The 72,089-nt window shown below is 44.3% G+C and overlaps 3 long non-coding RNA genes across 4 annotated transcripts; 2 read left to right on the top strand and 1 right to left on the bottom strand.

The window, feature by feature from the left end:
- Window positions 1-16,722: 16,722 nt before the first annotated feature.
- Window positions 16,723-46,679, top strand: LOC144236377 (uncharacterized). Its single transcript, XR_013336504.1, has 4 exons — window positions 16,723-16,919; window positions 25,856-25,931; window positions 42,290-42,311; window positions 46,601-46,679. It is a non-coding gene; the product is annotated as an uncharacterized LOC144236377 (long non-coding RNA).
- Window positions 46,680-46,739: 60 nt separating this feature from the next.
- On the bottom strand, window positions 46,740-60,289 carry LOC144236367 (uncharacterized). Its single transcript, XR_013336496.1, has 6 exons — window positions 60,209-60,289; window positions 55,957-56,019; window positions 54,492-54,596; window positions 52,183-52,261; window positions 47,741-47,845; window positions 46,740-46,969 (listed from the first exon to the last, which is right to left on the bottom strand). It is a non-coding gene; the product is annotated as an uncharacterized LOC144236367 (long non-coding RNA).
- Window positions 47,367-53,410, top strand: LOC144236356 (uncharacterized). Of its 2 annotated transcripts, XR_013336489.1 has the most exons (8): window positions 47,367-47,431; window positions 47,654-47,721; window positions 47,844-47,952; window positions 49,108-49,228; window positions 49,358-49,418; window positions 50,686-50,866; window positions 51,458-51,540; window positions 53,269-53,410. It is a non-coding gene; the product is annotated as an uncharacterized LOC144236356 (long non-coding RNA). The 2 variants fall into 2 exon arrangements; XR_013336490.1 differs by lacking the exon at window positions 49,358-49,418.
- Window positions 60,290-72,089: the final 11,800 nt, after the last annotated feature.

Here is a 72,089-nt window from a genome sequence, read left to right as displayed (position 1 = left end):
CCAAAGAAGCCATACAGATGGCCAACAGACAGATGAAAAGATAAGATGCTCTATATCACTCATCATCACGGAAACGTAAATCAAAACTGCAGCGTGATGTCACCTCATGCCTGTTAGAATGGGTAAAATCAAGAAAACAAAAAACAGGTGTTGGTGACAATGTAGGGAAAGCAGAACCTTGTGCACTGTTGTTGGGAACAGAAATTGGTACAGCCCCTGGGGAACTGTGGTGTTTACACAAAAAATTAAAAATAGAACACCATATGACCCAATAGTCCCACTATTGATCCTGACCCAGAGAAAAGGAAAACACTAACTAGAAAAGATACACACACTCTTATGTTTACTGCAGCACTATTTACAATAGCCAAGATAGGGAAACAAACTCAGTGCCCATTAGTAGACAAATGCATAAGGAAAAGTTGTATAGCCACATGGTGGAATATTATACAGCTTTAAAAAGCATGAATTGCACCATTTGAAACAACATAGAAGGACCCAGAGGGCATTATACTATGTGACATAAGTCGTGCTGGAAGGACAAATATCATATGATTCCACTCATAAAAGGAATCTAAAAAAATGAATAAGAAAACAAGCAGAATCAGAACTCTAAATACAGAAGATAAAATGATGGTTGCAAGACAACCAGGAGGTACAAAATGGAAGAAGGGGAGAGGGAGATATAGGCCTCCACTTGTGAGTTGAGTCAGTCATGGGTATCAATAGCAGAGCATACGGAATACAGTCCATGATACTGTAATAGTGATGTAATGGGACAGGTGGTAGCTATGTGATAGAGCCCCTCCCTAAGGTATGTGGTGGAGGCCTTCTCGGAACAAAAGAAGTCCACATGGCCCAATGACTCCCAAACACACATGCTTAGCTCGGACATGACTCTGTAACTTGGACTGTCCAATCAGACTATATGTGTCACCATATATGGGAAACAAAGAGGTAGAAATGGCGTAAAAGGATATACTCTGCCTCACGCAGGGCTCAGTTTTTCAGGTACGAACCCACTGAGCCTGTGCAAACACGATTAGTAAAGTTGTTTCCTGGACAAAGAAAGCCTCAGTGCCCCATCTCTCTGTGCAGGAATCCTGCTATATTTCTTGGGTGCTCGCTTTCGGGATTTGGGGATGGTGCGTTTCTATCTCCTTTGTTACTGGGGTATGAACCTCGAAGCACCAGAAGTGACCTCACCTGGAACCAGCAGACCACTTGATCCGTAGGAGACTAGCCACTCCTGGCGCGCTAGGGCAAGGGCCCCAGATACACAACAGAAACTGATGAGGCCTAGGAAACAGCTCAGGGAGCACCAGTGGTCAGACTGATAAAAACCCAGCTTCATTTCAGTAGACCGTCCCCTAAGAGGCAGAAGGGGAGCCTGATCACCTCCCGGAGTTGCCAGAGTAGTTCCATAAGGAATGAGGCTGCAACTCTAAGGCACTGGTCGCTGGGCAGCAGGTTGGAGTCACTCTATGAGTGTGTGTGAATGCGACGGACAGCGAGAAGATTCTGGCGTGACCAAGGGGCTGAAGCGAGTGTTGAATCCCAATCCATGGTGACCTCATATGGCTTAAGGTGGCATCAGACTTCCTCAGGAGGCTTATCCAGGTCAGGACTTGATACTAGACCTGCCAGTACTAAGAGGCGCCTGAAATAGCTCCTGGAGGGTGGAGACTCCTGGCCTCCTGAGGGAGGTATTCAGTCCGTACTATCTTAAAGTTACATGTATATTGTAAAAGAGAGGGTAAATGGTCAAAATTTCCTTATGTAAGGTTGTAAGTTAGGTGCCAACCTTCTGTCCCTTTTAAGGGGCCAAGAAAAGTGAGTTCTTGGAGACTTGCCCCCTGAGGGGTCTTCTCAGGACAAGCCACCTGTTAGATCCTCATGGCCTCCTTATCCAGGATTGTCATAGATGAAAAATCTTCCCCTGAAAGGAAGGCACATCCAGCGTATCTACTGACTAAAATGCTTCATGGTGAATTTGGCCCCATGAAGGTTCCATTTTCCTGGCAAGATTCTAAGCAAATAAAAAGGACCTGAGCAAGTTTGCAGACAACCCTGATCAATATATAGAAGTGTTAGAAAACCTAGCGCAAGGTGCTGGGGACAAAGAAAAACAAACAGGCCATCTCTAACAAAGGGGATTCTAATACTCTTTCACCGTTTTTCCTGATACATTCCGGTTACTCTAAATCTATGTGGGGGCTTCTCCCTCATTAATTTCCTGGGTCAATGACTATGATGATTAGAGTCCACTGTCTCTACTTAGTCTACCTCAGGATGGAGACTGTAAAGAATATTCCCAAGCAGTGCCCAAACTCATTTTGTTCAGGGGAAGTTATCTGTCTTCTCTAGCCCAACCTGGACTGCCTAATTCCAGCTGTTGGGGGAAACAACCTGTTGTCTGCTCATCTGTTCAAGTGGACAGGCTTTAGGGCCAGGAGACCTCTCTCTCTGCCCTCTGGGCCTTTCTCTGCCTTAGACTTTTATGTGGAATCTCGCCTCTTCTGCCTTCCTCTCCCCCTCCTCCTGTTTCTGCACCACTTTGGGTGAGACCTGCATAACTGGTTCCAATACCATCCTCAGTGCCTCAGGCACCATTGGGTCCTCCTCCCCACCTCTGATGTCAGGGAGCAAAGAGCACTCACTCCCTTGGACCACCCATTTCAGATCTCCCCACCAGTGTCCCAAGTACAAATTGATGATAGGGAACAAAATGATTGCCTTTTAAGTGGACCCAAGAGAAACTTCATTAGGTATTTAAACTAACTTAAGTTTGTTGGTTTAATTGAACACGGAGATATCAGCATTAAATAGAAAACTTTTTAGTCTATCTAGGTTTACTAAAGTTCAAATAGCTCATGTTACCTCTCTTGTAATTTGTTAGCAAAAAGGAGACTTAGCATGATGGTTAATTCTTTCTCAGAGTTTTCATGGGTAATTGTTAAGATACCTTTCAGGGACTCTTGGGTGGTTCAGTTGGTTAAGCATCTGACTGGCTCAGGTCATGATCTCACTGTCCATGAGTTCGAGCACTGCGTCAGGCTCTGTGACACCAGCCTGGAGCCTGCTTTGGATTCTGTGTCTGTCTCTTTCTGCCCCTCCCCCACTCACACTCTGTCTCTCTCTGTATCTCTCTCAAAAATAAATAAACATTTTAAAAAAGATAGCTTTCANGCTGACAAAAACTGAGGACTGATGGATGTGGGGGGGGAGGAGAGATGGGCATGGAGGAGGGCACTTGTGGGGATGTGGAAACTAATTTGACAATAAGCTATTTGTAAGAAAAATAAATAAATAAATAAAATAAAAATAGCTTTCAAAGTCTTTGGTCACCTGAACCTTATAAGTTTTGCTTGGCTGATAAATTGAAATTGAATTCATTGGACATCTAAGTCTTTTGCAAATGAGATAAAGTCTAACATGTTAATTGCTAGACAGGTTTATGCTTTTGACTTATTGCACAGAAGCAAAGGATAGTTGGGTCTTTTGGAAAGAATGCTTTTGCTTAATTCATTGATAGATTTGCCATCTGCAGAATTCGGTAACAGTTCACAAGTGGTTACTACATAGTTTTCACTGGAGACTTAGGCTTCTAAGAGTTAAAATTCTGCTTAATGTAATTAAGACTGATATGATAAAAAGAAGGAAAGTTACTATGTAGAAAAGTAGGAGATAGGTAAGAAAGATATAAGGAATGGAAATACATTTTTGTTGAAGGTAAAGGAAGTAATTTTGTCCCAAATGAGACTAGTTGTTTGGAGAAAAGGGGTTTAGGTCACAATTTGAAAGCAAAGGAAAGTTGTAGAAGGTTTGTGAAGAGAAATCTTTGGAAAGAAATGTTGTATAGGGTCAGGATGGACTAAGGTTAAGATAAATGGATTTTTAAAGTACACTGATATAAGATCAAAATTCTGCCCTACGCTCTGTTAAAAAAGCAAAAGTTTCTTGGATTGTTGGTATGCTTTTGATTTAAAAAAATACATAAAGAGTTTGTTTTCCACTTTCGTCTGCCCCAAAAGATGGAAAAAAATTATTTTAACCAAAAGGGCAGGACAGCAGGTCAGCATGCCCCTTTGACTTGTTTTACTCAAGCCTTGGTTGAAATTGCCCCTCCTTTGATCCAAAGTCTGGGAAGATGATGATGTGTCCTCGCTGCCAGACACCAAATGCTCCATATTTGAGTTGTTTCTGTTTAGGGCAGGAATGGATGCCTGTGCCATTTGAGGGATAGATGACTATAATATATAAAGGGCTTTTGCTGTAATACACAGGAGTCATTTTGCTACACTGGTCTAGGGTATTCCAATTTGCAACAATCCAGATACTCTAAAATGGATATTCACATGGCTGGAACATATTTCTGTGGGCAATGCTGAAAAAAGGCAAGGGAATAGACCTCTACTTTGACTGTTTTAGCCGTCTTGGCAGCCAGTTTTATCGTTACAAAAAAGGGCTTTCACGAGCCTTTTAAAATATATTTGTAAAGAGGATTCCTGTTGGCCCAAAATAAAATTAGTGCATCCTTCTACAACCAAGTCAATACCCCCACAGTCAATACCCCCAGAGTCCTAGAGCAGAAAACGGAGGCTTAGGAGAAATCAGGGAACACAAGGTTGGCTCTCAGAGGCAGGGTCAAGCCTGGGTTAGAGTGACTGCTCCTAACACCTCACGAGACTGACAAAGGCTTTGGCTGCCGGCCGCATAGCCAGCCAGGATGCTGGGCCAGGAGATGAGGCTTCTTCTCCTGTGCAACTATCGGGGTCAGGACATGAGGCTTCTGGCCAGCTATGGAAAATTAAGACAAGGGATGCCTCTTCCTCCTTTTCCTAGAGATGGGCAACTCCCCACCCAAGGCCAGTACTCCTTTGGGATGCTTTTGGAAAAGTTGGGATGATTTTGATCCATAAATTCTGAAAGAAAAAGATAAAGACAACTCATTAATTATCATGGGGTTGGGGGTCCTATAGGGAACTTTCAGTTTCCTACTGGGGCCCAGGTAGTTACATCCCAAGATCCTATTTGGGACTATGACCATCCCATTAAGAAATGTTATTGCTACCACTTCCAAGCTTATGCTTTAGAGAATAAAGGAGGTCTATGGTTAAGCCCTTAAATTATGTGAAATTTGCCACTATTTTACAAACACAAAATGGGCCCTCGACGGCCTTCCTGGAGAGGTTGAGGGAGTCTCTCATACAATATATGGCTGTCTCCCCTGACACTCCTGAGGCTGAGATGATTTTAAAGGACAAATTTGTCACTCATTTGGCCCCAGGCATTCAGAGGAAGCTGCAAAAATTGGCTATTGTCCTGGACACTGGAGGAGCTTTTCTGAGCTGCCAATCAGGCACATTATAACCGAGATAAAACAAAACAAAACAAAACTACAGGAAAGGAGCCTTCAGCAAAATTTGAAGCCTGAGTCAGGGCCTTACATTCTATGTCAGATAGAGGAAGATGGGCACCAGAGGCAGGGCCTGAGGTGTGGCCTGAGCACAAGGTGGTTGCCTCCTCTCTGTAGACAGGGAAGGTGGGGGAAGGGAAAAAGAGGACTCAGAAGCCCTTTTTTGTCTTTTTTTAAAAAATATTTTTATTTACTTCTAGGAGAGAGAGAAAGAGCATGAGCAGGGGAGGGTCAGAGAGAGAGAGAGATACAGACTCTGAAATAGGCTCCAGGCTGAGCTGGCAGTCAGTACAGAGCCCGACGCGGGGCTCGAACCCACGAACCGCGAGATCATGACCTAAGCGTAAGTCAGATGCTTAACCGACTAAGCCACCCAGGTGCCCCCCTTTTTTGTCTTTTTAATCGATGCTTGTCATTTAGTTTATAAATTGTATTCAGAGAGATGTAAGTTTTGATTCTCGATAGCATTTGGAACCTTCAAACTACCTACTGAAATAGGCTTCCCGTTCAGTTTTGCCAATGTTAGAACCATGGTTGTCCAATTCAGCTTTGAGAAAATTAAGTTTGAGAGTTTCCCATCGTGGCCACTGAAGTTCTAAATTATTTCTGGTTAAGTCCGTCTATATATTTATAAACGTGCATAGAGAGAGGGGACTATAGGTTTAAAACATAAAACCATCCAGAATCCCAGAAAGGCAGAATGCTGTCAAAGCACTTTGATGTCTGGGATTCCATTTTTTAGAAGGCTTTCAGGAGCAGCCTGCTTCCAGAAGGAATCATACCAAAGACCAGCACAGTTCCAGAGAGAACACATGAGCCTCAGATCATAGACTGAAGGCTAGCACAGTCCCACCATGCAGAGTTCCAGTGGGAACAGTCCGGTTGCAAAAGGGAATAGGAACAAAGGCCTTCACAATTCCGACCGGCACAGTTCCAACTGGAAAGGTCTGATTTTGAAAAGGACTCAGACTGAGAGCTAGCCCGGTTCCCTTAGGAGTAGGCTCATTTCAAATAGGAATTAGACCATAGCCGAGCACAGTTCCCTTAGACCAAAGGCCAAATGAGACCCTCTGGGATGATTAAAAAAGAAAAGAAAAAAGAAAAAAAAAAGAAATCGTAAATAGATCCCAAATAAATCCCGGAGAACTGAGACATGAGATGTGGAACTTGAAATCCAGGAGAAAAACGTGTCCTTAAAACCGCAGGCTGGGCATGAAAGCAGCTCACACAGCTCCATGGGTACTGCACCTGTTTGCTAGCCAGCTCTGGAGCAATTGGGATCTTTCTGGAGCCCAACTTCTGATCACCAAGAATTGTTAATAGAAACTGCCAGTTATTTTACCAGAAAAAGATGGTTTTATTCAGGAATGAAAGAGAATTGCAATCTGGGACATATAAGCTGTCGCAAAACCATAAGCAAGTACAGGAAACAGGAGGACATGCTTTTTTAAGGAGAGAAAAGGAGTAAGTAGGAAAGGCTGATTCAATGTCCATTGGCATAAATGAGGGTTTGAAATGTGGTGGCTTCTCATTGTCTGAGGTGTTGGAGAGATAGGGAGGGTGAGGAAAGAGTTTCTTCCCTCTGGCTGGAGTAGTAGATGTTTCTTTAGTGATTTTCTGTCTGGTTGATCTATCCATTGCTGTAAGTGGAGTATTAAAGTTCCCTGCTATTAGCACATTCTTATCTATAAGATTGTTTCTGTTTGTGATTAATTGTTTTAAATATTTAGATGCTCCTATATTCGGTGCGTAGACATAATTATTAGTTCTTCCTGATGGATGGACCCTGTAATTATCATATAACGCCCTNGATGGATTTTGTTTTTTTATCCATTCTGCTACCCTATGTCTTTTGATTGGAGCACTCAGCCCGTTTACATTCAGTGTTATTAGTGAGNGATGATCGATTGAAGTTACGTCTGAGGGGATTTCTCTGTGCCTCTTGAATTTCAACTTCTACTTCCGTCTCCAGACTGGGGAAGTTTTTCTGCTATAATTTGTTCCAGGACTCCTTCAGCATCTTTCCCTCTCTCTTCCTCTTCTGGGATTCCTATGATACAGATATTGTTCCGTTTGATTGTATCACTGAGCTCTTGAACTCTTCTTTCATATTCCTGGATCAGGTTATCTCTCTTTTTCTCAGTTTCTTCTTTTTCTATAATAGCGTCTTCTAAGTCACTTATCCTCCTTTCTGCCTCTTCAGTCCGTGCATTGGACGCCTCCAGTTTATTATGTATCTCATTTATCCCATTTTAATTCTCCATAACTATTTTTAAGCTCCATATTATTTGTAGCCATAGTTTCTCTGATGTCCTCCATGCTTTTTTCAAGCTCGGTGATTAATTTTATGATTATTACTCTAAACTCTTGTTCAGTTATGTTGCTTATACCTGTTTTGAACAGTTCTCTAGCTGTCATTTCTTCCTGGAGTTTCTTTGGAAGAGAGTTCTTCCATTTAGTCATTTTGGTTACCTTTCTATCTCTCATTAATTTTAAAACCTTGTTGTACACATGGCCCATGTGAGTTCTGCTGTATTAGAGCTCTTTTGACTGTTCAGGGCCTGTCTGTTCAGGAAGTGTTCTTTGGATGGTGTCTCTTGGTTTTTCTTGTTGAGCACNACTATTTTTAAGCTCCATATTATTTGTAGCCATAGTTTCTCTGATGTCCTCCATGCTTTTTTCAAGCTCGGTGATTAATTTTATGATTATTACTCTAAACTCTTGTTCAGTTATGTTGCTTATACCTGTTTTGAACAGTTCTCTAGCTGTCATTTCTTCCTGGAGTTTCTTTGGAAGAGAGTTCTTCCATTTAGTCATTTTGGTTACCTTTCTATCTCTCATTAATTTTAAAACCTTGTTGTACACATGGCCCATGTGAGTTCTGCTGTATTAGAGCTCTTTTGACTGTTCAGGGCCTGTCTGTTCAGGAAGTGTTCTTTGGATGGTGTCTCTTGGTTTTTCTTGTTGAGCACTTGGTTATTTTGTTTCCCTACTCGTAGTGGTATTTGAGACTCTCCACCATGTGTACTTTGGCTTGTTTCTTGAGGCAGCCCTGGAAAAGGAAACAGACAACCACAGAGGGAACACAGGTACACAAACGCACAGACAAAACCAATAAACACGCAAACCCAGGCTCAGGTAAAAACAGCTACAACAACAACAAAACAGCTCTCTGGAGGGGATCGGCGTGGTTTGGTGTAGGCAGGTCTTGTGTCCACTGTGTCCGCTGGCCTCCTGAGGCCCCTCCTTGGTGGTTGTGAGGGAAAGGGGAGAAGAATGGCGTAGCCCCAGTCCCTTCTCAGCCAAGCGTTGCAAATCACTTCTTCGGTCCGATCTCCCTGTGCTGAGGATGTAGCCAAGGTGGGCTGAGTTCTATGCCCCACACCCTGCCTGTTTCCAGGTCCCAGTCCTTGCGCTTTGTTATACTGCCCTGAACAGTCCCACAGGTCTCTGGTTCCCTGTTGCCTGGGGATTGAGTGGGGGGTGGGGGAAGTGTCGCAGCCTCAGATCCGCCGGGGTCAAGCAGGGGTACAACCTGAGTGCTTTCGGGGAATGTAGCATCTTCTGGTCCGTAGAGTCCGCGTCGCTGCAGCGCGCCACCGCCGCTTTAGCGGGCCGCTGTCCCGTGNCGCTTCACCTGGCGCCAGGACCACCTCCGCAGGCGCCGCTGCCGCTTCACCGGGATGCCCGCTGCCATGGATGGTGCCGGGGGCACGGCAGTGCAGTTTTTCCCGGCGCCTTCTGGGACCAGGGCACCTAGTTTAAAGTCAGCACCGCAGCCAGAGCTAAAAAACCCTGTCTTTCCAAGCCAAGGTTTTTTCTCTTCTCCAGGGACGGTTCTATGAGCAGTCTCAGCTTTTCTTTCCTTTCCCCTGGACTCGGGGCAGCTCATTACCACTCGCGGGTTTATCACTCACCGCAGCTGCACGCAGGCCGGGTTCCCTCCCCTCCCTCCGCGTCTCTGGTCCCGCCCGCTTTTATCTTCCCCACTTCGCACTCACACACTTATGAGGTTGCCTTCCCAGTGTGCTCTGTCTCTTTCTCTTCCCACACTCCTGTGGCTCAGAGTCCTACACTTCAGGCCTTCTCGGTTTGGGAGATGGGGGCAGGCGAGGTGTACGGAGCTCCCTGCTTCTCAGCCATCTTGCCTCGTTTCTAGTTTTAACCTTTTTTAAGCAACCAAAGACCTGATAAAGACAAAGCATAGAAATTTTGGTTTTCCAGGGAGACAGAAGTAAAAACAACTTTGTTTACATTTTTTTCATCAAGAGCCAACCAACAATCCAAGAGACTTTTGTCTTCTTTTTTTTTTTAATGTTTTATTTATTTCTAGGAGAGAGAGAGAGACAGTGTGATCAGGGGAGGGTGAGAGAGAGAGGGAGTCACAGACTCTGAAACAGGCTCCAGGCTCTGGGCTGACAGTCAGCACAGAGCCCGACGCGGGGCTCGAACCCACGAACCGCGAGATCATGACCTAAGCGAAAGTCGGATGCTCAACCGACTAAGCCACCCAGGCGCCCCGACTTTGTCTTTTTTAACAGAGAGAAAAGCAGATTTTCAATCTTATAGCAGTGTACTTTTAAAACTCCATTTATTTCAACCTTGTCCTGACACCACATAAAATTCCTTTCCAAAGATTTCCCTTCATGAACTTTTTACAACTATTTTAAAATTCAGAGTTGCCTTCCTTAATTCCATCAATCTTAACTACTTTTAGCAGAAGAATTTTAACTCTTAGGAACATTAGTCTCCAGTGAAAACTAGTAGTGACCACTTGTGAACAGTCTGTTACGTCAGAATTTTTCTAGATCTGAAATTGTAAGATATAGGTTTTCCCATAGTATAATTTTTCAATAAAGCACACGGCATATTTACCAAATATCCTCAAGTTAGGTGCAGTAAGAGGCCAAGAGCACAAAACTCCATTCAGTAATCATTGCCTTAGTATTTTATCACATTTGGAAAATATTTAGATACCAATGAATTCAAGCCAATTTATCATTTAACTTAGCAAGACTTCAAAGTTTCCGGTTACCAAAGCTCTTGAGAGCTGTCTTAACAGTTAATCCTGAAAACTTTGAGACAAAAGTAACCCTCACTTCAAGTCATCCCTTTGCTAACAAATTGCAACAGAGATAACAGGAGCTTAGTTGACCTTTAGTGAATGTTGGTAAAGTTTCACATTTCATGCTGACAAATCTAAAGACCTGTCTATCTTAATCAAATCAACAACCTTAAATTCGTTTAAACATTAAGTATGTTCCACCTGTGTCCACTTAAAAGCGAACCAACTTATTCCCCATTGTCAGTGTGCCTGGGACACTGGTGGGGAATCTGGAGTGGGCAGTGCAAGTCCAAGGGGGTGCTCTTTGCTCTGTGACAGTCAAGGGAGCAGGAGGAGCGAGTGGTGCGAGAGGCGCCCAGGCTGGAATGGGAACCACCAGGCAGTACCCAGGGTGGTGCAGAGACAGGAGAGAGAGGGGAAGGCAGAGACGGGAGGTCATCTTCCTGCTGCCAGGAAGGCTGGAGGCAGGTCAAAGCCCAGAGGGCAGAGAAAAAGCTTTTCTGGCACTAAAGTCTGTCCGCTCAGACATATGACCAGATGCAGGTGTTTTTCTCCCACCAACAAGGTGAAATGGGCCGTCCATATCTCTGGCCAGGGAAAACAGGGAACTTCCCTGAAACAAAAGGAGTTTGGGCACCTGCTGGAGAATATTCCTAAAAGTTCCTGTCCCAAAGCAGACTCCCCAGATACAACTGGCTCCAATTGTCATAGCCATTCACCTGTGAAATGAAGGAAGACGCTCCCACACACAGCTAGAGGAACCTGAGTCTATAAGGAGGAACAAAGGGTGTCAGCATCCCTTTCGTTAGGGACGGCCTGTGTTTCCTCCAGCAAGCTGGGTTTATTCAGAGGAGGTCTGTTTAGACAATCAATATATCAGGAAGGAGTTTATCAGCCTGATGAGTGGCCAAACATATTCTGCAAGAGGCCCTTAGATCGGAGTCCTGATTTAGGGTCATTCAGGCCCGAACCTAGGATACCTTAGTCCATTTTCCCTGTTTCCTGCAGAAGAGATCTAACAAAGGTTATACTGAAGCTTAATGTCCCATTAGTGGGCAATTTTTCCTCATACCCTAAGGAACAGTGAGGCCTTGCAGTGTTACAGAAGACCTGTCATTTTTTAACCCTTGCAGTCCTAGTTGGTTCCAGGGGGTCCTTGGGGACCAAAGCAGCAGCCTAGAGAAGGTCCATTACCAAAGTCCACACCGTCTGCCTCCTCCCACTCCTGGGTGGTGTCCCACACAGGATGTGTCTTTGACACTAGGAACCTGTGACATACTATAGTTTTCATTTGGGTTCACTCTTGGGATGTACCTTATGTGGGTACATATTTGTACATCCCAAATAAAATTGGATAAATTTTTGATGACATGGATCCCCCATTATGATACCATAGCCACTAGTTTCACTGACCTAAACATCTTCTGCATCTATTCATCCCTCCTCCTCCCTCTAACCTAAGCCTAGACAGTCACTGACCTTTTCACTGTCTCCATCATCTTGCCTTTTATAGAATGTCATATAACCATATGAATCATATGGTTATGAAATAATCATATGGAATCATAGTATATGTAGCCTTTTCAGAGAGGCTTTTTTCACTTAATAACATCTGCTTAGGTTTTCTTCCATGTCTTTTCATAGACTGAGACCTCATTTCTTTATAGCCCTGAATAAAGGCTATATTGTTCCATTGTCTGGATGTACCATGGTTTTCTTATCCATTCACCTACTGACAGACACCTTGGTAACTTCTTACTGTTGGGAATTATTATTAAAACCATTCTAATCATCCTTAATCAGGGTTTTGTGTGGTTAAACGTTTTCAACTTTTTGATAAATACTGAGGAGCACGATTACTGGATCGTAGGATGAAAGTTTTGTAAGAACCACCCAACTCTCTCCACATGTACCACCATTTTGCATTCCCTCCAGGAATGAGTGAGTTTCTGTTGCTCCATATCCACAACTGCACTTGGTGTAGTCCCTGCTCTAGATTCTGGCCGTCCTACCAGGTGTGGTGATATCTCACAGTTGCTTCAATTTGTATCTACGTTGCGACGTATGATGTAGAGCATTGTCATATGCTTATTTGCCATGTGTATATCTTTTTGTATCAGGTTGTTTGTCTTCTTACTGTTGAGTTTGATGAATATTTGGCACATTTTAGATAACAGTCCTTTCCATGTATTTCCTTTACAAATATTATCTACCAGTCTGTGGCTTCTCTTTTTGTTCTTTTTTTTTTTTAAATTTTTTGATGTTTACTTATTTTTTGAGAGAGAGAGATGGAGAGAGTGCACACATGAGCGGGGAAGGGCACAGAAAGAGGGAGACACAGAATCTGAAGCAGGCTCCAGGCTCCAAGCTGTCATCACAGAGCCTGATGCGGGGTTCAAACTCATGAACCGCAAGATCCTGACCTGAGCCAAAGTTGGATGCTTAACAAACGGAGCCACCCAGGCACCCCCTCTTCTTGTTCTTTTGATGAGGATGACTTCTTATTTGTTTTTTGTTCCTTAATATTTTATTTGAAGCACTGGAGTCCAAAACTTAATACTAGGTCTGAGAAAACAAAAGTGTTTGAGAATTTGCCTTCCAAACATCTGGTGTACTTAATTTTGTATAATAACATTGAAGCTATAGTTGCAACTATGTGCTCATTCCTAGCATAAAGATATACTGAGATAAGTGTTGATATAGGGGAGTTTGGGTGTAAATTTTCTGACAAAACATATGTCAACTATAATTAATGTGTTTTGAAATCCATTACTGACCGTACAATACTCTCACGAAAATGGTTCCTTTAAAACTTTTTTAAGAGAGAGCACGCATGAGCAGGGGGAGGAGCAGAGAGGGAGAGAGAGAGAATCCCAACCATGTTCCATGCTCAGTGTGGAGCCCAACGCGGGTCTCCATCCCATGACCCTGGGATCATGACATGAGCCAAAACAAAATTAGATGCTCAACAAACTGAGCCACTCAAGCAACACAAAAATGGTTCTTGTTTAATGAAAAATATTTGAGGGCTTCAGAAATGTTCAGAGGACGTTGAATCTCCTGATTATCCTTTTTTCTTAAAGAGCTCATATCTTCATTCCTCTTGTTCATTTTCTCTCCTTCAGATGTTTCTGATCTAACTCTCTGACATCCTCCTTTGTCATTTTATGAGTGATTTTAATACTTTCCAGCATCAGTGCTCTTAGCAGCTTGAAATCTGATACCTCATTGACCATTGACAGCAGGGGCCAGCATCAAGAATGTTGCAAGAAGGGTGAGGAATAGCTACCTGAATGAATTAGAGAGGAATACTTGAGAACATTACTCAAGGACAAAACTTTCTAGGGAAAGGATTGGTGTGTTCTCAGTTGTACAAGGTTTAATTGGATCCTGGAGGAAGCATGGCTTTGTCATTGCATTTATTTGGAGGTTACATGCGGGTTTAGAAAATATGTGTGGTGCTGTGCTGACACATGACAAAGCCATGAGAGTGATCAGTGGTACATGCAGCAGGTTCCTTAGGAAACATCATTGTGTTAGTGGCCAATGCTTGTTCCCTCAGCGTCATCCTACCCATGGATCCTAACGGGGATCCGGATGATCCCTTCTCCATGGTTCAGTCTGAAACAACTGACTGTTTTAGGGCTAAGATGACATTTTCTAACCCCCACACCACCAGGGCCATGATAGTTGCTGCTTCCATCCCTTCTGAGATGGACAAGGCCTCTCAGGACTTCTCTACTCACTTGAGGAGGAGCCTGTTGATCTCATCAGCCCTCTTCACTGCATAACATGTGGATCAACACCTGAACCTTCTAAGCCCTTGCCTTGTTCTCCACTATACGGGGCTTTATGTATGGCTAGTGGTCGTTCTGGGGGACATGCCAAGTGGGAGAGGGCCTGGGGAGCCAACTCGGTGGCTGGAGGTGTCCTGAGCCTCTTGATGTGGTAGGTGGTTCCAGAGATGAATGCACATGTACAAATTTCATTGAGCTGTTTTACGGTATGTGAGCAAATTAAATTGTGTGTTTTATGAACTCAATTAAAATGTTATTTTAAAATAGTTTTCTTAAGAATAAAGAGTACTTAAAAGCGAGTGCATCTAGCATTGATGGTTGTAGAACCTTATGAATATACTAAAATCCACCATGATAAATTTCATGGTGTACAAATATCTTTTCTTTTCTAAAACACTTTGATCTAAAGTGTAAAATATCTACATAAAAGCACACAATGGATTATCCTACGTGTGTAAATACCTCAATTAAAATGTCCACTCCAGAGTGAGTCTGTGATCATTACAAGTTGTTCAGCTTCTCTAGAGCCTCAGATTATTCATCTGAAACTCAGCTGTTGTCTTACTGTGACAGAGAAGGGGGAATGGGTGTTAGGTGACAATTATCATCTTGGCTCTAAATGGCCTGGTAGGTCTAGACCAAGCCCACCTCTCAGTGGCCCCTGGGATCCAACTGCCGACACTCAGTACTGTGTGCATGACCCTTCTGAGAGTTCCTCTGGTGTGAACTGCTCTGTCTCCCAGGATGCCCCCCTCACCTGGTGAAGTCCTGTTTATCCTTCAGATAGCAAGGCAAGTAGGACTTTTTTAGGGGAGGAATCCTTGTACTCCTAAAATAGGTAATTTCCTTCTAAAATGTATCTTCATGGCCTTATCCAGTCCTTTCCTTAATAACACTATTTCAGTTTCTGGCTATTTTCTTACTACACGATTATTAGATTAAATTTTTTTGCTCTGCTATATCTGATTCCCATGAGGCTGGGCTGTGTGTTCTAGCTCACCATGATGTACATTGCTCAGAAGAGAATAGGCTTTCTGTTAGTATTCATGGAGTGAATGAATGAATAAACCAGAAACTTGGATACAGGGGACCTTTGCAAGTTCCTTCAGTTCTTCCTTAGCACACGTGGAAACTAAGTCTTGGATCTCTAGTTCAGAGTATCTCCACATTGACATTTTAGAAGATACTTCAAAGTACATAAAATGTTGACTTTGTTCCTACCTCTGTGTGCCACCTGGCTACACGTTGGAGTGAGGCGTATTTCTTTAAGTTTATTGATTTATTTTGAGAGTGCAGGGAGGAGCTCAGAGAGAGGGGGAGAGAGAGAATCCTAAGCAGCCTCCATGCTCAGCATGGAGCCCGATGTGGGGCTCAATCTCATGAACGTTGAGATCACGATCTGAGCTGAAATCAAGATTCAGACGTTTAACAGACTGAGCCACCCAGGCGCCCCTAGAGTGAGGCATATTAATTAACCTGAAAGCTCATAAGCTGAGGCAGTAGAACAACAGGACATGTCGGAGGCAGTCTTCAAGTTCAGATCTGATAATCTTATTGGCTTCGTTACAGTGACAGTCCATGTGCCAAAAACCATGCAGCCTGAACATTAGAATGAAGCAGGTGATAATTCAACCCTGAAGCCCCAATAGTAGCTGGTGACACGGGACAAATTACTTCACCAGTGGAGTCTGTGTTACATTAGAGAAACTGGGGAAGTAACAGGAAGTGTGAGAGTCATGATGTGTGGAAGTGGCTCTGCAGCATGCTTGCACACGGTAACAGCTTAGTCCGTGGTAACCTTCTTACCATTATGAGAATGTGAGTTCCTGAAAGCAGAGACACTGACTGTTTGTTCTCTACTGTATCCCTAAGACCTTGGATCATGGCTGACACACAGCAGGCACCTACCATTTGTTGAATGAATACTTGGCAGTCTTTGAGAGAAGGCAGAAGGAGGAATGGGACATATTTATCTGTAAAATAAAGTGATTTTTCTAGAAAAAAGTTTACATTATCCTATAGCACCCCATTTCCATGTATATTTAGACAATAAAGGGTCTTTGCTTCTTTTTCCTAACCATGCTCATGTAATGTGCAATAGGATGCAGAATTTGCCTGAAGGTTTCAGATGAAGCCCCAGAGCTCAAGGAGGACTCAACGTGTGCCCTCTTCCCTGACCAGAGGCAGTGAGGTAAGAAACTCTGGGGAGCACATGACTGTCATATTTATTTTTTAATGATTATTTATTTTGAGAGAGAAAGAGAGAGAGAGCAGAGACAGAAAGAGCGGGAGACACAGAATCTGAAGCAGGCTCCAGGCTCTGAGCTGTCAGCACAGAGCCCAACGTGGGCTCGAACACGAGCTGTGAGATCATAATCTGAGGTGAAGTCAGATGCTTAACACACTGAGCCACCCAGGCGCCCCATGACTGTCCTATTTCTTACATGGAGTGTCCATTCTTCATGGTTGGGGCCCAAGACAGAGGCGGGTAACAGGTATCTGGGCTCCCTGAGACAGTTGTCCTACATACCAAAGGAGGATGTGACACTCTAACACGTGACATGTGCGTCCTGGATCACCCAGCCCTGCCAGTTGCTCAGAAGCCAAGGAGTCATTGATCCTCCAGGTACCCAGTCAGGTGAGTGAGGTCGAGAACGCCCTGGTGGGCCATCTGGCAGTAGCTGAATCAGCTGTGGGAGCAGCCCAGACCCGGGGTGAAGGGAGGTAAGGATGAGGCCACAGAGGTCATCTTGTCTGTGTGTGGGCACCCGGAAGGCGGGTGCTGGAAAAACATTTTCCAGGCCCTGTCTCCCCAGCCTCCCACCTAGTGTGGAGGGAGGGCAGAGTGCATGTGCATGTGCACTTACACTGTGTGGCCACCAGAGGGCACTGTGGCCCCAGCTGTGTGTGACAGAAAATGATGCTTGTGAGTGCTGCTCTGCTGCTGCTGCCAATCTCCTATTGAATGAGCTCCTACTGTGTGCCAACTCATTTCCCCCTCACAATAGCCTAATTCATTAAGGATTCTGATGCCCTTTTTTAATAGTAAAGAAGCATAAAGAGATAAAAATAACTTGCCCAATCACAAAGCCCCTAAGTGGTGGAGGTGGAGCGGGAATCTGAGAGGTCCGGCTTCAGAGCATGCATTCATTGATTCAATAAGTGTGTGCTGATTACTTACTATGTACAAGGCCCTGTGTCCTGTAATAGGGACATAAATAATTAAAAAATAGTTAATTACAGCATTTATTTCATGCCCCCACAGAAGTCTACCTATAATAATAATAGTAAAAATGGTGATGATAATGATAGGAATACAAATAATTTAAACTGGCTTCATGTTTTACATGTATTATCTCAATGAATCTTGACATAAATGCAGTGAGGGGGAAGCTACGCTATCCCCATATCACAGAGAAGAAAATAAAGGCTGAGAGGTTATTTTCTAAGGGAAAAAGTAGAAATTGGAAGTATGAAAATTGGTCTTATTTTTTTCCCTAAAGGCTGGACTCTCAATTTGATTTTCCACTTATTAATAAACATTGATTTTTTTTAAAACTATGCAATTGTTTGCCACTCACCCTGAGCCTCCACTCTGGTTCTGCACTGCAAGTGGTGAAGGATTTATTATCCTGACCCAGGAATTCCTCTCCCATGACCAGGACCAGCTCACCCAGAAGCTGCAGCAGCATATGAAGTCAGTGACAGCCTCATATAAGTACTTGAGGAAAGTGAGTGAGGGCAGATGGATGGGATCTGCATGAATATTTTCTGGGCAAGCCTTTACCCGGCCATTGCTCAGGGAGACTCTCCCCCAGAGAGTCAGTGCTGGTCCAAGCCACAGGTGTCTCTGAAGTGTGGGGTTTTGAAACACAACTCCATCTGAGATAAAACTCTAGAGGAAGGTGCCATCTGGCAGGCAGACAGTGTGGATATGACAGAGTAGAAGCAGGGAGCGGACAGTGGCCTGAGACAAAGGAGAGGTGCTTGATTGCGGGTGAGAGTGTGAACTTCCTATGCCAGAAACTAGGGAGATAGATAAAGCCATTTCCACTTCTCCCATGCACACACCCATGCCAGTAAGCTAAACAGGAGGAGAACAGAGCCAGTACACCAACCCTTGCCCAACTGCCCCCTTCAAGCACATCCCCTAGAAGACCAGAACAAATCACCTCACTTGCATAGTGTATGGAGTATAGAGGGCTTCATAGTTTCAGTCGTAGGTGAACTTGGATGTAACTTCATTCAGGTTTCGTTCTGTTTCCTGGTTCATATATTTGTATATTTTCTTTTGTTTTGGCTTAAAATGTAGACTTTTTTTTTTCCTTCTCTATTCCTCATTGGAAACAGAAAGAGAAAATTTTGTTTTTATTTTATTTTTTTACTTTATTTTTGACTTTTAAAAATCTTTCATTCTATTTCATTTTTGTTTTATTTCATTCTAAATACATAAATTTTTATTTTTGGGGTTTTTGGGTTTTTTCTCCCCCCCCTCTTCTTGATTCTAGAAAGCTTCACTCAACAAGTTAACCATAACACACCTAGGATCTAGCTTCTTTTATTTGAATTATTTTTTATTTTACCAATTTTTTTTCCTCCAAAATAACAAGATGAGGGATCCACCCCAAAAGAAAGGACAGGTAGAAATGATAGGGGCTTAATCAACACAGATATAAGCAAGATGTCTTCACTCAAATTTAGAGCCACGATAATAGAACTAGGTGGGTTGGGAAAAGGTGTACAGTCTGTGTCTGCAGAGATAAAAAGAAAGTCTAGTCAGGATGAAATTAAAAATGCTCTAACTGATATGCAATACTGAATGGATGCCATTATGGCACGGATGGACGAAACAGAGCAGTGAGTCAGCAAAAAGAAGATAAAATTACAGAGAATAATGAAGCAGAAAAAAGGAGGATAACAAACAAAAGGGCATGATACAAGAAGTAGTGATCCCAATAACTTTAAAAAAATGGAATAACATCTGAAAAATAGGACTCCCATTAGATGAAGAGAGAAAAGGGGGTAGCAGGTTTATGTGAACAAATTATAGTGGAAAACTTCCATAAACTGGAGAACAACACAGACATCAAAATTCAAGAAACACAGAGAACTCTCATTTCCAAGACACATCATAGTCAAATTCAGAAAATACACAGACAAGGAAAGAATTCTGAAAGCAGCAAGGGAAACAAATGTCCTTACGTAACATACAAGGGAACAGAGATCAGGTTTGCAGCAGACCTGTAAACAGAAACTTGGCAGGCCAGAAAGGAGTCACAGGATATATTTAATATGCTGAATCAGAGAAATATGCAGCCAATAATTCTTTATTCAGAAAGGCTGTCATTCAAAATAGAAGGAGAGAGAAAAAGTTTCCCAGACATTCAAAAAATAAAAGCATTTGCAACCACTAAACCAGCCCAGGAAGAAATTTTAAGGGGGGAATCTTTGGAGAAAAGACAAAACAAAACAGAAAAGACCAAAAGCAACCTATATTAGAAAGGACCAGACAACATCACCAGAAACACCAAATCTATAGGCAACACGATGGTACAAAATTCATAGCTTTCAGTACTCAATCTAAATGTCAATGGACTAAACACTGCAATCAAAAGACATAGGGCATCACAATGGATAAGAAAACAAGCTCCATCTATATGCTGCCTACAAGAGACTCAGTGTAGACCTAAGGATATGTGCAAATTAAAAATAAGGGGATGGACCCAAAGGCAAGGGAATCAAGAGCAAAAATGAACTACTGGGACCTCATCAAGATTAAAACTTTCTGCACGGCAAAGGAAACAATCCATAAGACTAATAGGCAACTGATAGAATGGGAAAAGATAGTTGCAAATGACATATCAGATAAAGGGCTAGTATCCAAAATCTATAAGGAACTCACCAAACTCCACACCCGAAAAACAAATAATCCAGTGAAGAAATGGGCAGAAGACATGAACAGACACTTCTCCAAAGAGGACATCCAGATGGCCAACAGACACATGAAATGATGCTCAGTGTCCCTCCCCATCAGGGAAATACAAATCAAAGTCACACTGAGATACCAACTCACGCTGGTCAAAGTGGTGAAGATGAACAAATCAGGAGGCTCTAGATGCTGGTGAGGATGTGGAGAAACGGGCATCCTCCTCCACTGTTGGTGGGAATGAAAACTGGTGCAGCCCCGCTGGAAAACAGTATGGAGGTTCCTCAAAAAATTAACAATAGAATTCCCCTATGACCCAGCAGTAGCGCTGCTAGGAATTTACCCAAGGGATACAGAAATGCTGATGCATAGGGGCACATAGACCCCAATGTTCATAGCAGCACTCTCAACAATAGCCAAAACATGGAAAGAGCCTAAGTGTCCATCAACGGACGGATGGATCAAGAAGATGTGGTTTATCTATACCATGGAATACTACATGGCAATGAGAAAGAATGAAATCTGGCCACGTGTAGCCACATGGATGGAACTTGAGGGTTTAATGCTAAATGAAATAAGCCAGGCAGAGAAAGACAGATACCATATGTTTGCACATATAGGTGGATTAGGGGGAACTTAACAAAGGACTATGGGGGAGAAGAAGGGGAAAAATAGTTGGAGAGAGGGAGGGAGGCAAACCATGAGAGACTCTTGAATGCTGAGAACAAACTGACAGGTAATGGGTGTGGGGGAGAGGGGAAGGGACATGGGGGAGGGCACTTGTTGGGATGAGCACTGGGTATTATATGGAAACCAACTTGACAATAAACTATTTAAGAAAAAAAAATAAGGGGATGGAGAATCATCTGTCATGCTAATGGTCATCAAAAGAAAGCCGGAGTAGCCATACTTATACCAGGCAAACTAGATTCTAACATAAACACTCTAACAAGCGATGAGGAAGGACATTATATCATAATTAAAGGGACCATGCACCAAGAAGATCTACAATTGTAAACATATATGCCCCCAATGTTGTCACACTCAAATGTATAAATCAATTAAATAATCATAAACATAAAAAGGAAGAAAAGTCTCAAATACACAACCTAATCTTACACCTAAAGGAGCTGGAGAAAGAATAGCAAATAAAGCCCAAACAGGCAGAAGAAGGGAATAATAAGATTAGGACAGAAATCATTGAGCTTGAAATCAACAAACAAACCAACAAAAAACAAAACAGTAGAACAGTTCAACAAAACCAGGAGCTGGTTCTTTGAAAAAATTAACAACTCTGATGAGCCCCTAGCCAAACTGATAAAAAAGAAAAAGGAAATGACCCAAATAATTAAATCATGAATAAAAGAGGAGATATCCCAGCCAATATCCCAGAAATACAAACAGTAAGAAGACCATACAATGAACAATTATATGCCAACAAACTGGGCAATCTGGAAGAAATGGACAAATTCCTAGGAACATATAAATGACTGAAACTGAAATGGGAGGAAATGGAAACTTTGAACAGATCCAAAACCACTAAAGAAATTGAACCAGTAATCAAAAATCTCCAAAGAGTCCAGGACCAGATGGCTTTCCAGAGGAATTCTACCAAACATTTAAAGAAGAGTTACCACCTATTCTTTGGAAGCTGTTCCAACAAATAGAAATGAATGGGAAACTTCCAAATTCATTCTCTGAGTCCAGCATTACCTTTCTTCCAAAACCAGACAAAGACTGCACTACAAGGAGACCAATTTCCCTGAAGAACTTGGATGAAAATTTTTCAACAATATACTAGCCAAGCAGATCAAGCAACACATTAAAAGAATTATTCACCACAATCAAGTGGGATTTATTCCCAGGATGCAGGGCTGATTCAGTATCCACAAATTAATGAATGTGATTCATCACATTAATAAAAGGATACGAACCACATGATCCTCACAATAGATGTAGGAAAAGCATTTGACAAAATACAGCATCGTTTCTTAATAAAAACCCTCAAGCAAGGAGGGGTAGGAGGATCATACCTCAAGATCATAAAGGTGATGTAAGAAAGAACCACACCTAATATTCTCCTCAATGGTGGAAGACAATGAGGATGTTCATTCTCACCATTCTTCAACACCATAGTATTAGAGGTCTAGCTTCAGCAATAAGACAATACAAAGAAATAAAAAGCATCCAAATCAGCAAGGAAGACGTCAAACTTTCACAGTTCGTAAATGACCTGATACTCTATTTTGAAAACCCAAAAACCTCCACCACAAACTGCTAGAACTGATACATGAATTCAGCCAAGTCACAGGATACAAACTCTGTATACAGAAATAGGTTGCATTTTTATACAATAGTGAAGCAGCAGAAAGAGGAATCAAGGAATAGATCTCATTTACAACTCCACCAAACACCATAAAATCCCTAGGGATAAGCCTAATAAAGGGGTGAAAAAAAAATCTCTAAACTGAAAACTATAGAAAGTGTATGAAAGAAACTGAAGAAGACACAGAAAAATGGAAAAACATTCTATGCTCATGGATAGGAAGAACAGATATTATTTAAATGTTGGTACTACTTAAAGCAATCTACATATTCAATGCAATCCCTATTAAAACAACACCAGCATTCTTCGCAGAGCTAGAACAAACATTCCTAAAATTTGTATGGAATCAGAAAAGACCCCTTAATAGCCAAAGCAATTCTAAAAAAGAAAACCAAGTTTGGAGGCATCACAATTCCAGACTTTAAGCTGCGTTACAAAGTTGTAATCATCAAGACAGAATGGTACTGGCACAGAAACAGACACACAGATCAATGGAACAGAATAGAGAACCTGGAAAGGGACCCACAAATCTATGGCCAATGAATTTTTGACAAAGCAATAAAGAATATGTAATAGAAAAGACAGTCACTTCAGCAACTGGTACTGGGAAAACTGGACAGTGACATGCAGAATGAACATGGACCACTTTCTTACACCATACACAAAAGCAAACTCAACATGGATGAAAGCCCTAAACATAAGGCAGGAAGCTGCCAAAATTCTGGAGGAGAAAACAGGCAACAACCTTTCTGACTTTGGCTGCATCGACTTCTTACTTGTCATGTCTCTGGAGGCAAGGGAAACAAAAGCCAAAATGAACTCTTGGGACTGCATCAAGATAAAAAGCTTCTGCACAGCAGAGGAAACAATCAGCAAAACTAAAAGGCAACAAGTGGATTGGGAGAAGATATTTCCAAATGATGTATCCGATAAAGGATTAGTATCCAAAATCTATAAAGAGCTTATCAAACTCAACACCTAAAGAGCGAATAATCCAGTGAGGAAGTGGGCAAAAGACATGAAAGATAGTTTTTCAAAGAAGACATCCAGATGTTTAACAGACCCATGAAAAGATGCTCAACATGACTCATCATGAGGGAAGTACAAACCAAAACCGCAATGAGATATTCCCTCACACCTGTCAGAATGGTTAAAATGAACAACTCAGGCAATGACAGATGTTGGTGAGGATGTGGAGAAAGATGAACGCTTTTGCACTGTTGGTGGGAATGCAAACTGGTGCAGCCACCCTAGAAAAGATAGGCAGGTTCTTCAAAAAATTAAAAATAGAACCACACTATGACCCAGAAATTAACTACTAGGTGTTTATCCAAAGGGTACAGGACTGCTCATTCAAAGGGAAACATGACCCCAACGTTTATAGCAGCACTAGCAAAATAGCTGAAGTATGAAAAGAGCCCAACTGTCTGTTGACTAATGAATGGATAAAGAAGATGTGATACACAAACATGCGTGTACACACACACAATGGGATGTTACTCATCAATCAGAAAGAATGAAATCTTGCCACTTGCAATAACGAAGATGAAACTACAGTGTATTATGCTAAGTTAAGTAAGTCAGAAAAAGACAAATATCATATTTCACTCATGTGGAATTTAAGAAGCAAAACATATGAACCTAAGGGAAGCAAATATAATATAAAAACAAAGAGGGAGAAAAACAATAAGAGACTCTTACACCAGGAGAACAGAGGGTCATTGGTGGGGTGTTGGGTGGAATGGGCTAAATGAGCATGGGGCATTGAGGAGGACACTTTTGGGCACGAACCCTGGGCGTTATATGTAAATGATGAATCACTAAATTCTGTTCCTGAAATTTAAAAAATTAGATTATTTGTAATCTTTCAAAATTTGGGGAAAAAAACTGAAAACAACTGCCATACTTTTTAAAAATACAAGAAACATATTATAAATTGCAATGCAATACATATAGATATAGAGCAAACAAAAGTTAACAATATTTGTTCTAGCAAACATTCCATTCTGGTAGTTTTTATTTACCTCATTTGTTTCCAGTGCCCTGTGTAACCTATGGAATTGTCCACCAATAGAGAAGGGATTGAATTATTCATGGTATTTAATGTTGTCCTATCATTTTAAAAGGTGATGTAGATCTTTTTATTTGCAACATAAAAATATCACAGCAATATCTTTTTGAGAGTAAAAAGCAGGGTGTGAATGAATATACATAATATCCTATTTGGTGAAAAACAGTTTGAAAGGAAACATGTGCCACAGGCTTAATATTTTCTTCTTTTGTAATAGTTGCTGCATTTTCTGAATGTTTACAATCAGGACATGATATAGCTAACATTTATTGAGCATTCACTATGTGTGCCAGGCCCTGGACTCAAATCTTTACATGTTTTATTATTTCACTTAATCCCCTTCAAATCTGAGATGGTGTAACCATCCATTGTATGGAGTGGAAATGGAGATTCAGAGACTCCAAGTAAATTGCCTGAGGTTGGAGTTAATAAAGGGATGGAGCTGAAACTCCAGCCCATATGTATCTCACAACAGAGTTTGTGCTTCGAATGTTGGGCTGTGCTGCCTCTTAGAGAGGAAAACGGAGGATGCGTACCAGTTAGGATGGACTAGACGTTATTGTGGGTAACACATAGCCCGAAGTCTTAACGACTTACACCAAGGGAAGTCTCGTCCTTGCTCATGCCACATCTCCACCTTGCTCTTCCTGGGACTAGGACAAAAGGGCACCCACCATAGGTAACCACCAGGTGCCCTAAGAGATGGGCAGAGAGGTGGCCAGATGCCGTTGTTCCCAAGCGTTGTGTTCGAGGTGGCACACTTCACTTCCACTCCCATTTCACTGGTCAGAGCACATCACAGGGCTGCGTCCAGCTTACCTGGTCAGAGGACATTGTGACATTCTTCGTGGAACCTAGTGAGGCCACCACATAGTCCCAGCCTGTCTGGGGGACTGCAGAGGGCAGAGGAGAGGCGTGGGTCACTGGTAGGAAATGACCGCAGGACTCAGGATGGGTTTGCTTCATCCTCAACCAGATGAAATCTGTCTCAGAGTTGCTGAAAAACAACACTGGCAAAATTAAAGCAGTGAACTTCGGAAAAAGGAATTTGATCAGATATAATCAGCAAAACACTCAGAAACTAGTATGTGATCTTAGTCAAATCCGTGACTGCCTCAGTTTCCCCACTATGGAGAAGATGAGGAAGGAGTGTTAGGTGTTGTTTTGTAAGAGCATCAGGAGTGCCCAGGATCCAGAATTTTCGTTCTTTTAAATTAATGTCAGTTATCCTCCTTCCTCCATGGCCCTCAGCGAGTGCTCCGAATGCAGCCTGGGTACGTCCTTGGAACACAGCCTGGGTAAGAAGACACTGACATCAGCATCCAAGGTGACCTTGTGTTGCGCTTTTCTTCTGTGAGTGAACTGGCACTAAATCCTATCCCTCCATAATTCGCCCTGAGTCCCGTCAGAGAAGATTCCAGGGCTAGATTCTCCCTCCTGATTTCTGGATGACTCCATTTAATAACTAGGACACAGAGGTCAGAGGGGACACTCCTGTGGCCCCAGGTGACCATCTCTGCCTGGCTTTCCCATGCCCTGCTGCAGGGCGAGGCCAAGGCCCAGAGCTAGTGAGGTGGCTGGGGAAGAGGGAAGGGCTGAGGGTAGCCCAGCGGTGGGGATTCCACTTGTCAGGCCGTGGCCCACTGCTCCTCCCACCATGCCATGGACCTGCTGCCTCCAGGCCCAGCCGGCACCAGCACAGGTGGGTGAGGGGTCTGCCTACTGGGCACCCGCGAGTCCTCCAGCTCTTTCCAGAGGTGCTCAATCCCGCCTTCCTTCCATGGGGCCCAGGAGCTCTGTTTCCCCAGCCCTCCCCAGGGGCCCCACTCAGGCACCCCTCCCAGGGCCCAGGAAGCCCTCGGCCTCATCAGGAAGCCAGAACCCTCCCCACGCTTTATAGCCGCCTCCTGCCATCTGCAGCCCACCCAGCTGCTGGCCTGTGGTCCTGTGAGCTGGTCCCTGCCACCCCATCCGCACCGCAGGGCATGGCACCACAAGGGGGGACACTTAAGAATGGGAGAAAGACGGGCAGAGGGAGCAGAATCTGAGGGGGGGAAGCACCTACTGTCTCTTGGGTCCCCTCCGGAGCTGCTTACTTCTGAGGTGCACAGACACACACGTATAGAGGAAGAAACAGACACCACAAGCCCAGAGAAACACGGGTGTGGAACCACTTACAGCCTTATCTGGGGACTCGGTTATGAGGCTCATTGACAGCTTACACACAGATCCACACAACAGACATAGCCAGTGACATCCTGAGGGAACACACACCCACATACACACCCACACCCACACACACACAATCAGAGCCACATGACTCAGCCCCATAAAGCAAACTCTACACATACTAGACATACACACAGAAAACACACACACACATACTCACACATGATCAAGAACACCCAGAGGGACCTCAGATTCACTCATACAACCAATAGACACACAGACACGAAACACAGATACTCCCACAGGGACACATGTATCCGAGAGATACAGATAATGCCGTCACAGAGATTTGCACAGCGGATAAATGCTCATTCAGCAACAGACTTAGAGGCACATGCATACAAATAAACACAAGAGTAAAACATGAAAACAGCCAAAAGATAGGAAACTCATGTCCACAGTAAATATAATCACAGAAGCAGAACTCAGACTCACAGGTGCCTAATGTAGATTTACACACACACACACACACACACACACACACACACACTCCACACATTCGACCTAACTCTGGCACACCAGTGAAGGCCAGCACAGGCAGATGGAATGCAGACCCTTGGCATGACCTGTTCCATCTAAGTTGTCACGGAAGGGAGTGTTTTCCTGGTTCCAACCCTGTGCTGGGCATCGGCTGCATGCCAGTGGCTAATGGAAGATTGTGCCCAGGCCTGGATTCCAGAAAGTGACCAGTGTAGAGTGGCCATGAGGACAGAGGCACAGGGTAGGGATAGGGTACACTTAGAGCAGGGCTGTTTCATGGGGCCAGGTAAACTGAGGGAGACTGGCGGGCCGCCCCAGGACCCCTCCTCCTGTTTCTCTGCCACCTGGGGTGCATCCTGTGTATTAGATCCATATTCCATCCTTAGTGCCTCTGACACCACCGGCTCCTTCTATCCTGGCTGTCAGGGAGCACAGAGCACCTCCTTGGACTTACAGCACATACTTCACATTTGCAGCCACAGCCCCAGGTAAAAGTGGATAATGGGGAACAAACAGATTGACTTTAACGGCCCCAGGTGGAATATATTTGGTATCTAAACTACATTTGTTTGTCTGTTTGGTTGTTTAATGAAGATGGGCATGTCTTTGGAGTTGTCAGCATCAAATAGAAAACTTTTATTTTACCAGAGTGTGCCGGAAGTCAAATAAACTTGTGTTATTTCTGTTGCAATTTGTTNGAGCACTGGGTGTTATGTGGAAACTAATTTGACAATAAACTATTAGAAAAAAAAGATGACTTAAAAGGATTCTTAATTTTGTCTGTCTGAAAGTTTTCTTGGATAATTGTTAAGACAGTTTTCAAAGTCTTTAACTTAAGGGGCGCCTGGGTGGCTCAGTTGGTTAAGCATCTGACTTCAGCTCAGGTCATGATCTCACAGTTCGTGGGTTCAAGCCCCGCGTCAGGCTCTGTGCTGACAGGTTTGGAGCCTGGACTGGAGCCTGCTTCAGGTTCTGTGTCTCCTTCTTTCTCTGACTCCTGACCCCCCCCCCACTCATGCTGTCTCTCTCTCTCTCTCTCTCTCAGAAATAAATAAAACATTAAAAAAATTTTTTTTAAGTCTTTAACTTAAAAGTTTTGCTTGAATGATAAATAGAATTGAATTCATTGGCCATCTAGACCTTTGCCAAATAGGACTCTGTGCTAAAGCATTGATCACTGAACATAGATTTGTGCTTTTGGCTTCTTACTGCAGAGAAGCTGAGGATATTTGAGTCTGCTGGTAAATATGGTTTGTGCTTTATTAAAAGATTGTACAATGGAAAAATATGTTTTTTTCTTATAAAATGTAATCATAAATTTTAGATCTAGAAGAATTCTGGTATAACAGTTCACATTTGATTACTACTTAGTTTTCACTGGAGACTTAGGTTGGTAAGAGTTAAAATTTTTCTGCTAAATGTAATCAAGACTGACAGAAATAAGGAAAGTAACTCTGCATGTGAAAAAGTAAGAGATGTGTAAGAAAGATGTGAGGAATGGAAATACATTTCTGTTGAGGTAAAAGAAAGTGATTTTCTCCTGAAACGAGATGGGTTGTTTGGAAAGAAATGGCTTTGGAGAAAATCTGAATGCCAAAGAAAGTTATAGAAGGTTTGTGAAGGGAAAACTTTGGACAGCAATTTTATATGTGGTCAAGACAGAATAAGATTGACATGAATGGATTTTGTTTATTTTGTATTTGAGAGAGAGTGTGTGTGCACACACGGGGGTGGGGCAGAGAGAGAGAATCTCAAGCAGGCTCCATGCCTAGTGTGTAGCCTGACTCGGGATTCGATTCCATGACCTGAACCAAAATCAAGAGTGGAACGCCCAACCAGCTGAGCTACCCAGGCACCCAAAATGAATGGATTTTAAAGGTACGCTGTTAGAAAATTGAAATACTACTTTCTCTCTTCTAAAAAAAAGACAGTTTTCTTGGATTGCTAGTTTGCACTTGGAAAGAAAATGTAAAGAAAGTGTTTTTTTCGGGGCGCCTGGGTGGCTTAGTCGGTTAAGCGTCCGACTTTCGCTTAGGTCATGATCTCGCGGTTGTGGGTTCGAGCCCCGCGTCGGGCTCTGTGCTGACTGCCAGCTCAGAGCCTGGAGCCTGTTTCGGTCTGTGACTCCCTCTCTCTCTGACCCTCCCCTGCTCATGCTGTCTCTCTCTCTCTCTCCTAAAGATAAATAAAAAAAACATTGAAAAAAAAAAAAAAAGTGTTTTTTTCGTCTTTTCTTTCTCTTGCCCAGAAAACCAAAGTTCCTATGTTTTGTCTTTATCTGATCTTTGGTTTATTAAGAAGGTTAAAACTTTACAATGTTAAAGGAGCTAAGTTTTACTAACAAGTATGTTACCCTATCTATTTGCCTTTGTAACCTTGGTTCAATAAGTAATTAAATTTTAAGCTGTATAATGATCCATAATCCTATTTAGGCATAAACTTTAAAACTTTCCCAAGATTTGAATTGTAAATGAAATCTTTTTGACCAACCAGCCTTTTTTATTTGATATGTTAAGTACATGGAAAGCACAAACAAATAATGATAAACCTTAGGTTGTATTGCTTGGGTAAATGCTATAACTGTTCATATAAGGAGACGATAGATATAGATATGGAATTCCTGAAGTTTTAATATCACTTCATAGTCTGATTATTGAAGTGTCCTGTGTCACAGAAATAACTGAATTTTCTTGTCAATTGCATTATGGTCTTTTGTCATTTGCAAAATGAGTTTCATCTTAAACCAGATCGTAAAAAGGACTTTTTTTTTTTTAAACATATGCAGGGTTTTGATATCTTTAAAATCATAAAACTGAGGTGCCTGGCTGACTCAGCAATTCAAGCGTCCGACCCTTGGTTTTGACTCAGGTCATGGTCTCATGGTTAATGAGATTGAACTCCATGTTGGGCTCTGCACTGACAGCTTGGAGCCTGCTTGGGCTTCTCCCTCTTCCTCTCTCTGCCCCTTCCCCACTTGTGCTGTCTCTGTCTTTCTCAAACAAACAAATAAGCTTTTATTAAAAAAATCATAAAGCTGAAATGACTAATAATTTCCAGAACTTAACGAAATGCTACATTCCAACTGAACAAGAATTAGTAACATGGGACTAAATGAACAGAAGAAAATGATGATAGTTTTTGTAACACTTGTTTGAAACATTGCTTGTTCTCTGATGTTTGCTCTTCCAGATTAAGGAAACTTTCTCTTAAGATGACTCTCTGTAACTTATAGACATGGCAAAATATTCATTTGCGAATGAACTGAAGCGTCTAACTTTCCTCCCTAGCTTAACCCTTGGAAATTCAAATCTCTCAGTGAATATTCTTTTTTCAAGGCAATTACAGTTGTTTTCATAAGTTCAATAAGAATCTATTCTCCTTTTAACAGGACACCATTGGAAATATTGGTTATTTTACCAAAGCTTTGACTGGAATGTCATATTTCAGAGAGACATACATAGATTCAGATATGATCATACAGCTTTACGGAACTAAGGTTGCTTTTATGAAACGTAAAGACAAGGGACACCTGGGTAGCTCAGCCAGTTAAGCAACCGACTTCAGCTTCGGTCATGATCTCATAGTTTGTGAGTTCAGGCCCCACATCAGACTCTGTACTGTCAGCATAGAGCCTGCTAGAATCTTCTCTCCCGCTTTCTCTCTGACCCTCTCCCATTCATTCCCCCCTTCTCTGAAATGTAAAGAAACATTTTAAAAAATGAACCTTAAGCCAGTAAAGCCCACTGTTGGCCTGATACATGCTTACAGATATCCCGGCAGTCTTACCAGGTGAGTAAAGAATATCATGTCCCGGCTGGTGTAGGAACCTCAGGATATTTGGGGGACCTTGAGAAGAGGAATTCACCCACATCTACAGGTACTGCAGGCATGTCTGATGGGAAGTATTTGTCTTGTAGTCTGGCCTAGAGCAACTCCTAAAAGTTCAATCAACATTTTTTTTATAAAGTTCCAGCAAAGTTAATTTGTAAAGATTTATATGATCATTCACTATTCTTGCTGAGCTTATGCAAAAAAAATTAGGCCAAGTTTGTTTAAACTGAGCTTGTTTTTCAAATGAATTCGTCTTGATTTGGCTATCTCTGAAAATAGGGTGACTTTGGAGAGAAAATTATATTTCAATAACACATGTTTACAGGTGTTAAACTCTAGTTCTAATTGTGTTTGAATGTCTGTTGTGTTTGAATGCCTAAGCTAGGCAACTTGAGGTAAACGTCAGAGAAATTGCCGCAGTAGCTCATGTATACAGACTCTATAGATAGATGTATAGATACTCTCTGGGGAGAATAACAGGACTCCATGGGCATGTGGTTATTTGAATAGCTGGTAAGTGGGATGGATTCCCCCACAGTGGTGAACTCAGCTACCACCGTGACCAATTCTGTGTGGCTGGAATGACAAAACCAGAGCATGTGCCAGTCCATGGGATTAACGATGCTTGTGGAGATAATGGATGGCCCCACTTTCCTTATGCCTGGATTGGATGATGCACTTGGGAATGCCCTTATCTCCTGAGACAAGTTTTCTCCCACTTGCCAGTGATTCCTCATAATTAGGATATTGTTAATGTTTGCCATCAAACAAAGAGGGCTTCTTGATGGTTTTATCCCTTAGCCGTGTTTGCCCCAGGGGCCACATCTGTTGATGTAAAACTGCAAATAGAGGCTTTAGCCAAGCATACAGTAGCCATCTTTAAAGACCCAGCTCAGTGTAAAAAGTGGCCCTCCAAAAACAAATGTTCCTTGATATCCTGACTGCAGCCCAAGGAAGCACCCATGCTTCATTAAAGCAGAATGCTAGGTATGTACTCCAGATTATCACAAAAATATGACAGGGTTACCAACTGACATATATACTCAAAATTAAGGCTCTACAAAATACTTCCCTCTCTTTCAAGGACTGGCTAGGTTCCTGGCTCACAGGAGGACTACGGGCAACTATCAAGGGTCTCTTTGTTGGACTTCTCATTCTTAGAGCCATACTAATCCTCATGTTGCCTTTTCCAAAGTTTCTCTGGTTGGGGCCAAGACTCCATCACTACAGTAACTTCAGATTGATAGATGGTCCTTACCACCCACAGAGATACTTCTTTGATGTCCACATTGCACTTGGCTGCCTCCACTTTTCCTAACTCCCCTATACATTCCTGACTAATCAGTGTTGACTCATTAGGTAGGGATATCTCTAGCCCTCTATTCAGCAAGAAGATGCTACAGAACATGAGGCCTTCTGCCTTCAACAGCCTTAAAGATTTAAGGGTCAGAGTTGTTCAGGGTACAGCGTGGGACCTGGGTGGCTCAGTCAGTCAAGGCTCTGATTCTTGATTTCAGCTCAGGTCATGATCTCATGGTTTGTGAGTTCAGCCCCTCATTGGGCTTAAGAATATGAGAGTGAATGCTGCTTGGGATTCTCTCTCTCCCTCTCTCTGCCCCTCCCCTGGTCACTCTCTCTGTCTTTCTCTCAAAATTAATAAACTTAAAAAATTGTTCAGGGCAGGGGGAATGAGGAAGAGAACCAAGGCAGGAGAATGATAGTCAAAATGATATTTTCTCACAACTTCTAGCGCACCTGTATAAATCGCTGAGACATGTAGATTGTGCGCCTGCTCAAGGCGCTCATGGCTGCCTTGATGTTTTCCTAGAGACTGAAAGCAGCCCTGTCTTCACAACAGCCAGACCTTCAGGATCCCATGAGTCTTCTTTAACATGCACAAATCCCTTTAGAGACTTAGGTTATTTCTACCCTCCCCACCCCACAAACTTAAAAGTATACAATCACTCCTCCTCTTCCCAGTACAGCTCTTTCTGCCACTGGGTCCTGTCCCTGTGGTATAATTAAAACACCGTTTTGCATCATAAAACATCTGAAGAATCCATTCATGACAATGGGGCTCAATGATCCTGCATCACACAGAGATGGTGACGCTAATGGGCACAGCTGCTCAAGATGTGGCTTCCGCTTGTCCTCAGTAGTTATGGACACAGAAGGAAACCATTGTACTGAAAGAAACCAGCCCAGGGTCACACAGCTGGTAAGCAGCACGGTGGGATCTCAAACTCTAGGCTCGTGGACCTGCCCCCAGAGGCCACAAAGGGCTCCCCAGATAGGAAGCTGATACTAGCTCTGGGGACACTACCTCACCTCCATGAATGATCTCACCTGTTTGAGGCCCCCAATCTCTGTTCACTGCTGCTGCTTTCCCTGATCCCCATTCCAGTCCAGTTAAAACTGGGGTGACCCTGGCCACCTGCTAGGCCCTCTCTGCCCTGCACACCTGGTGCTGCCAACAATCTGGGTGTTGTCCCAGGGCCCCCAGGAGAGAAGGTGATGAACTATTCTCTTAAAATGCTTTCATTCCTGCAGTTCCCAGGAGATTCCATGAGAGTCATCTTGGATTATTCCCCCTGTGGGGTTCACAATGTAAAGTCCGACCTAATGGATAGGAGGGTCACATAGACAAGTGACAGATCAACCACTATTGGAGGTATTTAAATGTCTAGGTCAATTAGAGATGATTTGGGGACAAAACAATCTTCTTAGACCAATATTTCAAGATATTCCAGGTCTAACATAATTGATTATAATTTTATCATGCTCATATCATTCAGTCAAACATAGCTTTTTCTTTTGGATTTCTTTATTCCTATTCATAGAGGTGCTTCTCAGTTACTAAACATATGAGAATTCCTAGTTAGCTTTTTGGCAGTGATTTCTAGCACATTATATTACCAAAAGAGGTGCTCTATTTATTTCATTCCTCTGGAATGTATTGAAATTTCACTTATGGCCAAAATGAGGAGTGTATATTTTTGTATCTGCATCCTATGTGCCTAAAGTTAATGTGTCCTCCACAGTGTTATATGTAGATGTGGACACATACGGATATAGCTGTGGGATTCAGATGCTTGCTATCAAGATCGTATCTTATGGATGTTCTGTCTTCTTTGAGATATTTGGAGAGGGTTGAAAACTCTCATTCTGCTTAGGTATTTCACTGGAGTTCTGAAAGGAAGGAGAGAGCTCTGAGAAGAGGGGAAAGGGAGCTGGGTTGGGAGGGACCAGAAACCAGAAGTTCCGCCAGTGTTCCAGAGAGCAACTGTCATTGGGATGGCACCTGGTGGGGCACCTGGTGAGAAGTGGATTTTTAAAAAATGAAGTCATGCTGGGATGTCTGTTTTGATCTCCCAGGGGTGAAGGCAGCTGATTCGTGAAAGAGAATATAAAGGTTCCAGGCTGCTAAGATAATGCTCAGACAGATGGATCCTCTGCTCCAGCTGCTACTTGTGTCCTGCTCACCTAGCAATTTAATGACTTGCTGACTAACCTGTCTGAACCCCCCCATTCCAGTACTTGATATGATCCCAGTACTGTCCCTGACTCCCTTCTCCTGACACACCCCTCCCCAATCCCACCCTTAAATGAAACTCCATCCCCAACCCCAATTACCACCCCACCCCATTCCCACCCCCCATCTCCTCCTTGTTGCCTCGGCGGCCCCAGAAATGTCCAGGACATGAAGGTGCAGACTGTTTTTCTGTCTACTCATGCTCTGGTGACACAGTTACTCAAACACGAATGTGAGTAAATGTGGGACCTTGGTGGATTCTTCCTTCCTATAGGGTTCTTTCACACTGTGAAATGGCTTTTTCATGGGATTCTTGATGGGAACTTCAGAAGAACTTCAGTTCTTCCTAAAAACTGAGGACCACAGGGCATGTTTCTCCACCAGCCTGAAGTAGTTGTGGCCACAGCTGTCCACATCAAGTTCTGGGTCCTTTCTGTCCTGCTTGGTCCAAGATGATCAGCATTGACAGGATGGAAACCAGAGAACAGTATGTTTATAGTGTCAAGAAGGAAGGATTTATGAAGATACTAAAAGCCACTGAGATCTTGGTCTTAAATAGGGGCTTATATGATATGTGAATTATATCTCCTAAAAACTGTTTTCAAAAATATCAGAAACTCTTATTTAATAGCATCTATAGATATTAGACTGACTCCTGGAAGCCCTGTCAAGATCCTCATTCAAGCCTGGTAAGTGTAGGGCCCTTCTGAGAATGTGGTTTGTTTTCCTATCAGCACAGTGTTCATATTTGTGAAGTTTGGTAGCCCTAGGAACAGTGGTATGTGAAACATTGGCGTTCATAATAGAGAGTTACAAAGTGAAATGTCCTTTGTGCTCTGTGCTTCCTGGCTTGTTGACTTTTAAGAACTTCTGATCATCCCATTCTTTGTGTTTGTGGAGGCTGCCCCCCACCCCCAACGACTCTGTCCCCCCACATTGATGGGAGCCCTGAGAGGCCCAGCAGAAACTAACTAGCTGCATCCTGATGGGACATGTACAATAGGAAAATCCCTAGGAGCACCATGATCAGGAAGTGAAGGAGTTGTCCTTTCTTTAGCCAAGTACATGCAGAGTGTTGATTTACCCAAAGTAAAAAGTTTCCAAATGTGCTTAGGATTGTTCAAATATAAAGATATAACTGGATCCCAGTGTGAATGTTTCAGTTACTCATGAAAAAGCAAGCCTGTAGGGCACCTGGGTGGCTTTAGTCAGTTAAGTGTGTGACTCTTGATTTTGCCTCAGGTCATGATCTCATGGTTTGTGAGACTGAGCCCCATGTTGGGGCTCAGAGACAAATTGGGACTCTCTTTCTGCTCCTCCCCAACCTGCACGGTCTTTCTTTCTCTCAAAATACATCAACATTTTTAAAACATTAAAATCTGTACCCCCTGGGGGAAAGAGACAGGGAACACCCATAGAAATAAGTAGACTTCTGTCGATTTGCGGACACCAGATTTGTAGAGCTGGATCTGGAAGGCCCCAGTATTGAACAACCCTTGTATTGAGGCAGAATCATCCCCCATGAATAACTCTAGTCAAAACAGAATCTATTCTGTTTCTTTTGAGACGACAAAGGAAGAAAATCTTGGTAGTCTTTATGAGAATTTTCCTCCTCAGCCTGGGCTGCATCTCCTAGATCAGTTCAGCTCTCTCTCCCTACCTCATCTCTGAGTTTTGCATAAACTAACTTGTCTTGCATGTCCCACCTGCACCTGTCATGGCCATTGTCTGTGAGAACCTAGTGAAAAGACTGGACAGCAACATGCAGAAGAATGAAACTGCTGGACCACTTTCTTACACCATACATGAAAAGAAACTCAAAATGAGTGAAATCCCTAAATGTGAGACAGGAAACCATCAAAACCATAGAGGAGAAAACAGGCAACAACCTCTTTGATCAGCTGCAAGAATTTCTTGCTCAACATGTCTCTGAAGGCAAAGGAAATAAGAGCAAAATGAACTACTGGGTCCTCGTCAAGATAAAAAGTTTCTGCCCTGCAAAGGAAACAGTCAACAAAACTAAAAGGCAACCAATGGAATGGGAGTAGATATTTGCAAATGACATCTCAAATAAAGGGTTAGTATCCCAAAGCTATAAAGAACGTACCAAACTCAACACCCAAAAAGAAATAATCCAGTGAAGAAATGGGCAGAAGACATGAATAAACACTTTTCCAAAGAAGACATCCAGATGGCCAACTGACACATGAAAAGATGCTTAACATGACTTATGAGAGAAATACAAATCAAAACCACACTGAGATACCACACACTGGTCAGAGTGGCTAAAATTAACAACTCAGGAAACAAAATGTTGGCGAGGATGTGGAGAAATGGGAACCCTCTTGCATTATCAGTGGGAATGCAAATTGGTACAGCTTATCTGGAAGACAGTGTGGAGGTTCCTTAAAAAAATTAAAAATAGAAATACCCTATGACCCAGCAACAACGCTACTAAGAATTTATCCAAAGGATGCAGGAGTGCTGATTCATAGGGGCACACGTACCCCAATGTTTATAGCAGTGAAATTATGGAAAGAGCTTAAATGTCCATCAACTGATGAATGGATCAAGAAGATGTGGGTTATATATACAGTGGAATACTACTTGGCAATGAGAAAGAATGAAATCCTGCCATTTGCAACAACATGGATGGAGGGTATAGTCAGAGAAATACAGATGTCATATATTTTCACTCATATGTGGAACTGGAGAAACTTCACAGAGGACCATGGGGGAAGGGAAAGGGAAAAATAGTTTCAAGCAGAGAGGGAGGCAGACCATAAAAGAGACTGTTGATTGCAGAGAACAAACTGAGGGTTGGTGGTGGTGACAGGAGGTGGGGGAGGGGCAATGGGTGGGCATTGAGGAGGGCACTTGTTGGAATGAGCACTGGGTGTTGTATATAAGCGACAAATCACGGAATCTAGCCCCAAAACCTAGAACATAGTGTATACACTATATGTTCGCTAACTTGACAATAAATTTTTTAAAAAGGAGTCAATTACTAATATTAGCAGCTAGACAGCTGCCAGATGTTTCAAGTGTACCCAAGACTGAGGATGGTTTACATTCGTTTCAGTATGGCCCGTCTTTGGTGCATTTGATCTCCATGATCATTGTGCTGACAGACCTCTCTTTCACACAGTGGCCACTCAAAGGTGTGTATTTCCCACCAACACACATTTTAGTGACCTCAGTTCTGAGCGCTGAAGAGACAAATGGTACACATTTTGGAGGCTACTTTCTAGAGAGGTTCATTTGCACAAAATTAAAGCTTCGTGTGTGAATTCCTGTGAAGTGCATTGTGAGTGTATTTGCTCCTAAAGTACTGGTAAGTCTACTTTTTGTAAAATGATATGTGTTCTTTTGGTTTGATGACCATACCCAAGACTTTTGTATTCTTTTAGAAATTAATTTTCATAGTTAATACTGTGAAATAGGAATGTGAATTCCTTTCATTGGCTATTTGACGGGTGTATTCAAGGAACTTAAAATCTCATAGATCTCATCAGATTATACAAGAACACCTGATTATTGCAAATCTTTATTGACCTCAGAAATCTGACATTTTGGGCTGTGATTCAGTATCAGAGTAAATATTGAAAGAAAACCTCAGTGTGTTTAGAAAGCAAAAAATAAGTATAATTTTTTTTTTGAATAATCCCGTATTTATAATAACAACAACCCAACTCTCTCAGTTATGTCCCTATCTGTAAACATCTACCTAGATAACATTCTCAGTTGTATCTCTGGTATATTTTTTTATTGTTACTTTCTCCTGTTCTTCCATAAATTTTGGGAGTCTTTTAGGAGATATTTCAAAGGAGTTTTTCTAGGTACTTTATGAATGTACAATAGAAGTCATTGACTTCTTATCTACTCTATGTTTAATATTATGTATTTTTCTATTTTAAGTTGGCTTATAAATTCTTAAGTATTTAAAAAAATATTTGGAATGCGTCTGTCAGCAAAATAAAATCTCTAAGTATTGCCTATATTTTTCCTATAGCTTCAATGTGTTGTAATTTCTGTATAATAACATCTTTTTAAAGGATCTGATTTTTTGATATTTGCCATATGTAAGAAGTAATGAAGCTATCACCACAGCAAAAGAGGCAACACACTGCATCACTCCCATAAGTTTTCCCCTGCTTCTTTCTAAGCCTTCTGTCCTCCTCCTTTGAGGAAGCATTTGCGAGTCTCCTGGAGCCTCACAGAGGGTTTGTAAAGATGATTCTTTATGACAGATATATTGTAAATGTCTTTGATGGATTCCTCATTCTCTCCACTATTATTTCAGCTTTTCCGTATTTTAGCCTACTATTTCTCTCTTGGCTCTGATGTGTGGAATTTGGAATTCCCCCCTGGGAATTTGTGCATTTCTAATTTACCTCTGGAGAACTGTCCTTGCCCTGAGTACACTAAATGACTTTACATTTTTTAAATCATAAATAAGCAGAAAATTTTATACTCACTGTGCCTTTATATGCACTCCATATTACAAATTTTCCTCTAATCTGCTCAATGTTCACTATCATTTAGATTGAATTATTTAAAAATTTCTGTAGAAATCTCTTCTTCAACCCATATATTTTTAAAGATGAAGTATAATAAACATACAATGTAATATTAGATTCAGGTATACATTATGATTCTGCAATTCTTTACATTTCTCAGTGTTCATCACCATAAGTGTACTCTTTATCCCCTTCATTTCTTTCGCCCATGCCCCCCCCCACCAACCTCCCCTCTAACCCATGTGTTCTTTAGAAGTTTATTCAATCTACATTGTTTTTGTCATTTTCCAGCTATCTTTCTGTTCTTGAGGTCTAATTTGACTCATTTGTAGTCTGAGAACATACTTCCTATGATTTCTGTTATTGTGGTTGTTCAGATGTATCTTATGGCTGCAAATATGGCCTATCTCAGAGAACGTTCTATGTGAGACGAATGTATACTCTTCTTTTGGAGGACGCATTCTACAGATGGTAATGGATCCAGTTGACTGATGATGCCGTTCGGTTCATCTGTGATCTCTCCGAATGCATGTATGCTGGATCTGTCAGTGATTGATAGAGGGTTTGCATTCTCCAGCCATAGTAACGGATTCAGCTCTTTCTACCAGAAGTTCTGTCCATGTTGGCCTCCTATATTTTGACATGTCTGCTATTAATGCATGCACATTAGAAATTGCTTCATCTTTTTGGAGAATTGACTTTTTTTTTTTTTTATCATTGAAGTAATGCCAGTCATTATCCCTGACAATTTTCCTTACTCTGTAGTGTGTTTGAAGGCTAATTACACTGGCTACAGAGAGTTTGAGGTTTCTTTTAATTCTTTAAATATTCCATTCTTCTTCAATGCATGGTTTATGAAAAAAAGACTCATGTATTTCTTATCCTGGTTCCTCTTGGGTAAGATGTTATTGCTCCCCACTCTCCTTACACCCCAACCCCTGCTTTAATTATCTATAGTTGAATATTATATATTAAACGTGGTTGGTGGGTTGTTGTTAGCTGTTTGTATGTTTGTTTTGGGTATTGATCTTGCTTGTGATTTTCAGAGCATCATGGATCTGTGATTTGGTGACTTCTATTCATTTTGGAAAATCCTCAGTCATTATTGCTTCAATTATCTGTTTTCTCCGTTGTCCTGGTAGCCCTAACATGTGTGTGTCACACATTTCGCAATTGTCCCACTGGTCTTGGATTTTCTGTGCTGTATTTTTCATTTTTTTCTTTGTGTTTCCTTTTCGGAAGGTGCTACTGGCATTTGCTTAGGCTCAATGATTCTTTCCTCAGCTATGATGACTCTGGTAATGAACCCATCACAGGCATTTTCAAAGCTCCTGTTTGTTGTTCTTAGTTTCTCAAATCACTTTAAAATCTTAGAATTTCATCTGTCTGCTTACATTCACCATCTCTTTTTGCATGTTGTCCACTTTTTTCATTCTCTGCATTATCCTAGCTATGGAAATGTTAAGTTCCCAGACTGGTAATTCCTACATCTCTGCCATAGGAAGTATGATTCTAATGCTTGCTGCCTGTGTTCAAACTGTGGTTTTTACTTTTTCTGACTGGTAAGTTGTGTTGAAGGGTAAATGTTATATGCTGGTAAAGAAACAGAGGTAAATAGGACATGAGTGTGAAGTTTTTATATTGAACTGGCTAGGGATTAGGCTGAATTTACTCCGAGGTGAGACAGGAAGGAGAGAGCCCTGGAGTTGAATATTTCCCTTCACCTATATTGCTTAGTCTTTGGGAAATCCCCAGTTAGGCTCTTAGTTTCTCTTGAGGGAAGATGTTTTCTGGAAGAACAGAGTACTTTGGAGTTTTTATCTAAATGAGTCTTTTCCCCCCCTCTCCCTGCCACTGTAGAAAACTTGCCTTCACAAAGAAACATAAATATTAAGTACTTGGTGTGTGCATATTCTTTTTCACTTCCCCTGCCCATGGGGCTGGGTGACAAGGGACAGGGAAGCTCAGAGGTTCCTAAGTGCCTTTTTGATAGCATGATGATATTCCAATATCCTGGCAAGAGTTTAGGGCTGGCCTCAGTCTCTCATCATCCTTTAAAACTTTAGAAGGGGGAAATATGTTAATGGTGTCAAAAGTGGGTCATGCCTAGATTTGACTCAGGTAGAATTTATCAGGGGTGACTGAGATCTGCAGAGCACTTTTTGCTCTTTTTTGAAACATTAGCTGTCATTTTTGTTGTTGCTTGTGCTTTAGCTCTAGCCATGTTTTATTCTTTTTCTCAATTTGGTGGCTTTTATTTCATTTGTAGCAGTCTGTAAAAAATCATGGCACCTGATATGCTCTGTGTATAAATTCAGCAAACAGCCAATTCCATGTAAGATTTCAGAAGAGCTTTCTAGAAAATGAAAGAGGCATATATATTTTTTTAAAATATTTTTATTTATTTCTAGGAGAGAGACAGCGTGAGCAGGGGAGGGTCAGAGAGAGAGGGAATCACAGACTCTGAAATAGGCTTCAGGCTCTGAGCTGGCAGTCAGCACAGAGCCCGAAGTGGGGCTCGAACCCACGAACCGCGAGATCATGACCTAAGCGAAAGTCGGACCCTTAACCGACTAAGCCACCCAGGCGCCCCGAAAGAGGCATATCTTAAAACACAAAGGTTTTGCTCTTCCTTCCTACTTCCCTCCTTCACCCCCCCCCATTGCTTCCCTTCTTCCCTCCTCCCTCCCTCCATTCCTTCCTGTTTCTTTATTTCAGGATTTAAAAATAATCCTAGTTCTAAACTTCATTGTGGATACTGGGTTTTAAAAAAAAGTGAGGAAAATGATGATTTAGTGCATTTTAAAATGTCTGTATTATCAACGGTAAAAATTGAATAGGTCGAATGTTCATTAAGTGTAAACAGATTTTTGGCTTTAAAGAAAAGCTATTTACATTGTGCTCTTTAACAGAAATTGTGAACTACCATGACTTAAAAAGAAAATTCTAATTTTTTATTTTTTAATCCTGTGAATTATGCAAAACAAAATTATTGTAATTTCATTGGATTATTTTGGTATTTACCAAGAACTATAGGTTTTTACTAATAATATGTTTTGACAGCAAACTTAATTTTGTTTTTTCCCCTCTTAGATAGAGCCTCGAGAATATCAAGGTAAGAATTTAAGCTTTAGTTTTCTTGGCAATATTTTCCCAGTACTGATGTTTGATGTGGATTTTTTTTAAATGTTTATTTTGAGGGAGAGAGACAGAGTACGAGTGGGGGAGGGACAGAGAGAGAGGGAGACACAGAGTCCAAAGTGCGCTACAGGCTTCCAGCTATCACAACCGAGCCCAATGGGAGAGTAGAACCCACAAACTGTGAGATCATGACCTGAGCCAAAATCAGACACTCAAGCAATGGAGCCACCAAGGCGCCCCTTGATGTGTGTTTTAATTCAACTAAGGATAAATGTGGTGACTTCTGATATCTAATTGACTGGTTAACTCTTCAAAATCTTACTCTTCCCTGTTTAGAGCCTACGTGAGAATATGGAGGGAGTTGCATCTCTGCAGACAAGAGATGAGGAGGAGGACCACATCAGAGTAGAGGGAATGAAAGGAGTGTAATTTTACATAGAAATGGTTAGGAAAGAAGTGATGATATGAGCCCGAGGTTTGGAGTGAGTACTCTGCCATGAGCTGGCTCTTGGTGAAATGTGAAGATGAGAAAACACTCTGAATCTATCAAGAAGCCTAAGCTTAGAGAAGAAGCCAGCTCTTGCCAGGCAGGGTATCACAAGAAAAGGTTGAAACCATGGTTTTGAGTCTTAAGTGGAGGGAGCCGTTCATGCCAGAGGAGAATGAGTGGAAACAAATTTATTGCAAATGAGGGTAATGTATTCTGCACGGACCCCATAGACTGTGGTGATTCTGTGATGCTGTCTGCTGAGAGCCAGGTGGCTGCCTGACACGTAGGAAACCCTCAAAGCTGGTGTTCATCACTCTGAGTGCAGCAGTGGTGGCGGTGAAAAGAGTGAACTCAGGGCATGAGAGCTCTCAGACTGGGCCAACATAAGATAAGTTTGCACTTTGTGGTCAGATGAGAGAATGAATGACTTCTAGAGGAATCTGTTCTAGAGCTTCCATGTGTTATCCACCTGTAATTGGGTGCTTCGTGTGTGTTGAATAATATTCTTGTAAGGTTGGAGGGTAACATTCTCATGTTGGGATGAAAAGAAGTTTGTCTTCTAGGGCTCGTCATTAATCCAGAGCCTCCAGCAACTACGTGTAAAGCTGAGATTGTAACCAAGTGTGTTTGAGTCCAAAGACCTTGTCTTCCAGGGCCCCCAAGCTAGGGTTCATAAAAGGCAATCTCTGAGCGGCAGGAAGTCATCCAGAACCTTTGGATAGTCAGTCAGTCAGCAGTTTGGGCTTTCCTTATGTGGAATTCCAAATAGCACCTGGGGGTGTAAGTGGCTCAAACCAAGACTAAAGGATGGCTTTGTTTGCTTTTGTTCATTCATTTATTTGCAGAGATCTATGTAGGTACCTTAATAATTGGAGGAGAGAAATGTAAGTTGATAGAATTTGATTTTTCTGTTTCACCTCTGGTGCTGACATAAGTATTTGAAGTGATTGAATTTTCCAAGAAGGATGCTTCCAAATGAGAGAGAACTTAGAAGATATTTTATTGCACTTTTCCATTTTAGACAATATTTTAAATAGAAATCTCACTGAAATAAGGTTTTTTAAATCGTGCTAAAATTTGATTTCCTCAGGCACAATGGGAAAGCTAAAATGTTAGTTACACCCACCTGTCAGCTCATATGTCTGTGCTGCTAATACACTGGGATTATTCGATGTCACTGGTTTGGTAACAACCTTAGAAAATGTTTTATTTCCATTTAGTTAGTTTACAGCGAATAACTGAGATGATCAATACTTAAAAAAAATTTTTTTAATGTTAATTTATTTTTGAGAGAGAAAGAGCCAAAGGTTGTTGAACAGGGGAGGAGCAGAGAGAGAGAAGGAGACACAAAATCTGCATCAGGCTCTAGGGTCTGAGCTATCAGCACAGACCCCAATGCGGGGCTTGAACTCACAAACTGTGAGATCATGACCTGAGCTGAAGTCAGTTGCTTAACCGACTGAGCCACCCAGGCGCCCCTACACTTTTAAGAATGAAAAAAGAGAAATTTACTTGAAGAAATATCCATTTGGGAACAGAAGGTACCACCCTTTCAAATATTTTTTAAAATTTCATTTTGGTTATTTCCACTCTGGTAGATCATCCTACTGACCTATTTCATGTGTTGTATAAACAGTACCAATTCAAGACAGGCTTCACAAATGTAAAGAGCTACCTCTTTATTTTTGAAAGGAGTCACACATTAGAAGGCAGGTTTATCTAGCACTATGCTTTTTTTTTTTTTAATTCTGATCCTTTGATAGAATAATGAATTAAAGAAATGTCTTTAGGAAACTGAGAGAGAAAGTAAGTTTCTCTCTGATGAAGCTCTTAAATCGAAGGTAAGAATCCCTTCTTTGGATTGCGTTCTAAAGACACAGGTAAATGTAATGAATTATTATTCATTCAACATGTTTTGTTGAAGAACATCAAAATAGTTGGGCACTTTAATGAAATTAAAAAGTTTTTTATATTTATTGAGAGACAGAGCACAGGCAGGGGAGGGGGCAGAGAGAGAGGGAGACACAGAATCCAAAACAGGTGGTAGAGCATGACGCGAGGCTCAAACTCACCACGAGATGACGACCTGAGCTGAAATCAGACGTTTACCCGACTGAGGTACCCAGAAATTTTAAATGACACACTTCAAAGTGCACATGCTACCTTGCAATCTGTGAGAGGGAGAGAGGAATGTCAAGAATTAGGAAGTGGTAAGAGCTGGCCAAATTACAGTGAAACTCAGCAGCCAACTCTCTGTTTCCTGTCCCCTGATTTTTAAGTGTAACTCCTCTGGGTCTTGACCAAAGCCAGTAGCTTTGAACTAGGGCTCATCTTTGCTGGTCTCCCCTGAACTACATGTGTTTCCTTCTAAGTCTGTGCCCATAAAGTTGTTCAGCTCCTTTGCAGTTCCACTGTTTGGCCTCCCAAATCATTGATGAGTCCTAGGGAGATTGGGTCCAACTGCCAGGCTGGTTTTGTCCTGGGATTCCTTCTTCCTCATTTTGGTCTCATGTGTCTTCGTGGGGTCATTAGAAATTTGTGCATTCCCTCACACATTTCCTCCTTTGTGCAGTATTTCCTTTTGCTCGCAGGAGGAGGTCAGGGACATTAGAGTCCCTCATTCACGATGGGAAATAAACTCTTCCTTCTCTTGCCTGGAGACTCAGCTTTATGTGAGTCCTTCCCATACCTGGGGTTAGGGCCTGCTCTGTCTCACCGCCTTCTTGTTTTTGTTAAATTTGTAGGTCTTTCTGGGACTAGGTACAGCACCCTGACAACCTTTCTATCTTAAACCCCTTACAGCAGAGCCACTACATTACAAGCACTCCAGAAAGCATTTGCTGAAGGACTGCCTGAGAGGCCAGAAGGAAACGCATGTGCTTTTCTCTGTCGAGTGCTTTTGTCTCTGTTTCTAAGAGATTTTCAATTTTAAATGTGATTGTTGAGTACATCTAGTGTCAAGTTGAAACCCTTGAAATCGACACCACGAACAAAACAGTCTGACGGCAACACAGCAAACCAGCCTTTGTACACATTTCCCTTTGCTGCCTTCACTATTAATGAACTCAGTCTTGTTAAAATAGATTGGCTCCATGAAGTTGAGAATTTTCCATCTAAAATCTGTTTCCTGGAGATAAACCCAGACCGTGTGACAGTTTATATCAGATTATACTTCAGGAGATGTTGCTGCTCTAAGATTGGCCTTTTCCTCCACCAGCATATGTGAAGGTAGAGGCAGGGTTGCACTCCTGACCCCTAGTGATGTCTGAGCATGAGCTGCAATGTTGGTGAAGCCATATCCTGGAAGGTCACCTTTCAGGATGATTGTCTGTGTCAGGGTACCTTTTGTACTGAATATCAGGGCTCCCCATGGAGGTGTAAGACTAGAATAGGTGTAAGACTACCCTGCTTCATCCTGATGGGTACAGTTGGTCAGACATGGTTTGTCACATGGCTGAAATGAGCCTTCACCATTACAAACAAAAGACCAACTCTGGGAGCACAAACTGCAATGATATTTGATGACTTTATGATGGAGTAGAAGCAGATGACTAGAAAGATTGCCCCAAAAGCAGAGATGTGGCAGCAGATAGAGGTTGAATTTTCTTTTAACTTAAATGGGGTGTTTGCTTCATTTCTCTGATGGTGATGTCAGTTTGTGCATTTATGGGAGAGGTGGGGCAAGGCATATTTGCATTGGCCTTCAAGAGTGCTGGGATGTAAAAAGGCAGAATTTCTGAACCTTGACTGTTTATATGTCTTTCCCATCTTAGGAAGCTGAAAATGATACACTGTGAACTGGAGGCAAGGAAGAATCAGCTGGCAGCTGCAAGTAAAATTTGAACATAGCTAAGGAAGAAATAAACAAGTACAAGCAAGTTCAGCTACTAATTACCAGCAGCTCATGAAACCTCTGTTCATTTTTTGTTTTTAACCTTTTTACAATGTTTAGACTCAGCATAGGAATATAAACAAAAATTCAGAGGACATATGCCTAGAGTATTAACAGATCAAAAAGGTCAGGTGTGGAAAGAACAAAACAATTCAGCTTCTAAACATCTGTGGATCTCAAGCAATGGCCAGACTGTGTGGAAACTTCATCCATGCCAACGTTCCTGGGGGGTGGTGTCCACCATCATAATCTGTAGGAAAAGCAGTGTGTTGTAGGATGAATGATACTCATCCACATGATGGTGACATTTAATGGCCCTGGTCTTTGCAACCCTGGGAAACATGGTGAGGATATAGGTTAAAGGAGAATAGAAGTTTGTGATAAAGACACTTGTCACATGATGAATTAGGGGAAGATTGACAAGGGGGAGGAATTCTATGAACCCTACAGGCATGGAATAATGAGTATGTAGGAAAGGATGGAACAATAGCTTTGAGCCTACTGTACATTTGTAATCATGTGAAAAACGTTTCATGTGTAAGAGTAAATTATATCAGAGGACAGAAATGAGGTTGATGGGAACATGGGCAGATTATTTAAAATCATACCCAATATTGGGCCTTATTTGATGAGAGCGGTTGTAACTCACAGGCAACAAACTGAACAAGCACGAGAACAGCTGCAGCAGGAACAGCTCACCTTCGGACCCCAGGTAACCTGAGTTCTGCCTGACACAGTGAGCCCTTTGTACCTCATGCGGCTGAGTGTAGTCGCCCTCAGAATTCCTATACACGGGCTGTTCATTGTTGGCTTTTTCAGATCGCAGTTCGTGAGAAGAATGCTCAGGACAACTGGGGAAGGGTTTTCTTTTCCCTCCTCTTGTTTTGGCCCCCAGTCTGGCACGACTGAAGGCAGATGTGTTTCTCTCCCCCAGAACAAGACTCAGATCTGGGAGAGGGAGATGGTGGAGCAGAGCAGGGAGGTCTCCTACTTGAAACACAGGTGTGGTTGTTTGACTTGCCTCTTTATGGGTGTTTTGAGGGATGACGCCCACGCTGTTTGTTGTCTAGTAGAGTACGTGGTGTTGCAAAATTTATGGAAGTCCGTTCTTTTTCTGTATCCAGAACTAGATGGGATGAAAGGAAAGAGGCTTCCTGAGGGACGCACAAGGCAGAAACCAGTGCCTAGAAGGCCAGAGACGCAGGCCCCCCGAGGAGAGGCAAGGAGCACATGGTACGTGCAGCAGCCTGATTTCTGCTGCGCAGCCTGTTCCTGATCATCGTGTGGCCTGGAAAGAACCACAAGCACTAACAGCAGGTCGTCCGGAGGGGTGACAGGAGGGTGTTCTCCTCTGCTGCCCCGGGCAGCAGGGCACCTGTCCCTGTGGCTGGTGGAGCTCACACCCCTCCCCTGACTGCGGACCCTCCCAGCTCCTCCAGCCTCCCCCTACCTGAAGAGATGAGCCTGGAGGGGATGACAGGGCCTCATCCTCGTTCCCACCTTGACTCAATGTGGAGACTTTGTTAGTTTATTTGAGGAGAAGGTCATTTAGTTACTATTTTTAACATTCTTTTTGTTTTATTTTCTTGTGAGCCGTAGTCCTCCCTTCCTAAATTCAAGTTCCATATAGCTTAGTCCTCTGATGTTATCAGTGCAACTCTGCAGCTTCACTGCTAAATTCCCAGAGTTTTCCTTTTCTCATTGGTGTAGTATTGGTCTAAATACATTTCTATTTAGAAATACTTGTATAATAACTGTTCCCATGTGGAAGGCAGTGTATAGATAAGCAAAAAGATTGTACAACCCACCTGGAGCCTGAAGAAACATACCTGTCTTCAGGATTCATTGATGATATATGCCAAATCAGTATTCTCAGTTTTATTCTTTTTGAAGTTTATTTCTTTTTAGTGAGAGTGAGTATGTCTGGGAGGGATGGAGAAAGAGGCAGAGAGAGAATCCCAAGCAGGCTCCACACTGTCAGTGAGGAGCCCAATGGTGGGCTTGAACTCACAAGCTGTGAGATCATGATCATGATGAAATCAAGAGTTGGATGCTTAACTAACTGAGCCACACAGGTGTCCTCATATTTATTCTTAGTCTGTAATGAAATAGTGATTTCCCATGATGCACAGAGAGAGCTCTGTTTTACTGATGAATTCTAAATTGCTAGTTGATCCTGACATGTCTACACTTATTTGTTTCATTATGAAAAACATGAACCAGGGCACCATGGGGTCTGCATTACTGTGAGGGGATGGTTCTCCCCCTGACCAATGGGGGTCACCTGAGCCATGTGGGATTACCCGCTGCCTCTGGTCAGGGACCTGAGTGTAGAGAAAAGTTCAAGATATGTGAAGAATGAGATGAGGGCTTGTTTTTATTCCGCAGAGTCCACTAAAACCAGAAGAAAACTCTATCCCTTCCAGGGCCTTTAGCAGATCCAGAAACTGGTGTGACCTCTGTGAGTTACAGCAGCTCTGACTCTACCAAGAATGCAGACAAGGACAAGGTAAGTGCTGAGGCCATTCTCAGTGGTGACTCTTTTGGGAAACTCTCATCTTTCTGTACAGCATGCTCTCCTGGCCTTGTCTCCTGTTGTGTGTTGTGTGATATGTCTGCTTGTTATTTGTTTTCCAAGGGCACACTCTTATCCTGGGAGCCCACAGCCTTCGCTGTTTTCAGCCTGTCTTCTTTGTATGGTAAGTTTAGAAGACCAAAGTGCTTAGAGGCTGAGAACCTTAAGACTAGCCCTGTGTTCCTGGAAATAACGAGAGGAGGATGACCCCACACTCCAAATAGAAGTCTCCTGGCCTGGGTGACTTCTTCCAGACCTCACCTCTGTGGGAACAGTGTGGCTGCCATATCTTCCNCAGTTTACATTCCCACCAACAGTGTAAGAGGGTGCCCGTTTCTCCTTTCTTGATTCTGGCCAGGAGATTACCCTGTTAAAAGTCTGTGATATTAGTTGAAATTCCAAAGTGCAAAAAGACATCATGACTGCAACTTCATACTTTGTGCCCTGTGCAGTTGAGAGTGGTCCGACACAAAGTCAGTGTCATCACTCCTCACCTTCCCGTCTTTATTGGTAACTGAGTTGTCTGGAAACCTTCCAGCCATACCTTAGGTAAAAATCATTTGAACACTGTCTCCTTCAATGGTGTTTATAGGAGCTGTTTCTGGTTGTGTCCCCAGTCACTGCTAGAGCTGATACAGTCTCATGACACATCCCAGGAGTTTTATCCCAGAAAGCAAAACACATTTGCATTATGTGAATTTCTACCTCTTTCTTCTGTTGGGCATAATGACTCTGGGTCCTGTAGTCTGCTTAAAATCAGAATTCCCCATGAATTAAGATGAGCACACCTGAGCTTTGTAGACATTCACAAGTACCTTGTTCCTCACAGCTTTTCCCTGCAATACTCCAGGCATCCTCCACTCCCCAGAGGTCCTCGAGGCCGCTGACAGCACTTGAAGACCCCTTTCTCAGGCAGAGGAGCAGAGGGGTCACAGTGAGGGGCTGGCTGGAGAACTTTCCTCAGGAGTGGCTGTGATTCCAGGAGCAGAAGAGGAGCGGTTCGTTCACACTCATTTTTTCCTGTGTGTGTGTTCTTAATATACCAAACACAGCGCATCTGCAGGCGCCTCCGAGGAGGGATGCAGGGTGAACCTGGACATGGATGTCTGCCTGGAAGAATGCTACTTCATTAGTCTGTAATTACCTCTGTGAATCTTCTAGGATAGGACCCTTGCCATTTGACTTTTGCAAACATGGGCAATGATGTATGGTGACAGTAGTTTCACCTCTTGCATCTACTACCCCAAGCTGTAAGTGGTACCCAGTGGCAAGGACAGAGTTTTCAGATACTGATGCTACTCTCCTGGATCCTGGTGGCAGAGAAGGTGGCAGGTGCTGACACTTCTTCTCTGGGTTTCAGCTGCTTTTGGTGTTGTTCTCTTGTCTGGCAGATGCACATAGCTGTCACTTCTGTGCTGCAGGGCAGTGTGACTCTATGGGGACCTCCTCCATTAACTGGAACATTCTGCATGCCCTACCCTGGAGGCCTACTAATGGGCTTCTGGGCACATCCATCTCCTGAACCTTGGTGGCCCTGAAGACCACCCTGAGCCCCTTGATCTACAACACTTGGTAAGATGATCTGGGCAGTAGGAGTTGACTTGTAAAGCACCCTCTTATTTTTGTTGTTGTTGGGTCTTTGGCCAAAGTGCAGAGGTGGTACCACAGACCATTGCTCTGCAAGGGAAATGTGTCTGCCGCCATTACCACATTCCTCAGGTCTCTCATGATCGACAGATCATCTTTGTCATGGTTGGTACAGCTATCTCTTGTGGAGAAGGAATGGGGCTGTCTGCAGAGAAGCAGACATAGAGGTTCAGCAGAACTGCCCTGTCCCTCGTCCACGTGCTGAGCACTGTGAGGCATGACACACAGCCTAACGTCTATCCATCTACTCGCGCCCCCAGCCATCCATACTCATCCGATGAGTGATGTATTAATACATTGGAATCAGGGCTTTTAGGAGTCTTCATCAAGTGATAAGGGGTAGTTCTTCAAGTTCTTCCTGGGGATCACCTAAGGCACGTGGGATACCCTCTGCATGTGATTTGAGATCTGACTGGAGCCAAGATCTTCAGTTGTCTGAAGAATGAGGGCAGGGTTTTTTGCTTTTGAATCTCCAAACAGTCTACTCAAATCAGGATAAACCTCCATCCCTTCTAGGGCCTTTACCAGATCCAGAAGCAGGTGTCACTCCCGAGAGTGCCATGAATACTGACTGTCCCCAAACTGCCGAGAAGCACAAGGTAAATGCTGTGGCCATTTTCAGTTGTTTTTCTGGACACCCACATCTTTCTATACAGCATGCTCTCCTGCCATTGTCTCTGGTTTGTGTGTCATATGCTCTATCTGCTGGGTTTTTTCCCAAATGCACAACCTTTACCCCCGAGTCTACAGACATTCTTGTTTTCCACCTGGCATCTCTCTTTGGTAAGTTTAGAAGCTAACTGTGCGTAGGGGTGAGGAACATAGGATCTTCCCAGTGTGTTCCTGGAATAAATCAAGGAGGACGACACCACACTCTACTTGGAAGCCCCCCGGCTCACCTTATTCCTTCGGGGCCTCCTCAGTGTGGAATCATTGCTCTTGTTGTTTCTTCCTTTCCTGTTTCTGTCAAGGGTTTTAATGTGTTCAGGAAAATCTGTGGATCTCCTTAGAATCTCAAAATACAAACTGCTTTCACTACAACTTATGTGTCATTTAGAGTGTTCTTTGATGAAAGAAATTTCATACCCTTCAACATTCCATCTTTTTTTGGTAAACGTGCTGTCCAGAATCCCTTCGGGTGTGCTCTGGGTTTAAATACCCTGAACTCTAAGAGGTGACATATTTGTCGCAGAAAAAATGCACCGAAACTTAAGTTGTAAAGAGAAAAAAACCAAAATTACCTGCGTGGCCAGTCCCCACCGTGTCCTTCACTTGTGTTCACATGATCAGGTTCTGCTGTGCCCTTTGTCATGGGAACAGCTAAAACACAGAAAAAAAAAAAGTGCATTTGTGTTAATTTTGTTATTTACAATTTCAGCTCATTTTTCCAGAGGACACAATTACCCTGTAAAGCGTGCTGTGGTTTGGCTGAGAAGCACTCTGCATGAAAATGCATTAGCTGAGGGGCACCTGGGTGGCTTAGTCGGTTAAGCGTCCGACTTTCGCTTAGGTCATGATCTCGCAGTTCGTGGGTTTGAGCCCCGCGTCGGGCTCTGTGCTGACTGCCAGCTCAGAGCCTGGAGCCTATTTCAGTCTGTGACTCCCTCTCTCTCTGACCCTCCTCTGCTCACGCTGTCTCTCTCTCTCTCTCCTAGAAATTAAATAAATAAACATTAAAAAAAAAAACTTTAAAAAAAAAGAAAATGCATTAGCTGAATCCAACTAACAGGTATAGGTTACCTGCTTCTCTAAGAGCATGCTTTTCCAGGTCCTCTGCTGGACCTCAGGATCCCCATCGCCCCATGTGTCTCTGTGCCCACAGACAGCACTTCCAGAGAGGAGAAGACCCCACTGCTGGGAGAGAAGCACATTGGCAGAGGCAGAGCTTTGAGCCATGAGGGCTAGGGTTCCCTGTGTGGAGACTGGAATTTCCATTCTTTCTCATTCTGCAGTTCTTCATATACAAATACGCAGCCTCTGAATGGAGGGGAAAGGTGATCCTGGACTTAGGAAAGCATCTATCTGGAATATGCTAATTTGTTAATTTGGTATTAAGTCCCTAAATCTTCTAGGAAGAGACGGCTTGCTGTTCTACGTTTCCAGGCATGTGGGGACACTAGTTTATGCCAATAACATCCATTCACCACCCCAAAGCTGTAAGCGAAACCCAAAGTATGGGCGGAGATTTTGGCACTGATGCTACCCTCTTGGAACCTGGAGGTGGGGAAGCTGGCGGGAGATGAGCTCTGCTTCTTTGGGTTTCTGATCTTTGCCGGTGTCAGTGCCTGTTCTGTCCTATGACCACTGCGTACACTTCTGTTCCACAGGCCATTATGTATGCAAGAGGGCCTGGTCCCGTCCCTGGATCGCCTTGCAGACCCTACCCCATGGACCACTCTTCATCACCAATCATGGGCTATATGGGCCACCTCCCCCTCCTCCACCTACTGTATTTGTTAAGATGACCTGAAATGGGTGAGTGACTGGTAACACATATTCATCTTATTGGTGGGAATGATGTAGAGATGGTTGGGAGTCTTGGGATCTCAACTGCCAACCTGCCCGAGGACATTGAACATATCTCAAGTTTCCCAGGACATACATACAATGGGCGGTGTCACTTCCCTGTATGAAAGTGAGCTAGAGGTTTCTCTGGTCAAAAGGAAAGAGGATTTTTTACACAAAAGCAGACGTAGCAGCAGTACTGGTGGGTATTTTGGAGACACTGTGTCTTGAGTTCTGTACAGAATGAGGCGTACCCCTAACTTTACTGCTTCAGGGGTCCTGTGTGAAAGGGATACACGCATTAAGTGACTCAGATCTTGTGATCATCATAATCAAAGCACCAGTAAAGGAACTGGGGAAACTTGAATCACTCAGAAATAGAAGACAAGTTGTAGACAGTAAGCAGAGTTTGAGGAGGTGCAGAGGGGAGGAAGTTGGGGTCAGTGAGATCCAGTTGGAGGTCATTACTGGGCAACAACCTGAGCAGGGAGTGTGAGGTCCACACAGAGCTGCTATGTGGGGGTCACTCTCCATGCACAATGCAGGGTTCATCCCTGAAATGTCAGTGTTGCCAAAGTACACCTAGGTAATCATCTAAAAAGATGGTTGTGTCCCTGGGTTTTCTGAAGGTTCTAGATATTTGTAGGGGGAAAATGCCCTGGAGATATGGGAAATTTAACTTGGTCTTATGGAAATGCGTGTCTGCCCAAGTTCATATCCCTCAGTGAGATAGGATCAAGATCAGCTGAGTGCCTGCATTGGACTTCAGTCTGGGTTCAACCTACAATTCAGGGTTGGCCAGAAGCCACCCCTGCTGGACCCCTGTCATCACCCTGACTATAGCTTTCCATCTCCTCAAACTTCTCTCAAAATATCTCTAGTCTTTGCCCATGTTCCTGCTGTCTCAGCCGTCATACCAGTTCTCAGTGAGACCTACTCAGAGCCTCAGCTGTGAAATAGGGGTAATATTTGTGTCAAGAACATTATTAAAGAATACATTAAATACATAAAACACCTGCAAAATGTCTGGGAAGTATACACTCACCTTCTCACAGTTTCAATGAAGATATCTCCACACAATGATCATCAAAAAAAGACATTCGTGGAAATTCATTCAACGAAGACTGTTAACACCTCAGTCCAGGAATTGCTGTTTGAAACGATAAGACAGAGACCCTCATTTTTCTATTAAAATTCATGCCCTACCAGACAAAGAAAGAAAAGAAAATTATGAGAATGTGTATATTCAGAGATCTACATCTGAGAGCTAAACACAATAATTTTCCATTACATGCAGCCACACATGAAAGTGTTCACCTGAGGCCACAGATAAAGTACAGAAGACAGAATGCATGCAGGAAAACATAAGATCATAGGGAACTTAACCAAAATCTCTTAAATCTCATTGATTCTGAAATTTGAAGAGGACTGTGCAAAGTGACCGACTACAGTGATTATATAATTTTTAAAAGGTGTGTCAGCTCTGCCTGAATGCTTTCCCTACACACCCTGCCCCCTACACTTTGTCCTTTCTATGTCCCTTAATAACCCTCCACCGTTCTGTCTCTGTGTCAGCACCTGCTTCTAGGAGGACCTAGTCTCGTCACGCCCCATCACTGCAGACAGTGGGGTTTCTGTACACACAGGAAACAAACTGACAGAAATGGTGGTGGTGGAGGATAGTAGCGAGATCACCCTTTGTGCAGGGGAGCCCAAGGGAGTTTTATGGGGTGGCGGGAACTTCTTATATCTAGATTTCAGGGGTGTTTGTGCTCATTTATCAGAGAAATATTCACTGGCTCCCTGGTGCCTCAGGGTCAGACAGACAGGTGTCTGTCTCTAGGATATGGCTGACTTCTAATGGTGGGTAAGGAGGAGGGACCAGCAGTGACTGTGGGAGATGGCGTGTGTGAGGAGGCCACACGTGGAGTCAGACCCTGGCCCAGGAGGTCAGCCCTCCCCACACAGCACCATGTGCAGGAGGGCTCTAGGGACCAGAGATATCTTCACTGGTACCGTGAACTCCAGAATCCTCCTCCACTTTCCTCACTGAGGGATGGCCAGGGCACAGGCCAATAGCTGGAGGTCACCCTGACATTGGCTGGAGTGGATGAGTGGGCCTGGGGGACTGAGTCAGAGGGAGGGGCAGGCAGAAGGTAGCGGCCGGGAGTTCCAGAGAAGAAAGGAAGGGAAGGGAAGAAAGTGGACTTTTCTCTACTGGCTTCACCTTCGTAGCTGTGTGAACAAAAGGGGATTCTTGTCTCTGATGGTGGCAAAGAGGGCTGGCAAAAAGACGGAGTGACATTCTCAGCTCAAGTGCCGAGAGGATATCTAACTTGCTCCTGAATGCCTAACACAGGAAGCCCGTGCTTTGTGTCATAATTGGAACTGCAGCTAGTGCCATTTAGTGAAAATGCAATTATGAAGCCCTCATCCTTAAAGTAGCACAACAAAATTATATGAACAGAGTGATACAATAGAGGATAAAGTCGAACGGATGCAATACTCACAGGAATATAGACTATTGGAAACGGAGGTACCCCAATGGAGGCATTCAGACATCTGGACAACACCTGAAAACGTAAAAAAAAAAAATTGATTCCTTACCACAAGAGAAACATTAACATTAGGCACAAACAGATCATGATTTAAGGTTTAGAAATAAACTTTATAACTTCATGGGGTTATATCCATGAGATCAAGTGTCATCAAAGGATACCCTTTAAGGCTATTTATGTAAATTACACCTCATTAAAGATAGTTTCAAAACATGAAATACTAGAAGAAAATGTGGGAAGGTTCCTTTCTAATCCTAAAGTGCATGGATGATAGGAGTCTGTGTAACCACTTATTAAAAATCCAAAAAATTAAGACATTTTAAAAAATCTATAATAGCAGAGTAAGAGGACCCTGAGCTCACCCTGCCCCATGTTTTCAACTACATAACATTCACATCCAAGTCCATAAGCCAGAGAGAGATCCAAAGACTAGCAGAACAGACTCCACAACTCAATAGAGAGAAGCTGCACCTGAACGGTTAGGAAGGTCAGAAAGGAAGACAGCTGCCTGCAGAGAAGGCAGAGAAAATGAGCCCTGACCCCAGGGAGCTCAAACAGGGAAGACTAATCCCCGTAACATTTGGCTTTCAAAACCAGAAGGGCCGAATTCCTTGAGTTTGGATCCTGGAGCTTAGGAGGTCAGCTGACTCAGCACGGGGTGATCCAGGAGGGTGAGTGATAGCCAGGACCCTGCCTGTGTGGAGAGGCAATGTAAACATGGCAGTTTACACTATGCCAGAGGCCACAGGAGACAGATGTGTTCATGCTGATTTCTGAGTGATTGGGTGACTTCTCCAACGATGAGGGAGCTCACAGGCCCCACTTTTCTACCCCACTCCCCAGAATAAGCACAGAAGCACCTACCAGGGGGTTGGGCTGCACAGACCCTTGCTACCTAACCCGCTAGCAGTGTGGCTTTCCCAAGAGATCTCTGGGGGACTCACCCACTCGAAGCCTGCTGGCCTCAGCACTTGGGTCAGGGCAAACTCTCTTAAAGCCATATGGGCGCCTGTTCCAGTCTGCTGCGTGCAAAGCTGCCACGGCACGCTGTGCACATCTGCACCGCAGATACAGCTGTGTACACCCAGCCACCCTCCTATGTCTCCCCCAGCCACCGAGTCACTCTGCACAGCCTCGACTCCCCGGATGCCCTGCTGCAGAGCCGCCAGCCAACAAAGGACAGCTACAGACTCATCAGCAGAATCTTGGCAAGCCAGAAGCGAGTGACCTGACCTAGTCAAGGTAGAGAATGGAAAAATCAGCAGCCAAGAATACTCTATCCAGCAAGGCTATCATTCAGAATAAAAGGAGACAGATTTTCTCAAAAACTAAAGGAGTTTGTATCACTAAATAGGTACAGCAAGAAATATTAAGAGGGATTCTTTGGAAAGGAGACCAAAAGAGGCAAAAAGTAGAAAATACAAATCCAGTAAAAATGAGTATTTCTGTAAAAAAATCAGCCAAGGAACTCACAAAAATGGATATAAAATATAATAACATGTACCAAAACATATGGAGGAAAAAATAATGGGTTCAAAGTTAAATGACCATCAACTTAGTACAAACTTCTAAATGCAAAGAAATTATATAAAAACTTAATGGTGGCCATATATCAAATATCACTCATAAATATGCAAAGAATAAGGAAAAAGAGATCAAAACCTATCACTAAAGAAAACCAGAGTAGGCTGCGACTTGAACTGAAGCACCAAGCCTGACCGGCAACTACCCCTGCACCTTAAACTCAAACCTCCGGGGAGATCACTGCACTGCTGGCTGAAGAGATCCTGGGTCATCCTGGGATCCTACTCTAACCCTGGCCCCACCCCTACACCTGACTCGCACCCGCGCATGCGCCCTTACTTTAGACCTCCAGGGAGATCACGAGGCTGGTGTGACTTGTGCCCTGGCGACTCTCCTGGGAGGAACTCTATCTCTAGCCAAGGCTGTCTCCCATGGGAACCCAATTCCTAGGTCTCAGAAAACCAGGGACACGCGGCCCGGAGGCGGTGCTGGATTACTCGGCGTGGAACAAGGAACATCACCATGCCATTGCCAAGCCCCGATGGAGCTGCATGAGGGGTGTCCTGAGGCCCGTCTCTAACCTAGCCCAAAGCGAGGGCTGGCCTTGGAACCCCAAGCCTAAGCCTGACCGGCCCCTCCAATGCGCCCTCAACTCCGTCGTCTGGATAGAGCACTGCACTGCTGGGGGTTCAGTGCCTGGGGTCTCCTGGGATAGAACCCTAACCCTAAGACTAACCCTAAAGCTAACCCTCCCTCCATCTGTAAACCTACAGCTAACCCGCACCCACGCATGCACCCTCACTTCAGCCCTCCAGGGACATCATGGGACTGGTGGCACTTCTGCCCTGGCGACTCCACTGGACGGAACCCTGACCCTAGCGAAGGCTCTCCCCAGGCGGACCCAACTCCTAGGTCTGAGAAAACCAGGGACAGGGGCCGAGAGGAGGTACAGGCTTAATCAGCATGGAATGTGGAACATCACCGTGACATGAACAAAGCCCGGAATGAGCTGCACAAGGGGTATCCTGAGGCGTTACCATAGCTTGGCCCACAGAAGAGACTGACCCTTGAATCCAAACACTAAACCTGACCGACACCTTTCCCTGCATCCTCAAACTCAACCCTCCAGGGAGAGCACTGCACTGCTGAGTGATCAGTTCCTAGAGCATCCTGGGATCTTACTCTAACCCTAACCTAAATACTAACCCTAACGCTACCATTACCCCTAAGCCTCAGTCAGTCTGAAACCCTACACCTGACTCGCACCGCGCATGCGCCCTCACCTCCAGGGAGCTCACAGGGCTGGTGTCCCTTCTGCCCTGGCAACTCCCCTGGTTGGAACCCTCACCCTAGCCAAGGGGCTCTGCACATGGGGACCCAATTTCCGGGTCTCAGAAAACCAGGGACAGGGTGCCCAGAAGTGGTGGCGGCTTAATCAGTATGGAACATGGAACATCACCACGGCTTTAATAAAGCCATGATCGAGGTGCACAACGGGTGTCGGGAGGGACTTGAACACTAAGCCGGACCACCAACTTCCCCTACAGCCTCAACTCAGATCTCTGCACTGCTGGCTGATGAGATCCTGGATCGTCCTGGGATCTTCCTCTACCCCTATCCCTACCCTACCCCTACCCACATGCACACGCACAAGCATACACAGCAGCACGGTTCACAGTAGCCAACTGGTAGAAAAACTACGCAAATGCCCATCGGTGGGTGAATGGAGAAACACACTGGGCCTACCCATAAACAGCAACATTATTCTGCCATAGAGAGGAATAAGGAAAACGGCGCGGCTGTGGAGCACAGTGCGGGGTTCCTCAGAAAGTGCGCACAGAACTGCACCCCTGCACACACACACCCGGAAAGTGAAAGCAAAGCCTTGAGCGGATATTCACGTTCCCTAAGTCACAGCAGCTTCTTTACAACAGCCAAGAGATGGAAGCAACTCAAGTGACGGCTGACAGATGAATAAATGCACAAATTGTGGTCTACACACAACGGAATACAGCTCAGCCTTACAAAAGCGGAATTTCCGCTACAACACGGATTGACTCTCGCAGACATGCTGAGTGAAATACGCCAGGCACAGGAGGACAAATACTTTCCTTGTCCCAAGTGAACCCATTTTTCCTGGTAGAAGCTGGAGGTATTATATTGAAGGTAAACAGAATAAATGCGTACACTCGCAGGACACGACACGGACACAGAAACCCACGTGCATATCGACACACGCATGACGACCCATCGGAAAGAGACACGAAGAGACGGACCCGCTGACACCTGCGTCAGAAGGAACCACGTGCCCGGGAGGCACTCTGAGCGAGGAGGGGACAGGCCTGCTCTCTAGGACGACAGGACGCTGGGGACAGAAACGCAAGGAGGCGCGCGGGGACGGAACGCCACTCTGTGCTCCTGGACGCGGGGGAATCCGTCCTGTGACAACGTCCATCCTCCCCCTGGGCGATCGGCACATCCGGGGCCATCGGCACCGAACTCCTCACGACGCCTCATGACGCCGTGTCACACGCGGAACCGGCCCCCCTACCCGCGGGGCCACAGCGGCGGGAGCGCGAGCACCGNGCCCCTACCCCGCCAGGCCCCCTGAACACCGACGCCCTCAGCGGTGTCTGCTCCGGAAGCTCCCCCTCCTCCCCCCGCCTCGCTTTCTCCTCACCTGCTCCTCCCGCGCGGCTGCTGAGGAGGCCGGTTCGTGTCTCGGGCCACGTCCTCCGAAGACCCACGGCGGGATGTGGGGACGACGAGCTCCGTCACGCGGGAGGCGGGGCTGAGTGCGCGTGAGAGCGTCGGGGAGCGGGGCTCCGGCGCCCCCTGCAGGCAGTGAAGGTAGCGCAGGACACGCTGCGCACCGGGGCCGTGGACGCGGCGCCCCCTCCTGGCCACCTGCTGAATCCATTACATTTTGGAAATGGCGCCCTATCCCCCAACGTGGCCCCAAATAGGTAAGAAACAATTAATTGGAAACCATATGAAATGTACACATAAGCTTTACAACCTACCCCAAAATTCATTGGAAACTGTAGATAAATTTAAAATGGAAACACAAGGTGCAGCTCTTCCTGCCCATGGGTCCTGTCCCTGTACCTTAATAAAATCACCTTTTTGCACCAAAGATGTCTTCAAGAATTCTTTCTTGGCTGTAGGCTCTGGACCCGCGAACCCCACTATCACCCCACCCCAAGCTTCATCATTTATATGGTGCCCATCCTTTTCATCTGGGCTCTGAGACGGTGCAAACCTGATGAGTACTATTTCCTTCCTTTACCCTCATTTAGGGCCTTTTGAGAAGTGTGGTCTTTTTGGAACACTTTCATATTGATTGCTAAGGCTACAATCCTCTTGCTTGTGGCTACTCTCCGGGAAGGAGAAAACCTGCCTTTTTGCTGGAAGTTAGTACCCTGTCCAGAATGGTCACATCTTTAAGGAACTCAGACTGACTATGAAGCACAATGTTAATAAAGCCCCTTGAAAATGTTACCCTGATACCTTGTTTACAGAGTTCCCAGTCATGAGGGAGCATAAGGGAAGCTGATAGGCTGCTAACAGCCCCCCCCCCCACCAAACACACAAGGTGGTATATGTGTGATACTCCTCAGGCACTCCTGGGTGTCCAAAAGGAAGGAAAGGAAAAAAATTGTTAACTGATAGAGATCATAGTCCTGCAGGACTGAAGTTTCCATTCCCCTCCACAGTGATGTGGGAAACAAAGGCAGAAGGAAATGGTATGGAAGATAGAACTAAATTTCCTTATAACCTGCAGTCCACTGACAAATACTTGAGGCTGGCAGAGTAAAATGTTTCTCCAGGAACTCCTTACTGTCTTAATGCTAATTCTTTGCTAGAGGGAAAAACAACCCTAGCTTGACAATACCTAGGCCTCCAGTATCCTGGGAGTCTTCTTTAGCCTATGAAAATCTCACTGGAAACTTCTCTTGGACTTTACCTCACCCCCAACCCCACAGTATAAAACCAGTCTGTTGTCATGATCCTGGGGCAGCTCTTTCTGCCCATGGGTCTTGTTCCTGTGCTTTAATAAAATCACCTTTGTGCACCAAAGACATTTTCTAGAATTATTTCTTGGTCTTCAACCCTGGACCCCACAACCCCACTATCACCCCCCCAAAAACCTCATTATCCCGCACCCTTACCAGGTGAGTAAAGAATGTGACTTCCTGGCAGGTGCAGGATACTCAGGATACTGTGGGGACTGCATGAAGAAGAATCTGGAAGACAGATGATCCTTTCTACTCAAGGAGGTTCATACATGTTGCCTATCTTGGATTGGCTGCCTCTGCTTGTGGTGACTCCTGTATATAAATACCTTCCCCAAATGACCAATGTTGACCCATAGGTAGGGGGACATCTATATGCCCCTACTCAGCAGGCAGAAGTTACAGAAGCTGAGACCTTCTGCCCTCAGCAACCTCAAATATTTTAAGGATCAAAACTGTTGGGGGTGGGGTATGATGTGGGAAACAAAGGCAGAAGGAAATAGCAGATAAAATTAAATTTCCTTATAACCTGCAGCACAGTGACAAATACTTGAGGCAGGCAGAGTAAAACGTTTCTCCAGGAATTCCCTACTGTCTTACTGCTAATGCTTTGCTGGGGCGGGAGGGGGGGGACAACCTTAGCGTGACAACAGCCGGGTCTCTACTATTCTGTGAATCTTCTTAACATATGAAAATCTCACTGGAAACTTCCCCTGGACTTTATCTCCCTCAACTCCATGGTATGTAACCAGTCTCTGCTCCTGGTCCTGGGGCAGCTCTTCCTGCCCACTGGTCCTGTTCCCCTGCATTAATAAAATCACCTTTTTGCAACAAAAAATAAAATAAAATAAAATAAAATAAAATAAAATAAAATAAAATAAAATAAAATAAAATAGCAACACAAGCAGCATCTGGGTAGCTCAGTCAGTTGAGCTTCTAACTCTTGATTTCTGCTCAAGTCATGATCTCATGATTAGTGAGATCAGCACCACAATGGGCCCTGTGCAGACAGTGCCAATCTCTCAAAATAAATAAAATTTAAAAAATAAAACTCAAACACAAAGACCAATCCAAAAAAGAGAAAAACTGATAACACGGACTTTATATACTTCAAACATCTACCCTGATAAACCTTGTTCAAAGAACCAAAAGACAAGCCACAAACTGGGAGAAAAAATTTGCAAACCACGTGTCTGAATTCAGAATGTACCCTGATCCTAAACCCTAGCTGTCTCAAGATCTTCCACCTCTAGGCTGGAACCCACAAACTCTAGTTACTCAGTTTAGTGCTCTCCCTAATGAGTCCTCTGGGTAACTGGGTTCTCCTTGTATTTTCTACTGCACACGTAAACCATTATCTCCAATGACTCAAGGCTCACTCTAACTTCCTATCCTCATCTCCTAAACCCTTACTCCCTAAACTATTACCACCTGATCCCTCTAATCTGTCAATAAGCAATCATCCCCAAAACCTTCTAAACCTACACTCAATACTGTCACTCCCTTGCCACCTAAGCAATTACCCTCTCAAACCCTTATTCACTCACCCTTAAACCATCACCATCCAAAGTCTACTAGCTCCCCACACAACACCCACTGAACTTCCTAAACCCTCTGCCACAAACATCCACCAGGTCACCCCCTCATCCACTCACCCACAAAAAATATTCCATCTCATACCCAATAACACTTTTCTTCCCACCTCCTTACAGTAAAACACCCAAATCATAAGGGTGTGTAACCAAAAAGCCATATGCCATACACCATTAAACACAAGAATCCTACAGCCATAATCTATAAACCATACACCATGAACTCTAACTAGATACTGTAAATCACAGGAATAAACCATAATCATGATCCACATATCATGAACCAGGACAATAGTCATAACCAAAGTCTACATAAATATTCACAGCAATACTGTTCACAATTGGAAAATGGTACAAAATATGGAAACATGCCACGATGGGTAAGTGAATATACAACATGCGGTAGATTAATAAACTGAAATGTTCTTCCAGTATATCAAGAAATGAAATAAATTTGTGCAGCTACTGAAGAAAACTGAATGGGGGAGGGTTCCTCAAAATCTTAAGAATAGAATTAATATACCACAGGGTATAAACCCCAAATATCTGAAAGCAGGGACTCACTCTGTATTTCTTCCCTCAAATTCATAGCACCATCATCCACAATAGTCAAAAGGCTAAGCTGACCAAAGTGTCCACAGAAGGGTGAATGGGTGATGTATGCACAATGGAATATTACCCAGCCATGTGAAGGACTCAAGTACTGATTTGTATCACAATATGGATGAACCTTCAATTCATTATGCAAGGGTAATAATCCAATCACAGAAAAGATTATTATAAGATTCTACTTCTTTGAGGTATCCAAAATAATCAAATTTACCTACAAAAAGTAAAATATAGTTGCCAGGCAGAGGGGAAAGGCGAATGGGGAGTTAATGTTTAATATACACAGACTTTGACTAGGTCAGAATTTAGACATTCTCAAGGTGGAACATGATGATCTGTGCACAATGGGAATATATTTGTGGCATACAACTGTAGACTTAAAAATCTTTTAGGGGAGCCTGAGTAGCTCAGTCAGTTAAGTGTCCAACTTCAGCTCAGATCATGATCTCACAGTTTATGGGTTCAAGCCCGTGTTGGGCTCTGTGTCAACAACTCATAGCCTGGAGCCTGTTTCAGGTTCATGCTCCCTCTCTCCCTCCGTCCTTCCCTTTCTCTCTCTCTCTCTGTCCATCCGCTACTCATGCTCTGTCTCTCTCTCTCCCAAAAATAAATAAACATTTAAAAAACTTTCAAAATATCTTTTAAACGGTCACTATTATGTCTTATAAATTGAACCATAATTAACTGAAGTACTAAAACATGTCACAACATGAACGAAGATTAAAAACATTAATTGACAGAAGTCACACAGAAAAGGCTGCCCAGATTGGAGCCCTCTGTGATCTTTAAATCAATCATGGTTGTGAAGCGAGTGAAAATCTCAGAACAGTAAAATGGGTCACAACAGAAGTCACTGTCACAGAGTTTGGGCAGGTGATGACAGATGAAGTGGCCTCTGGATTAGATTATAATGAGGAAACCATAATGATTTCCCTGTTTGGGAGTTCTATGACAGTTCCTGGGGAAGGTGTCCTGTTTTGAGTAAAAAACAAACAAGTATGTAGTAAGAAGTGGCAACTGTGTAAAACGACAGCTGGTGAAGTTGAGTGTAGAGATCCAATAGTATTTCTACTGTTACTGCAGGCTTTCTGTATGTTGGAAATTCATGGAAAATACATTACTTCTCAAAACAACTATATCAATAACATACCAAAAAAGCATAGAACGCATCAAATTTCATGATAGAGGCCAAACTCTATCTGGACACAGTTTACAAGATGTAACATATTTCTAAAGGACACTGTGGTAGAATTATATTAGTGGCCACTATGCTGTGGATGCTGTGGATGACTTAGGACATAGCAGAAACATGCCATTTTGATTTCCTATCTTCCCCCACATCACTCCACCAAAATAATAATGATAATAATAAAAATAAATAAAAGTTTTTTTAAAGTTTAAACAAAACCTTGAAATTGAAGGATACAAAAATCATTACATTGGACAAACTCATAATGAACCATCACAAGAAGTTAAGAAAACAATTAGGAAAAAACTTTACCACAGACATGAAAAATATACGCCATAAAAATAAGACATTGATGAAGAAATTGAAAAAGACAGAAATAGAGATATTACGTGTTCCTGGATTATAAAAATGAATATTATATAATTGTCCATTTTACCCAAACTGATGTACTGATTCAATGTAATCCCTCCTGATCAACATTCTAGTACCATTTTTCACAGAACTAGAAAAATGCTAAAAGGTGTATAAAACCACAGAGGACCATGAATAGCCAAAGAATCTATATAAAGAAGAACAAACCAGGAAGCATCACATTCCCTGATCTGAAAATATATTACAAAGCTATAGTAACCAAAACAGTATGCTATGGGCTAAGAGACAGAGAGACCAATGGAGCAGAATGGAGAGCCCAGAAGCAAATCCACACATATGTGGTCAATTAATTCACAACAAAGTAGCCAATAATACGCAATCGTGAAAGGACAGTCTCTTCAATGAATGGTGCTGGGAAAACTGGACACCCGAAAGCAGAACACCAGACCCCTGTCTCACACCACACACAGAAACTAACTAAAACCCACAACCGCTGAAAGGAAGGAGGAACGCCAGAATGGAGTGCAGGGCTTCCCTGAAGTTGATGAGCCCTGGGGCCTTGATGGGGTCCATTCCCTGTGGAGACATCGGAGGACTTGGTGGTGGCTCTGATTCCCTCCTGAGCTCCCCTGATTAAGTACGAGCAAGGACAACCCTGGGCTCAGCTCTCTCCTGGTGACGTTCCCAACTGAAACAATGGCTTTACGAGGGAACATCAGGACCTTCCTCCATGAGGGAAGGAGGAGGGAAATTGAAAGGGGTGAACCCCAAGGAGCTTTTCCTGGAGGGGCCCCTGTGGGGAGAGGCAAGGGCCGGACGGCAGGGAAGTGATGGACAACAGCACACCCAGAGCCTCCCTCGCACGTGAGAAAGGCCTGTTCTGAGGGCACGAGGACCAAGCACCCGCCTCCATGCCAGAGGGGTCCTTCCCTCAGTCCTGGCTGAGGATGCTGTCCTGGAAAGGGGTGTTCCAAGTGTGCACATGAATCTCATAGTTTAGGGTCAGAATCCTGACGGGGGACCCGTTGCCCAGGCATGTGCTCCAGGTGACACTTTGGTCATCAGACACACCGGAAGTTACCTACAAGGGGGCCCTTCCATGAAGACTTCTGAGAGGTGGGCCAGAGAGGGATAAGATGGGCTGGGAGGGAAGGTGCACATCTTACCCACAAATACCATCTCTGGCCGCCCCCCCAAGTGTCAGAGTCTTGGGGGACTCCAGCCACTGAACCCAATCCCTTCCCTTGCTCACTCTGCCCCCCCCACCCCACCCCAGTGACTGTCTCCTCAGCATTCACACTGGGATCAAGACCCGTTCCTTAACACATCAGGCATTCAAGGAATTCTCATTGACCACTGGTGGGCCCCACTCCTGCCCGGGCACCGGTCCTCCAGACACATGGTGCCCATCAGGCCTCAAGGGGGAGACCAGAGCAGGGGGGTGGGGGTGGGGGGGCAGCAGCATACTGGGCTGGACAAGTTCTAATATTCTATTTTTAACATCTCCTTAGCACCTACCGTGGCAAAGACCACAGCCAGTCACTGGGGCTACAGAGACAGAAAACCCCCACTCTGTGCAGGAGGGACATTGCAAGGGGCCCAGTGACCCCAGGCCGGCCACTGACCCCAGAGCCCTGAGGATTGCCCACAACCTCTGAACACACCTACAGCTGGCCCATTCCCAGAGCACCCAGGCTTGCAGCATTAACTGTAGGGCATTTTTCCTCAAAAACACAGGCCTAGAGTACCCTCACCACCCACTACAGCCCTCAGGTTTCCAGAAAGCCCACATATTCTGCTGGATATCTGCAGGCTTGAGGGGGATAAGCCTAGAAATTCTGAGGAAACTGTCTTCCCCAACCCCAAGAGTTCTTCCCTCTGGACCCCTGGACCTCAGGGCTGGTGAGCAGGGCTGGGCTGAGAGGCTCTCTTTTGTTGTTGATCTTTCCTTCCTCAGATGTAGCTTGGAACCTCATAAATAAATGCTGTGCTTGCATTTTTCCAGTGTTTTCCTGAAAGAGGGGTTGAGGCCAAAGAGGACTTGATGCTGCCATGGATGGGCCCACAGTGGGGCACAATTAGGTCTCCTCCACCCCCCTGGGCTGATGCCCCACACTCACCTGGTAATGGAGTGTCTCAGTATCTGCTGGTGGCAGGAGGAGGTGGGATGGGGGGACCTCCGGGGGCTGTTCCAAAACCATGGACATCTCTCTACATCAGCACCACATGCCTGGTGGCTCTGCTCTGCATTCTGGATCCCCTTAGAAATTACATGTGGGATGAGATGCTGTTAGTTCCCCGTTCCAGCCTCCATGCCAGCGGCCCAACTGCCTGTGCTGAGGCGTGTACAATGTCCGGACAGGAGGCCAGCCCTGGGGCTGATCCCCACCTGGCAGCAGCGGGACACCTGACACAAGCCATGGGAGGGGAGCTTACAGGAGGCTCTGAACTACAAGCTGAATCTGTGAGTTGCTGCCCCATGAGTCAGGGCTCATTTTACGGAAAACTCATTGGTGGGAGCAGCCTTCTCTGTCAGCGCCGATTTTCAGAACTATCTAATTGGATTTGACTTAAAATGGAAAGACCCTGTTTGATCTTACTAACTTTGATGCGGCTGGATTAGCAAACAAGAGCCCTATTTACAAAACGCACCAGGTTGCCAATGAGGAGACAGCTTGAGGTCAGAAAGCACCGCATCGGGAAGCTGGGTCCCCAGTGTCCTCCCTTTGCAAACTAAGGACGCAGGGTGTAATCTGCAGGGACCACTGATACCCTTGCTCCTTGGAAGGTGAGACGGACACAAGCCGGAGCTATGGCTGAGGAACATACAGTAAGGACACCTGGGTAATCCCAGGTCCCAGCGGGGCTTTGGCACACACGTCTGCAAGTCTAGGCCACGGCTCATTGCACAGGAAAGCAATGAGGTTCCCGAGGAAGCAGCCCTGACCCCACCTGCCCCATCTACTGGCTGTTTGGTTTTCTGGATCTCTTGCTCCAGCATGCCTCTCCTGCAAGCGCGACCAGCTTCTATCTTCCATGGTCTACGTCCCAGCCATCCTGCAGCCTCACTTTTTAGACAGCACAGAAGAGAGCAAGCAGTGAATGAGGCCGTGCCATCACATGACTGTCTGGCTGTGGGGTGGCTACTTAGGGTCTCAGGATGTCTGGGTGATCCACGCACATGTCACATGACCACATGCCCATATGTGAGCAACTGACTGTGCCTGACTCTTCTTAGTCAAACTGGTTGATCTTATAGAGGCTACAGCCCTACACACTGGGCGACATTTAATCTCCTGAGGTTGATGACCATGAGCAACAGCTGTTTCTGGGCCAGCCCAGACCTTGTGTTTGACTCACGGAAGGAGAACACAGGGTTTGTTTGCTGGGATGCCTCCATAATTGCACCTCCCTCAGAGGCAGGCTGGAAGTCTCCTTCCGCCTCTGGAGCACTGGGAGGAGCTGCGGCTGAAGGAGGTGGTGAAGATACCGCTTCGTGTACTCCAGGTGCATTGTGGGACAAGCTCCCGCAGAAGTCACGGTCCCCACAGGCTCATCGACCAAACTGGTATGCCGGAATCACAAGGGTCTCTACATGAATGTAAATGGCACAGTAAGAAGCAGATGGGAGGAGACAGAAGGAGCACATTACCTGGTCCCAGGGGTGCACATGTTCACGTGTCGAGTCTCTGTCACATTAGCCTTTAGCCTTTCCTGCTTTTGGGGACCCGAGCCTAAGTCTGAGCAGGAATCCCACAACTGGAAGAGCCCGGGGCAAATGGCACACACTGGCTCCATCGGTCATGGGGACAAGGCTGCCTGCTCGCAGCGAACCTGCACAGCCCTGAGTGCTCGGACGAACACCTGGCCTACACTGTGCCTGAAGTATGTGCCAATGCAACAGCTTGATGGCCAACAGGGAGGCTACTGAGGAAGGCTGTGGCCTTGGAGACATGCCTGCGGGGAACAGAGGACAGGTGCATCTGGGACTTCCAAAGGGAGTGTCTGTGGAAGGTGGAGACCCCCTCTGTGAGACAGCTGGGAATGAGGCTGGAGATACCTCTATGGTCTGAATGTTTGTGTGCCCCCCAAAATCGTCTTAGAATCCCAGTACCCAAGATGATGGTGGTAGGAGGTGGGGCCTGTGGGAGGTGCTTAGGTCAGGAGGATGGAGCCTCCTGGGTGGGAGTGGGGCCCTTATAAAAGAGACCCCACAAAGCTCTCTCCTTCCTCCACTAAATGAGGACATGGCAAAGAGGTGCTGTCTGTAAACGTGCTCTCACAGACACCTGATCTTGATCTTGGACTCACTACTCACTGAGGGCAGATGGGGTGCACAAATAAATGCCTCCTGTCCCCATGGGGAGAAGGTTGGGGCAAGGTTCTGCACTGCCCGGAATTATGGTCAGGCCCCAGCCTAAGCCAGACCCTGCTCTCTACTGTCCTGCGGTGTGTCACCCTGAGCCAGGAAGCCAGGATGCCTCCTACACCAACATCCCACAGAACATGCAGATGATGAGGTGGGGATGGCGGGGGTCTCCAGGGTCCCGGCTACATGGCATAGTGGTGCTGCTCCCCTCCCCAACCTGGTTTTAGCAACATTCTCAAACTTCCTGGATGTGGGCAGCATGCAGGGCTCAAGCATCACAAGCAGCATGGCGTGTATGGAAGGGCAGGTGGCACTGCCTGAGGACTCTGAGCTTAACAAGGGGATCCCACAATGCAGTCCTGAGAGATTCTCCAGGGGCCCGGACACCCTTTAGAAACAGAGAAACAGGAGGCAGTGTGTGCCCTGTGCAGAAGTGGAAGGGGCTCTCTGTGGGGATGTTTCTTCCCAGTGGGTACAATGCTGAGTGAATGTTCAGTCTGCCACTGTGAAGGCACAGGGAGGAGGCTGAGGCTTTCAGGACTAGCTTCTACCCAAGCTGCACACCCTCGTCCCATGCCCTGCAAGAGCACTGCCCAGCGAGTGTGTGAGCTCTGCCCCCTGCACCCCAGCAAAGGGAGGGAGGCCAGGAGGCTTCTCTGGTCAGGGTTCCACGGGCCCTTCTGGACACAGTGCCACATGGCCCTGCCTCTGCTCCTCCGGTCCTGTTCATCAGCACGAGGCTCATGGCGGTCTCCTCTGGGGCTTCTAGCTTCGCTGTGCACACGGAGTCCAGCACAGACGTATGGCTCCAGAGAAACAGCATTCTGCTTCAGGAAGGACAGGTAATTATCTCACGCTGGCAGAAGAGTCCATTTTCTGGGTCTGAAGTTTACAAACAAAATTCCTCTCTTTGAGAAGGCAGATTAGCAACGGAATACCTTCTACATCATTATCTGTATAAATGATTTATCCTGAAATCAATCTCTCTGTTCTTTAAAGAGGAGTAGGGGGGTTTGCATCATTGCTTCTGGGATCCAAGCTATGGCAGCAACACGGAAGGGACCCTGAAGGAACATTCTCAGAGACCAAACTGATAGGTGGTGATGTTTAGGGAGGAGCCTGGGGGTGACAGCAATCAGGGGCCTTTGAGGAGACCCCAGACCCCTCAGTCATTGAAACAGCCTTTATGGGGCTCCTGGCGGAAGTGCCTGTCAGTGGGAGAGGGGAAGACCATGCTCATGAAAGCACCTGGCCTCTGGCTTAGGAACCCTGGATTTCCCACTAAGTTAATGAAATGAACCAAAAGTGTTAAAACAGGAAAACAAGCTGGCCCACAGTGGCTAAACCAGGAGAGGGAACTTGATGAGGTCAGCTTCTAAAACAAGAAGTCCTCCAAAGATAGGAGGTTACAGAGAAGCTTGGCTTCTAGCTTCTCAGAGGCTCTAGGCCTGCACACATAGGAACCGAGAGGGCATTCTAAGCTCCCATAAGGAAGGATGAGCTTGGGAGAAACCAGTGCCACCACAGCTTCTCCACAGGGGTGAGTGAGGCCCCATGGGCTGTTCTGGGTGGGAAAGACACTGCCCCAGGCCCTGTAGGGGCTAAGCTACACCAAGGCTCAGCCCTAAGGGGGCCCACCTAATAGATGTGAGGAAAGAATGAATTTGGGGCACATGACTGGCACAGACTTATTAAGTGAGGAACCCAAAATATCACCATGACATTTCTCTGGCTGGGGTGGACCTGCAGAGGGGACACTGAGCCAAAGCCTAACCTGGCCCACATCATCTGGAGGTTCCTGAGCCCAAATTCTAAGCCTGACATGCACCCTAACACTGGTCCTCCACTCAGCCCTTCAGGCAGATCACTGCCCTGCGGGCCATTGGGCACTTCCACCTCCCTCAACCCAACTCTAACCCTAGCTGGGCTCTGGCTATAAAGGGGCCCATCTCATAGATCTGGGATAAAGGATAGAGGGGCCCATGACCAGCACAGAGTTATTCAGCAACGGACCCAGAATTGTACCATGGCATTTCCACAGCCCCTGTGGGGCTCTGGATAGGGATCCTGAGCCAAAACCTAACCCTGGCCCAAACAACTGGCCACCCCCTGAGCCTGAAGCCTAGGCCTGACCCACACCCTAACATGTGTGCTCAACTCAGCCCTCCTGGAGATCACTGAACTGGTGGTGGTTCAGCCCTGGCCACCTCCTGGGGCCACCTCCTAGCCAAGGCTCTTCCCCTAAGGGGACCCACCTCCTAGGTCTGAAGAGAACAGATTGGTGGCCCATTACTGGTGCAGGAATACTCAGCAAGGAACCCAGAAAATCTCCATGGTATTTTCACAACAGGGATGGAGCTGCAGAAGGGGATCCTGGGCCCCCTGATCTGCCCACACAATCATCCAGCCACTGA

This window comes from Crocuta crocuta, unplaced genomic scaffold, assembly GCF_008692635.1.
Source record: "Crocuta crocuta isolate KB4526 unplaced genomic scaffold, BGI_CrCroc_1.0 scaffold80, whole genome shotgun sequence".
Lineage (NCBI taxonomy): Eukaryota > Metazoa > Chordata > Mammalia > Carnivora > Hyaenidae > Crocuta > Crocuta crocuta.
The sequence above is the reverse complement of the archived record's forward strand: the minus strand, read 5'-3'. Positions and strand labels throughout refer to the sequence as shown.